At 41.4% G+C, this 72,089-nt stretch overlaps 2 pseudogenes; one reads left to right on the plus strand and one right to left on the minus strand.

The window, feature by feature from the left end:
• Nucleotides 1-20,499: 20,499 nt before the first annotated feature.
• Nucleotides 20,500-20,615, minus strand: LOC120622423 (uncharacterized; annotated as a pseudogene).
• A 33,757-nt stretch (nucleotides 20,616-54,372) lies between these two features.
• Nucleotides 54,373-54,491, plus strand: LOC120622245 (uncharacterized; annotated as a pseudogene).
• Nucleotides 54,492-72,089: the final 17,598 nt, after the last annotated feature.

Consider the following 72,089-nt stretch of genomic DNA (forward strand, 5'->3'; position numbering starts at 1 on the left):
GGTCCCTCCTGTACCTAATCAAGAGAACTTATCTGAAAACCTTTTATGATGATGATCAATTTCTGCCTTGCACTATGATCACCACGCACATATCTCATTTTTCATATTAGACCTTGAGTCCTCTAAGAGAAAGATTTGTGGGGGTGGGGGGGGTTAATCCTCCAGAGGCCTAGTCCTTTATTTGACCTAATTTTTAATTCAGTAAAAGGAAGTGACTAAATGAAAGAATATCTGGCTTTAATTATTACATAAAAATGAGTCCAACACAAACATTGCCCTCGAGTTCCTGGAAGTGGGTGGCCGGGACCTGGGAGGAGGTTGTACCCTATTCTAGCTCGGAACGTGTTCTGGAATAGTGACGTGGCTATTTAAATAAAAAGTGTCTAAGCGTTTCTGCCATGGAAGATTGCAAACGGATGTTCACTGCACAAGATAAAGACGATATGGGCAAACAGGTGACAATGAAAAGCCAGAATATGAAATGCAAAACCATCCTCCAAGGAATCCATGAGGCTTGGGGCTGACAGTGTGCGCGCAAGACTCTTGATCCCTGGTGAAGAACCGCTTCAATAGTGCAGTGTAGACTGCAAGCACCACCGTACCACTGGTTGTGTGATTCAGAAGCAACAACTCATCACAACAACAAAAGCTACAATCTAATGATCACTCTCTATGTGCTCAGCATCTTCTATGTGACGTACATGTACTGATCGATATCTTATTTTCAGCCGTGAAACAACCCTATCTGTTAGATCAAATCAGAAACACAGAGAACTTGGTAACTTTCCTGAGATCACTGGTCTTACCAGTGAATAGAACAATATTCAGAGTTCAACCCCTTCTCATAGCAGGTTCAGAGAAACTTGCTTTTGCCTTTGGAACGTAACAAGATGGACTCATCACCACCCAGCCCGAGGGTCATCAAACTGTGCTTCATGGCCCCAGGGGATGCAGAGGGGCATTCTGAAACTCAAGGTCACCAGCTCTTCAGCTTTACTTCACCTGAGCTTCTCTATTTGTATTTTTTTTATAAATGGACTTCTGGCTAAGACTTGGCTGCTTTAAAAAATATTTTGAATAAGCAAATATTTTAATGACTGCCTTACCTTTGTAAAGCTATATTGAAAAAAAGGTATCGTGTGCTGATAAAGCGCATAGCACAGAGCCCAGAGCCCTTTTATGAACACAAAAGATGCTCATAAAAGTTACCTATAGATGCCAGCATCATCATCATTTCCTCTGCCACGGCACTTACAACTCTTATTTGTGTCCCCTGTGCATTTAACATGACCATCTTCATTTAACAAATGTGAAAAGCAAGGCATTAAGTTGTTAGTGACCCATTTGTAAGGTAGCAAAGCGAATAAATGAGTAAGTGTAGGAACAAGGCGTGATGGTTAATTTTACGCATCACCTTGACTGGGCCAAGGGTGCCCCAGTATTTGGATCAGCATTATTTCTGGGTGGGTGTTACTGGAGGAGATCAACATTTGAATTGGTAGACAGGGTAGAGAAGATGGTCCTCCCCAGTGTGTGTGGGTCTCATTCAACCCATTGAGACCCCAAATAGAACAAAAGGCTGAAAAAAGCCTGGAGCTATCACTTCCTCTGGGAAGCCTTCCTAGACCTCTCTTTAGTCTCCCAAGGGTCAGTTAAGTATTCTAATCATGTGTTCCCAGGGCACCTGTGCTTGTAATAATGACAGCATTTAGCACACTTCATTTATTTCTCTCGTCTTCTCCCCAAGCCCTGTATGCAGATATTGGATTTAATTCATAGCTATAAGTCCGGTGCTTAAACCATTGCTTTTTGTAATAAATGAATGAATATGTGACTTTAGCACAGTTGCTGCACACCTTCATTGTGTGCCTGCATAATCCATCCGGTCAGGGTTCAGCAGATCAAGATAGCTCATAGTTTCAGAGTCCTGAATGCTGTGGGAACCACATGAGTTCCTACCTCCTGGTGACTCATGCCTACCTCAAGTTTCACTTTTAATTTTCAGAATCAAAACCTTGTTTCTTGAGTAACTCAGATCTCAACTCAGCCTCACTAACTTGTATTTCCAACGTTTTCCTCCACTATCAACTCTTCCCTCTATTCAAGACTCTGTTTTTTTTTTATTTTCATTTTTTAACATTTTATTTTTTTATTTTTTCCCTTCTCCCCTCCCCCCTGGTAACCCCTAGTCCATCGTCCATATCCATGAGTCTCTGTTCGTTTGTCCTGTTCATTTGTTGCTTTCAGGTTTATATCCCACATATAAGTGATATTATGTGATTTTCAACCTTTTCTGTCTGGCTTATTTCACTTAGCATGATTACCTCGAGGTCCATCCGTGTTGTCGCAAATGACAGTATTTTCAACTCTTCTTATAGCTGAGTAATATTCCATTGTATATATGTGCCACGGCTTCTCTGGCCAGTCATCTATCGTAGGACACTTCAAGACTCTTGACCCCGCTGTTTAAAGAGGCATTTCATTAAAGCATGGTGGTATGGAAATAATCAGTCAGTCTGCCTCCTTCCCGAAGGCCTCTGAGATGGGACTTGTAAGAAGTACCAGCTCCCTTCTCCATTCTTCAAGATGATCCTGTACCCATCTGTAAATATTATTGGGCCCTGATCCCCGAGGGCCCCCTCTGTACAACAATAGCTTTTAAGGGATTTACTCTGAAAGAAGACACTGTAAATAGCAGTCAAAGTTGACTTGCTAATGACTCTTTTCTGGGTTATTTTTTTTTAAGCTTATTTATAGTTTCACATTTAGTGCTAAACAATTCCAACGCAATAACGACTACTTTTTATTCAATCAACGAACATCTATTGAGTGTCAAACGTGCAATCGGGAATCAAAGGCACGATTAAAGGCCTTAGGGTGGCTACAAGAACAGAGAGACTTAAACGAAAAGAAGGGGAAAAATTACGTTAAAGTGAAATGAGCACAGTTCTCCCAGAAGATCAAACCCATATCTCTATTATTACAGTCTAATAATCTGTTTACTTATATGTCATTGTCACACTGAACTACTGACTCTGGAGCATTTTAACTAAAGAGAAATTTTGCTGGTGAAGATTTGAATGCAATTAATTCAATGATTTTGTTTTAACTTGTCAGGGTTTTGTTATCGTGGTTGTTTATTATATGAAAGAAAAAATAAGGCAACAAAAAAATTGACTTATGATTCTACAGTTAGAGTCCATTTTTCATTTGCTAGTTTTCCTCTCTGATTGTGACCTGGACCAGCAGGACAAGTGTTGTGGCACTGGGCAGCACAGAGAGCTCTTCTGTTTCTCCCGATACAGCTGGAGTCAAGGAAAGACTTACAAAGTTCTGTTCCTAATTTCAATCCCAATTCTCCCTCCAAACCAGATTAAGACTCGGAAGAATTCAGATGAAAATGATACCTGGGAGATTATCTCTTCCATCCCCTTTTTTATAGCTAAAGAGGACTGATGCTCAGAGAAGGACGAGGTCATGCCCCAGGCGATACTGTGATTTGGGCAGGAGAATTCTGGAGGCAAACTCATGTCTTCTTTTTTCATACCCTTTGTCCGAAAAAGAACAATAAAAATAATAGGGAGCATTTAGGAGTGATGGGTGTAGTTCAGATGGAACCATAGTAAAATATTTTGGGTGCTTCATTCGAAAGCTGAAGAATGATGGATAAAGGACACTGGATCACGAAGAAAATGGATTAGGCCAATTTGAACTTATTTCTTTCTGATTTTTCGTCTCCTGACTGGAGCATACTTCAGAGCTCCAGATCTATGTATTCAGCTGCCTTCCTGTCATTTCCAGCTACAGGTTTCACTAACATGTCCCCTCCTTAGTCATTATCTCTGTGTCACATCACTGCTAGACTAGATCTCCTTCAGGGAATGGAACCACTGCTTGGCCAATGGCCTAGCAAGAAATCTACAAGTTACAAGTTACCCTGTCTCTACCATCTCTCCGGTCAATCCAGTCACCACACACTGACCAGTTCGACTTACAGTGAGAATGATAAGATCATACAGTGAGTTGGAATCAGAGGAGTAACTCACAACCATATTGCCTACCACTGTTTTGGGCTGCCCCTTTTCAACTTGTTCCACTTGTAACAACCATTTCTATCAAGCAAACCTACAGGAGGTCTAACCCAGGTCCATCCTGTTGTGTTTCAAGTCATTCGATCGAGTTATTTCCTAATTTAGTAAAGCACAGATGCTGGAGAGTAAAAGTGAAAGGTCAAGGCCGTGAGGTTACAGAGGAAAGTAACGAGAGCATTTGCTGTTAAGCAGTTCACAAACCATGGGAACCCACTCTTGAATAACCACAATTTGAGAAAGAGTTTCCATGAGTGAATTAGAAGCCAAATGATGGGAAGTACTGAGGACAAAAGGGGGAAGTATCAATTTTCACTGAGCGTTCCAAGGTGGGCTCCAGAGAAGAAGAAACATTAGGTTTCGAACTTAAAGTTCCATAAGAATTTCAAAATTTGTATGGAGCATAGAAGTCATGTTGGGAGAAAATAATGAGCAAAAGCTTAGTGGTAGAAAAATATCAGACAGATTTAGACAATCTGTAATTTTTGCCTAATCGTGCACCGCTCCTGAAAAGTCCTTTCTTCTTTCTCATTGTTGTTCCATAAGACATCTCAGGTGTCGTGTCTTTTAGAAGACTGGAAAGGTTTGCCCACCGCAGGCTCGGTTAAGTTCCCTTCCTCCTTGCTTTCATATTGACCAGTGTTTACCTAAGTTATCACATTTTAGTGTACTACCTGATTACTAGTCTATCTCTACTACTGACAGTGAACTGTGAGTTCTTTACTGACATAGTCAAGTCTCATTCATCCTTGGATCCCGAGTATCAAGCACAGGGTTTGACTCATTGTAGGACAAGGTCGCTATTTACTAAATATATGAATAAAGGAGTGAATACTATGCCTAGATACAAACTTCTTTAGCTTGGGGACAGGGAAGAAGAGCGAAGCTTTTTGTAAAAGTGGTAAGAAAACAAGGGTAGAAAATTAGATTAAGAAGGACAAAATGGTTGATGATATAGCATGAATATTTATCACATATATTTATATCTGAATGTTCATTATGTATTATTATAAATTATACATTTACATGTAACTATAGAAATAATTTAAATGATTGGCTAATCTAAAAAATTACTAAGGAAGAAAGTCAGATGTCAAGTGCCACATGGAACCTAAATCCAGAGATGAGTACTAGAGCATCAGCTCCCCTGGGGGCATCTGTGGTGCTCCCTAAAAGAGCACACCCATCTTAAGATGCTCAAGGGGCCAGAAAGCATCGCCCAGGGCCTGTGCAGCGAAGGTAGCTAGGTGGGAAACTCCTGCATAAAGCCAGGAGAGCCACAAACAATTACATCTTCCATTAGAAAAATTACTCCCCTGAAAGAGGATGCAAAGGAATATGTCTATTCGCCTTTGGCTTTGAATGCTCTGGGAGAGAAGCTGTGGGGGCAAAGGAGACCTCTAAAGAATTATTAACCATCATTCAGACCTCAAGTACCTTTGGGGACTAAAATACCTGTGTATTCCAACAAAAAAGTAAAACCAAGAATTTTATGTGATCGTTGTACGTAGTATTTTTAGGTGCCTAGCAGAAGTAAAAGCAGATGTTCCCTGGAGTTGTTCAGGACACAGGCTTTCAATAATGTGAACAGATAACATTTCAGGGAACACTAAAATGACAAAAACAACAACAACAACAACGACAACAACACACACACACACACACACACACACCGAGCACCTTGATGAGAGTCAGCCAAAGAAGCCAATGGTGTATTAAATTCCACTTATATGAATGTTAGTGTCTGAATTTATTTTTAAAAAGAAAAGCTAAAATACTGCTAATAATTATATTCAGAAGAAGAACGATGGAAATTAAAAATGAAGAGCTTTATGTTGTTTGGGAGAAAGGTAAACTATTAATCAACTTTATACTCTGCCAATTTAATTAGCCTTATTATAATTTCTTGGCTCACTAATAAGAAAATTTAGACAGTCTAATTTCCAAATCAGTAGAAAAGATGGAATGAGAAATAATATTTAATCTAGAAATAATAATTAATCCATCCAAAGGAAAGTAAGAAAAATTTCTTTAAGAAGGAAATAGAATTTATAAAATAACTTGAAATGCATTAGTAATACATGAAAATATAAAAATTATTAGAAAATAACTGAATAATAAAACAGAAATATATGCCCAATGAATTCTATCTATGACACAAAGATACAGAAATATTTCTATATACAATTTATATCTTTTAAAATAAGAAAAAGAGAAAACAAGGCTGTGTACAGACTGTGGAGGTACCTGAAGCTGCTAATTCTGAGCCTGAATTCTGCCCCCCAAAGAGAAATGGCTTTTTCACTTAGATCTCTGTGTTCATGGTGATGTTTTTCTTCACTGACCTCAGCGTGAGGCCTCAAGCTTTCTTACCACGCTTATAGCTGACCGCGCACCATCTTGAAATGCCTTAGATGTTTTGTTTCCTTGCTGCAGAAATGTCCCAGACACCCTCCTTCTTTGTCTCCCTATAGGGATGTCAGCAGCCATGGCTTCTTTTATTATCCCCTGGGAGGCAAACATGGACTGTGCTGATCAACTGTTATACCAAGACTCCGAATTCTTCATCACTGGGCCCAGAGATCTGGCCTTGGGCTGTCAGCCCCCTGTGCATGCCCAAGTGCCAGCTCTAAGGACATGGCAGCTGTTCTCAGAGGCAGAGCTGGGGAAGAGCCCTAGACCCCAAGATCAACATTCTAATTTTGACTCTGCCTTTTATTACACCTAGACGTCCTCAACGCAGATTTTGGGTAAAGGAACAAATATCGTCAACAGCCCTATGAAGTAGAGCAGTCTTTTATTCTCTATTTCCCAGGTTAGAAACTGAGACTTGGTGAGACAAGCTATTTTTCTAAGCGTACACAGAAGAAATAATAGAGCTGAGATATGAACTTGGACTTCTGAAGCCAAACCTTGTGTCCTGTTCTTATACCAGGATGCCCTGTCTGCCCACACTAATGTCGAGAAAACCAAATGAAATGCAATCAAAAATTATTCTGGACTCATCAAGCATCAGACTATTATTATCTTCAAACCTCGTTTGGGACTGGTATGAATTGTGTCTGGGCAACACTAACCTGTAAGCAAATATGCAGGCTCTGATTCCAGAAGGTGTTCCTATAAGTACTCTCTCCTCCAGCACCAACCCCCTCAAAAGGCTGATGTCAACAAGACAGCAAGTTCATTGTCTTGACATTTTAGGGCTCTGTCCAAACGTAGGGAACGAGGGAGGGGAGTCACCCTTGAAACTTTCTCAGCCATTAAAGTTGAGGACATTTTTATGTCAAGATATCTGCCAATTGCGGTTTGATGGGAGAGAGAAAGGAGAATCTTTGCTCTTGAGGCATTTGCTGGGTGCCACCAACAGGGATGGGACAGGATCAGGATGTGGGTCCCGGAAGCCGGAGATGGGGTCACACCCTTCACATAAGCAGGCTATCCCAGTCTGTGGCTGTGAGAAGGGGTCCTTGCCAGGCTGCTTCTCTACCAACTTGTCCTGTGGTTTAATTTATTACTTATCTTATCCAGACTTGGTGAGCTTTATCCCCCAAGTGCTAAAAATAAAAGTACAGTCAAAGTCAAATGATTTGAAAAAAGAATAGAGGATTGATCGGATAGTTATAGCAATGCTTCACACACAGTGTGAAGTAACCTCTATCTGATATGTACTTTACTTAAGCCAGACTCTCTCATTTAATCAATTCTATATTTAATCTTCACAGCGGCCTTCCTCTAGGTAAATACTATTGTTATCTCAATTTTATAGATAAGGAAACAAAAGCCTAGAGAACTAGACAACTTTCCCAAGGTCAAGACTCAAACCCAGGATTGCCCAATCCAGGAGTGCCTACACTCTCGACCATTGTGCTGTAAACACCCAGTGTTAGCTGGTGATTACACGGAGACAAACCTGTATCCAGGCAGGTAGCAGTTTCCTGGATTCTCAAGACTCCTCTGCCAGTGCTACCAGGGCACAGAGGCGTGAGCTCTTCTTGCCTTGACAGCCTGGAAGGACTTGTTAGCAACTGGTCCCTGTGAGCTGGACACCTCCCGGATCCTCTCCCTCAGCAAGGTAACTCCAAACTTTATTTCCATAGGTGTTTGTTTATTTTTGTACGAAAATGACACAGGAATGGTTTGAGACCCGAATCATGTCAAAAGCTAAAGGAAGCCTAATACTGGCTGCAGGTACAAACTTTTAGATGTTTTACAAATGGAGAATAAATAGCAAATGTGAGGAAAGGGGAATACAAGAATTAAAAAAAACAAAAACATCTTCCTTAATCGGTAGAGACACATAACAGATGAGTAACAGGAAAAGCTGGAAGGCGAGGTTAAACGCTAAAAAGGGGGCATCTTGGGAAAGATCTTTATCATAGAGAGCTTGCTTCCTTTCAGTCCGGGTTCGGAAAGCTAAAATAAGTAGCCTCACTTCCAAAAGACCTGTTTTCTTAAAGGGCAAAGAGCAAATATATTAAAGTGTCCTTGGTAGCTTTGGCAAGTGATCTGAAAAGGAAATCCTACTCCTTCTGGATTGATGGGCACGTATGTCCCCGTGAGTTTCAAAAATAATGTTCGACTGAGTCAAGGGTCCAAAGTGACTTCTTAGAGCATCAATTTCCTAACTTAAAATTGGGACAATGCCTTCATATGGTTGTCTTGAAGAGGAAATGAGACAACATATAGGAAAAGAACTGTAAAGAATGTTCGTTATATAAAGGATCGGTTACGACAAAATCCTTCTCCCTCTCTTTGGCCCAAGAATTGAATACATCATCAACTCTAGAACAATTTGGCAGGTAGTTATTTGATATGTTTTAACTTTTAAAGACTATGTCTCAGATATTTCAGATTGTCAACCTGATGTGCAGATATCAGACCAGGTAATTCTGTGTAAATATCATGTGCTAAAAGATTTCTGGCTGGTTTTATGGAAAGTAAGGAGCTTGACCCAGAGAGAGGGTGGGCATTCCCCCCTTAACCTCCTCCCTTAGGAGAAGATAGATAGATAAATAGATAGATAGATAGATAGATAGATAGATAGATAGATAGATAGATAGATAGAAGCCTGGGGTCTCCTGAAGGAGGCAGCAAAAGCCACAATTCAGATATCACACCCAGAGCCAAGTGCATAACTAGTGGTGTCAGTGCAAAATGCTAACACGGGGTCTCTCATCAGAAAGCAGGGTGAAGAACAGGCAAAGAGACTAAAATATAAAACTTTAAAAAAAAGTATCTTAGTAATTCTGAGACAAGGTTAAGATAATAGTGATACGTGACTAATGACATAAAACTACAAATTTCCAAAGTATATATTTCAGTATCACGATTTTATATAATACAATAAATATTACTTTATTAAGGTGGCATCTTCATTGACCATAACATTTGTATGCTTTGCTTTTCTGAAATTTTATTTCTTAGGACATCAAAATTTATATTTTTAGTAACTTCATTTTCAATCTACATAATTAAAAGTGACATCAGTCACTCATGGCAAATGTAAAATCACCAATGATTTTTGATAATTTTTAGTTTTCAGAAGGATATTTCTGCCAATGCAACTGTTACTAGAGCTATCAAAAGTATTTTATAGGTTGTGAAAATACCAGTGAATTATTTCAAAATAATTCTTTGTAGTACATCTAGAGCTAATGATTCTTACACAATTTTTTAAAAAAATATTTAACTTTTCATACAATCGTTTTTCACCTATCATCAGGAAAATGCAAATCAAAACCACAATGAGATATTGTCTCACATATGTTAGAATAAGCATTATCAAAAAGACTAAAAAATAAGTGTTGGCTAGAATGCAGACAAAAGGGATCCTTTGTGCACTTCTGGTGAGACTGTAACTTTGTACAGCAATTATAGAAAATCAGTGTGGGGGTTCTTCAAAAAATTAAAAATAAAGCTACCATATGATCCAGCAATCCTACTTCCGAGGAAATGAAATCCGTATCTTGAAAAGGTATTTACACTCCCATGTTCATTGCATTTTTCACAATAGTCAAGATATGGAAACAACCTAAGTGGATAAAGAAGATGTGATATAAAAATATACGTATAATGGAATATCGATCAGGCTTTAAAAAGATGGAAACATTGCCATTTGCAACAACGTGATGAACCTGGAGGACGTTATGCAACGCGAAATAACCCAGGTCCAGAAAGACAAGTGCTGCGTGATTTCGCTTGTAGGTGGAATCTGAAGTAGCCAGACTCCTAGAAGCGGAGAGTAGAATAGTGGTTGTCAGGGACATGGGCAGAGGAGAGGACGAGAAGACACTGGCCGACAGGCGCCAAGTTTCGGTTATGCAAGATGAATGAGTTCTGGAGATCTAATGTGTACCATGGTGGTGGCATGCTTGAAATTTGCTAACAGGATAGATCTCAAATTAAACACACACACACGCACTCACAATGGTGACTACATAGAGCTGATAGATGATTTGGTTTGATTGGGGTGATCTTTTCAAAATGTATACATATTTCAAAACATCAAGTTGCATACCTCAAATGTATATCATTTTCATATGCTAAAGATATCTCAATAAAGTTGTCAAATAAAAAATAGGATATTTAACTTTAAACAACATAGGAACGTTACTTCTATATGGAGAGATCATTTATAAGAAGGTATTTTTGGTCATTTCATTGACTTTACGAAATGGGGCCGTAAACAAGAGGCGGACCAACAATTCATCCAGTTTGCCCCCAAACCACCCAGGTTTTAATCCCGCGGTGGGAAACCATTCGGTTCTGAGCAAATTGCATTATATGGTAATCTGAGTAAAAAACATAACGGCGCTGCCTCGACAGCTTTGTTGATGGATCGGAAAGAAATTTTTCTAGTGGAATCCTGTTAAATAAAGCATAACTCTGTGAGGTCTTTTTGAGTGAATTAAAATATAAGATCACACGATGGCGTTTGTATGGTTCCTCTGACATTTCGTACAACTGTGGAGGTCATACAAGAAACTGAAAGTGGGTGTCTGATTTGTATATGATTTAAGACATCTGTTCATGCATTCTATCACTGTATCTCCAATTCCAATGCAAATTGATTTTAAAATTGCCTTGCTCATCAGTAATCAGTTCATCTAAAGCTTTCTATAACAATAATGTTCTTTTCTATCAAATACGATAACCATTAAATTGAATTTATATAGGCCTGTGGATATCTGCTTTGCCATGTTGCTATGTTTCTGAAACCAGAGATTCTAAACTATTTAAAGAATTCAAATAACCGCCTTATGTCGTACTGCAATGTCCATGTATACGCTCTTTTAATTGAAGTGAAATTCACACGATACATAATTATTTGAAATCGCACAATTCAGTGGAATTTGGTGCATTCGCAATGTTGTAAAACCACAATCTCTCTCTAGTTGCAAAACCTCTGATGACCTAGTGACACCCTATACCCATTAAGCGTTTATTTTTTATTCTCCGCTCCTATCCTGGGAACCACCAATCTGTTTGCCTTTTCTGGATATTCCATATAAAAGGAATCATACAATATGTAACCTTTGTGTCTGGCTTTTTTCACTTAGCGTAATATTTTCAAGATTCACCCAAGTCGTAGCATGTATCAGCACTTCATTTCTTTTTAGGGCCGAATAATTGTATGTATATCACAATTTAGTCATCCATTTATCTGCTGAAGGACAGTTGGGCTGTTTCTACCTTTTCTCATTGTGAATAGTGCTGCTATGAACATCTGTGAAGAAGGATTTGAGTACCTGTTTTCAATTCTTTGGGATATATATCTGGTGTAGAATTGCTGGGTCATATGGTGATTCTTTTCCTATTTCTCAGCTTCCTTGCCAATACGTATTTTCCATTTAATAGTCATCCTAGGAGGTGTGAAATGGTCCTTCTTGTGATCACTATTTACATTTCTTTAACGCCAGTGCTGTCGGACATCTTTTCATGTCCTCGTTGGACATTTGTATACTTTTGGAGAATTGTCTATTCAAGTACGAATCCCTTGGTGAAGGAACTTCTATTTTTGGCAATGGCAGAATAGGTGATTTGAACCAACTCTCCCACCAATGACAACCTGAACATTAGAAAACATCCTTGAAACTAAACTGAACATTAGAAAACATCCTTGAAACTAAACTGAAGGACCTTGATCTTAAAGAGGATTTTATGAATTTGACCTCAAAAGCAAGGGAAGTAAAAGCTAAAATAAATGAATGGGACTCCATCAAACTAAAAAGCTTCTGCTCAGCAAAAGAAACCATCAACAAGGTAAAAAGACAACCATCCAAATGGGAAAATATATTTGCAGGCAACACCTCTGACAAGGGCCTAATATCCAAAATATACAAAGAACTCATACGACTCAATAACAACAACAACAAACAAATGATCCAATCAAAAAATGGGCAGAGGACCTGAACAGACACTTCTCTCTAGAGGACATACAAATGGCCAACATATATGTGAAATGATGTTCAACATCGCTAGCTATTAGGGAAATGCAAATCAAAACCACAATGAGATACCATCTCACACCTGTTAGAATAGCTGTAATCAACAGAACAAGTAATAACAAATGTTGGAGAGGATGCAGAGAAAAAAGAACCCTCAATACACCGTTGGTGGGACTGCAAATTGGTGCAGCCACTATGGAATGCAGTATGGAGGTTCCTCAAAAAAAACAAGAATTGATCTACCATATGATCCAGCAACCCCTCTACTGGGTATTAACCCCAAAGACTTGAAAACCCATATCCAAAAAGATATTTGCACACTGATGTTCGTAGCAGCATTATTCACAGTGGCCAGGACATGGAAGCAGCCAAAGTGTCCTATGATAGATGATTGGCTAAAGAAGCTGTGGTACATATATACAGTGGAATATTACTCAGCCGTAAGAAGAGATGAAATACTGCTTTTTGGGACAACATGGATAGTCCTCAAGATAATCATGCTAAGCGAAATAAGCCAGACAGAAAAAGTTGAAAATCACATGACATCACTTATATGTGGGATATAAACCTAAAAGCAACAAATGAGCAGGCCAAACAGAGACTCATGGACATGGACTACAGACTAGTGGTTACCAGAGGGTAGAGAGTGGGGGGGGAGGGGCAGACAGGGTAAGGGGGGTCAAATATAGGGTTTAGGGGGAGGGTGAAGTGGGTAAAGTGGATCAAGTATATAGTAGCTGAAGAAAACTGGACTTTGAGCGGTAAACACACAATAGAATATACAGATGTCGAATGATAGGGTACACTTGAAAATTACATAATTGTATTAACCAATGTTACCCCAATAAACTTAATTTAAAAAAAGAAAAAAAAATCCTTGAAAACATAAAATCAACCCAAAATAATGATAGAATGATGTACATTAATGAAAAGACTCAATATGGTAAAGGTGTAAAGAAGTCACCACACTTACCGAAATTATCTACAAATATGATTAAATTCCAGCAAAAACTCTCATTCCTTTTATTTTTTTTTTGAAATTGAAAGACTAATCCTCAGTCATTTTTCAGATCATCTGTTCTAATACACAAAGCCGGGGAAGCCACTGCCCTGCCTCTCGCTGCTCAGTGTCTCGCCTTTCCCGTCCAGGCGTGGTGCAGGGGCCTCACAGTGACTCTCCTTGCCAAACTCTGCCTCCTTCTTCAGCCTCCGCTCACTCCCCTGTGTCAGGAAGTGATACCTCCAGGCTTTCATAGATACTGTTGCTTCTTTCTGGAGCATCTTCATTTTACCTAACCCTGAAACCTCCCAACTGGTCTCCCAGCTCAGGGGCCACCCCCACACAAGGCAGTTTCAGGAGCCCTTCTTTTGAGTGTCAAGGTACCTGTACTTACTGTTGCCATGGCAACCACTTCCTCTCTGTACTGCTGGCTAACTGCTCTGCCTCCTGCACTGGACCGTGAGCTCTGCATTTGCCCAGTTGGCACAGTGCTGTCACATAGCAGATGCTAAATAATTATCGAAAGGGTCAAGGAATGAACTAGTGAATGAATCAAAGCAACAAAAATGTGTTGATTTGTCTTTATACCCACTGGACACAGAAATGAAGAGAAAGAATGGTTTTATGCTACCAAGTGAATGGCCTCACCCCCTTTTAAATTTTAGTTTGCTAAATAAATTCACACCAAGATGTCTGTCTTCCATCTATTCATCCCTTCGACCAATATTTATTTGTTACCTGCTTTGTTCTTTGTATGCAATTAGATTAAACCATATGAAACGAATGATATGAGACAGTTTTTTGACCATTTTCATATGGTTCAACATCCTCTAATCACTGTAGGGCAAAAGTTCTTCTCTGGTCATAGCTTAGGGCATATACATGAAAAGTTCCGATATGTAATAACTATTCCTAAAATGAGTCTCTTTTTAAAGTTATATCAAATAATATGCCAACAGTTCTTGGATCAGTAAAGTGTTTGCTTCGAATTCATCTGTAATCAATTAGTTCATAAATAGTGGTTATTGAAAAGCCGGCTTCATCCAAGGCTAATAATGGAAAATAACAAAATCTATAAACCACTGGAGAAAACATCTGCCCAGACTTGCCTGCTGAAAGAGAATGTGGTATATTTTAAAACTAAAATACTCTAAGTGTAGTATTTTATTGAAGACATAATGAGTACTGACAATATGACGGATGTTTCACGGTGACTAACAGCAGACCCTGTCCTGCTCAATGAAGCGGCAGGCCAGGTTCTGTAGCCACTGCAGAGAGATGATAAAAATACACCAGCAGGAAGAAGAAATCCCCAGTGGCTTCCACCACAGATGGGTCTCCAGGAACCTTAGGGCTGGTTTCAGTATAAAGCCAGCAGAAATTAACTTAAAAAAAAAAAAAAAGGTGTTTTTCTTGTTAAAATCCTACCATCATGGCTCTCTGAATTTCCTTCTACTACCTCACGGACACAGCTGGAAGTCTGGGGAACAGGTCTGTGCACCCTCTTTTTTATCCTCTTCATTCCTGACTAGAGTGCTTTGAAAACTGAATTACGGGTTTAAAAATGCTTTTTTTCCCCTAGTCTAAGTAGGAGGTAACCTGCGTACTATTTGTCTTTAAGGACCCTGCAGGAATCGTGAGAACAGAGCTTCTGCACGTATCAGCTGGGGTTGATTAGACAGACACCTGGGCACATTCAAACCTTCGATGAACTATTTGATGACTGAAATATCAGAATTAGAAAGTCATGAGTTCGTATTGTGGTATTGTAACAAAAGCCTATTGTGTAGCCTCAGAGTCATAGATTCAAACTCTTATTCTGCCACTTAATCATTTTATGGCCTATACCTCACCGGGCTTTAGTTTTTTTGTTTTTTGTTTTTGTTTGTTTGTTTGTTTGTTTGGGTTTTTTCCCCACTCTGAAAAAAGAAAGTGGAGAATAATACCTACCACAAATAGTTCTGAATATTACATAAGATAATTATCTCAAACATCAAGCATAATACCATCTATGCTGTGATTGAGTGAATACTCAGTCTTAATAAATGTGAGTTGAACTCACATTTACCAAAACTGAACACATGTCCCCTGAACAAGCCCTCTGCTAGGCAGCTTTTATGCATTTGTTCCCTGTAGCTCAGTGTTTGAGGTGTGACAAGAGTGACAATCACAATTAGAAACATTCATCTGACTTGGGCATGAATCTTTTAAAGCGGTAAAGGGTCTATTAGCCCCCTGTTACAATCTTTTGTTGGCAGAAGGATTGCCTGATGATCTAAAAGTGCTTAAAATCACTCCTCAACTGCACCCATAATATCAGGTTATTGATATGAAACTCTTCAAGATCAAACATGATAATTGAAGGTTGTACTGTCACCGCATCCGATGCACGGGCAATACGAACACTTAGCTCTCACCTGCTTTCCATGGTTTCTCTACCGCGTCAAGTTTGCCCCTGATGTACATGAGCAAGTAACAAAGTCTCCCTAAGCCCCGATTTTTTCATCTCAAAATAGGTTTAATGATAGAATCCCGAGGAATAACTAGGAGAAACTACATGACATCCTTGGAGAGTTGGGGATGTGTTCAATACCCAATAGATGGTAGTTATCGTCATTATGGCAAGAAAGGCAAATGAATCTAAATACAAATTCTGACTTCCTAACTACCGGCCCAGTGACACTGGGTAAATAAAACTTTTTCTGAGCCCCTGTTTTCTCATCTGTAAAACAGGGTAACTGAAATAACACTCTTAGTTTTGCTATGGAGATTAGAGAACTTGGGCAAAGCCCCCTGGCCTTCACACTCTTGCTTCTTTCTGCAGTCCCCTGTCTCAGATGCAGTTATCACCCTCGAGATGTCCCCAGGACAGCGACTTAAGGAGGCCCCAGTGACACAAAGCAGTTCAGATGAGGATAAACCATTTCCCACCAAAGTTGCGGACTCCCGAATTCTTTCTCCCTTATCTTATAAGCACGTGTGTGTTAAAGGAAGTCAGTTTCCCCCTGCGTCTGCCTCTCGGCTATTCTTCAAGCTACCGAGGTTGGGCTTGAGGTTATAAAATAATACTATGTTCCAACAGTTTGAGACGCGTGCCCAGAAAAAATCACCAGAGCAGGTGAAAACGCATCAGAAGGGTGCAGATGGGGTTTGCAGCTGGGCGGGAGAACATTAGCATTAGACACAGGAAAATGATGACGACAGAGCCCAAGATCCCCTCAACACAAAGGTCACCATCAATGCAGTGTGAACAAAATCATGTGCAAGGTACGATGGCGCGTATGCTGTTTTATCATTCCCCCATCCAAAAAGGATTCCAGTTTGGCAGGATTTTCTCCTCCACTAATCCAACTCTTCTTGGAAAATGTCATTCTGCTTGAATTTTCATAGCTCTGCCCCTCACTCAGACACCTGGGGTTTCCGGATCAAAACTCCGATCCAGGGAAACTAAGACACGGCAGGTGTTGGAAAAGCAATTCGCGACTGTGGGTTCCCACATGCGTTAATTTTAAAGAAATGTCAACCAGTTTCTTTTCAGCTTGTTTCCCTTGCTTTGCTTTTTCTCCCTAAGTTGCCAAGGAAGCCTACCTCCAGCTTTCTCGAACGGCTCATCAAGGACAGTCAGCTCCCTCAGACAAGGGTTCAACGTTGAGCCGCCTTTTTGCAGTGAATGAGGGAGATACGGTGGGACGCGGACAATAACTGTCTGGTCACCACGTGCACAGTCCTCATAGAAATGACCGTGAGATAAACTGTGGGAAGGACCTATTTGCTAAGCTTCTACTCTCTGCCAGGCTCTTCACGGGCGTGACAGGGTAAATAAATTACTTAAAGACAGAGTAAGGAAAGTGAAGAAATGCACAAAGCTAACCGACTTAAAATCCCATTCTCTTTTCCTTGTATTAGTCAGGGCTATAGGAGAGTTTGTTTGTTTGTTTGTTTGTTTGTTTTTTGTTTTGTTTTTGTTGTTTCAGGGACAATGTTCTGGTGGCAGAACCTTAATTTAAAAGGCAGTATAATCCAGCCTGAGAACCACCGTTGGGTGATCTCGTTCTAGGGACAAACTCTTAAATAGCCAGTGGAAGAAAGAGGAAATCTCTAAACTACCTGTCTTCCCCTCGCACTGAACTCAAGTGGAGCCAGGCTCTTTAGATTGGGGACTGTGAGCTCTCCTGGGGCCTTGCTGCCAGGGAAGTCCTTTAGAACCCGTGCCCTTGGACTGGGGTGTGAACCCCACAGATGAAAATCTCAAATGTGGATGCCAGGAGCAGGCATCCCTCAGGCTCCACCCGCTGGGGTACACTTTTTCAGCCTTCCCTGCTCATGTAGTGCTGTAGAAACTTTGCCCATTCGTAACCCCAACCCTCCACGCTGCACCCTCCTCTCATCTATACTGATGAATTGAAACATGGACCAGAATCTTTCTTCAGTCTGCTAGGCCAGCACCCCTGCTGAGACCAAGTGGGCTGATTCACCCTATGGCAGTTCCTGAGTGCCGCTCCCCAGATATCACAGCCAGGCCCGCAAACGTGCTGTCTGTGTGTCAGGGGAGAGAAGACACCTGGGCCGGATCCCACGGTTGTCATGACAGCCAAGTCTAAAATAGACTTTCAGACACAAGAGCTGTTTGGCTGACTCTGACCTACATGTAAGCATAAATATTATTCGTGTTGGAAGGGAAGCGATCTTCTGTTTTATTCGGGGAGATATTTAGAAACGCGGGCTGTGGACTTGCTCCATGAGGACTTTAGAAAGTTGGAAAACAGCTCCTAAACTGTGAAGATTATAATGGCATGGACCTTTCATAATAATGTCCTTGTCTAAGATGACACTAATATTTCTTATTGACGCCTGGTTTTATGTTACGTATTCAGTCTGTACAGAGAGAAGCCCCAATATTTGTAAGCCTTGGGGTGCAAAAGTAAACCCTGTCATCGATATCCGTATTCATCCACCTTCTGCCATCTCTCTGGAAATGGCCAGGAATTAAGAAATCCCAAGTCCTTCATCTCTCTTCGTCTTGTCCCTACTCAACTTCGTTACATTTCCTCTGTCCGTTAGAGTCCATAGTCAGCTATAACATTCTCACAAGCAATAATCCCGGCATTTTCCTCTAGAAAGTTTCGCTGAATATTGTATAGTACACAGGCAGAAAGCACAGGCTTGGACCTAGGATGTCCAGGACCGAAACCGTAAGTCACGTGTGGCTGCTGAGTGCTTGAAATGTGGCTGGTGAAAGATATGCCACAGGTATAATTTTAATATGAAAAATAATGTAAATCATTGCATTCATAGTTTTTATATTGATTACATGTTAAAATAAAAAATAGTTTGGATATATTTGCCTAAATAAATGTTCTTTAATTTAATTTTACCTGCTTCTTTTAATCTTTTTAACATAGTTACTGCTTGTATTAGTGTTCTCCAGAGAAACAGAATTTATGTACATACATATATAAGAGTGTGTGTGTGTGTGTGTGTGTGTAAAAATTATAGGAATTCACTCACAGTTTTGGAAGCTGAGAAGTCCCACAATCTGCCATCTGCAATCTGGAGGCCCAGAATGGCCAGTGAGGCCTCAATCTCAGTATAAAACCCTGCAAACAAGCAGAGTAATGGTATAAATCCCAGTCTGAAGGAGAAGATGAGATGAAATATCTCAGGTTAAGGGGGAAGCAGAAATAAAAAGGGGCAAATTCCTCCTTCCTCTGCCTTCTGTGCTACACAGCACCTCGGGGGATTGGATGATGCTCACCAGCATCAGGGAGGCCAATCTGCTTTGGTGAGTCCACTGATTCAATGCTGATCTCATGCAGAAACACCCTCGCTGACACATCCCAGAAGGATATTTAATCTGGGCGTCCCGTGGCCAGTCAAGTTGACGTATAGAATTAACCATGTCACTGCTTCAATGTGGTAACTAAAAAAATTTAAATTACATTTCTGGTTTGCATCATAGAGAGATGGATAGAAAGATAATAGAAAGCCAATCGTTCATGATGATTGGGGAGTGTTTGAGAAGGGACAAGGATGACAATGAAATTCAAATCTCTGCCTAAATGTCACCTTCTCAGAGGGAGCTGACCTGGTTGATCTAAAAAGTAGACTGTGGCCACTTCCATTTATTCAATTTGTGTTATCTTTATAAAACTTCACAGCACTTACTACTCTGAGATGATTTTAAATGTTTACGTCTGCAGCTGATCCTTCCGTTCCAGGATATGCCAACGAGGTTGCAGACTTCGTCTGACCTGGTCATCGCTTTATGCCCGGGACTTAGTAGACGTTCAACAAACACCGTCTGGATGGATGAATGAACGCGTTCTGAGCCTTCAGTCGTCCTGATTCTTCTCTCTTACCCTCACCCTCCTCGTCTTCTCTTTGCGGTGCGACTCAAAGCCGTAAATACTTAAGTCTCCTTCCGAAACACAACTCGAGCATTAATTTCTATCTCTCTCTACGGCGTTCTGACTCATCCGTGATCTCACAGAATCCCGAGCCTAGCACCATCACATGCTTCTAGGGGATCTTCTCTGTGTCTTCCCCTTCACTATGAGTTCTTCCAGGATGGGAACCATATCTCTTCTCTCTGAATTCGCATTGCTCACCAGAAAACCTGGCATCCTAACTAGGGAGAAAAGCCAAGTGATCGGTGCCAGGTGACTAGGGCTGAAACTTCTTCTTAGCAAACTGGTAGACTGTGAAGGTGACTTGTGGCATTTCTGGTTCTCCATTTCCTTACCTGTGAGAGGGAAGCTTCCCAGTATAATTTGCTTCTGGAGTTGCCATGTTTTTTATTCACATGTATGTGTATGTTCTCATATTTTCGCACAAACAGAAACATACGATGCATATTTGCTTGCTCTCTGTTTCTTTTATTTAACAATTTGTTGTAATTTAATTCGAGAACTTCTCATATCCATGGTATAAAGCTATGTCATTCTTTTACTATTATTATTATTTATGCCTACAGCACCTGGTCTTCCTAGGTGGTCTCCCATCCAAGTACTAACCAGGCCCGACCCTGCTTAGCTTCCGAGATCAGACATCGGGCTTGTTCAGTGCGGCATGGCCATAGACCATGGATTCCACGGGGTATCTCATTATTTTTTGATGGTTGCATATTATTTGATATTATGGATTATCTGAATTATTAACTGGTTTCCCGTTGATGGGCTTCGAAGTCATTTTCATTCTGTAATTCCAAAATAATAGCCTTGAATGTGTGTGATGGCTGTAGAGAATCTACCAGTTAGGTGAAATTCTAAAAGTGTAATTGCTAAATCAAAAGGTATATGCATCTTTTATTTTGATATATGTTGTCTAATTATTCTTCATAGAGTTGTACTATTTAAGCTTCCACCAACAATTCAGAAAAGTGTACGGTATTACCACACTTACCAACAGAATGTGATATCAAATATTTTGATCTTTGCCAATCAGATAGGAAATACTATGTCATTATCATTTCTGTTTGCATTTCTCTTACTGTGACTAAAGTTGAATATGTTTCTGTGTATTTTCATGTATATTTTTTCTATGAATTGCATTGTTGATCTTTTCTTGTCAATATATAGAAACTCTTTATATATTAAGGACATTTTGTCTATGATGTCTATGCAAATATTTTTCTTGGGTTTTTGTTTGTTCATATAGTAAAATTTATGACTTACGAGTTTGTTACTTTACGTATAAAAGCCTTCCCACTCCAAGATTTATGTTTTATTCTCCAACATTTTCTCCTAGTATGGAGTTTTACTTTTTCTGTCTAAACTTTGGATTCATCCAAAATTTGTTTTATTGTAAGGTATGAAAGAACTACCAGCATTATTTTTTCCGGATGTTTATTCAATTGTCCCTCTAGTATTTACAAGATAATCCTTTGTGTTCTTTAATCACAATTCTCAAGTTGATTTTAGTCTCATTTCTATAGTTAAGTGGATTCAACTATCTCTGCCATTCCCTTTGTTATAGTTCTCTCCCCGCTCCCTCTTCGGAATTGTTTTGAGGCTAAAACTTAATGTCAATTAGCCTAGCATGGACGAGGTGCTCCACGAATGTTCTCGCTATTGTTTTGTTGAATTATTTCATTGATTTCAGTATATATTTACGTTCCTCTGTTTACTTAATAGTTAAAAAACTGTCACAGTAACCCAAAGCAGTCATTACCACAGCATTTATTGGGCAACTACATAATTACACCAGCTATAGAGGATTTACCTGAGCAACTCTATGATCCTGACATGAATGGGACAGAGACTTTTCCTGCAGGGAGCTTAGTGGCAATTCCACTGGCAGCGGATCCACAGCAGCCACATCGACGTTGGGCAAATGGGAGCAGAGCTGTAAGGAAAGTGCAGGAAGAAGCCCGTGTGAGAGAACAGAGGGAGAATGTAGTCTCGCTGGAAGAACGGGAGCAGGACTAAGATAGGTGATGTCCTCCGGTCTGAACTGTGAGGATACGGAGGCTCATAATTGATGGAGTTAGGAGAGAAAAACATTCTAATCAGCCAACACTGGGGCCGAAGCATAAACCCGTGAGCCTGCAAACCACGGACAGAATAGAAAGTAAAATGGATGAATTAGAATATCTATCCCTCTGCTTACATCGTTAGCAAAGAATTTTGTGCCAGGGTAACCACTTCATAGAAGACTGTTTGTCCAGGGCTGGGCCAGTGATGCCTCTGAGCTGAGCCTTGGACTCTGCTGCCCATCGAACCCCAAAGGATCTTGGGCTGAGACTCTCCAGCTGCCCAAAATTAGATTTTTAAATACTGTTATGAGCCCCTTCACTTTCTTTAGCCTTAATTTTTCTCATTTGTTTTCTAGTATGGTTATGAGTAAGGTACACAAGCATCTATTACAGTGCGAGGCTCTCAGATAGTTTATTAAAATAAGTGAGAGCTTAGCTAAATTGTTTTCAAAATGCCTTTTGGATGCCCTGACAAAATCACCCTTGTGGAAGAGAGGCCTGGAGCTTGTGAAAATTTAGGAATTAGAAGTAAAGACTTTAGAATCTGTGCATATAGATGATGTCTGAAGATATGGATAAGATCTCGCGAGAAAATAATTCTGAAAACAGGAGGTGAAATCTAACAACGCGGCCTCAAAGAACACCAAAGCATAGGTCCATGCATAGTACTGCATAAAGGGCCAAAATGTAGAGGTGAAAATTGCAGTTACCAAAAATGAAAATAAAAAAACAGAATATCCAGAAAAACAGAATAAAGAAAGTGAAAGTCATTCATAATTTTATCACTCAGAAATAATCATTTTTAATATTTTGACCTCTTTCTGTTTTTCTCTAAGCATATCATTCCTTTTTAACAAAAATTGGACCATACTCTACATAAGTTTTTTTAAAATATGGAATGCTTTGTGAAAATGTTCAACATTCACTCAACAAACGTTTATGGAGCACTTATCACGTTCTGCATGTTCGATAAAATGACGAACTAGACAGAAAACATCTTTGCCATCATGAGATTTACATTCTAGTGGGGAAGACAGACGATAAGAAAATAAGTGAGAATAGATATGACAATTCGAGAGAAAAATGCTATGATATGGGAGAAAGCAGGATAAAGGAATGGAAACATTCAAAGGATGCTGGTTCCTTTGTACAGGGTGGCAAGAGAAGAAAACAATATTTGAGGGGACCCCAAAGAAAAATAAACATAAATAAATCACTATGGCATTATTTTTTTGGATTTTCTGTTATTTGTAGTATACTTTAGCTTTTTAGCTGTTTAACTTGTGATTTCTTTCTTTTTTTCATTCTAAATAAACTTGCCTTTGTCTCTAAAAAAATGTAATTACCTAGTCTTGAAGACAACAAAAAAGATAGACAAATGAACAGACGATTCTATAGATCTTAGGGAAAGAACGGGGTGAGGAGCTGAGCTCAGAGGAGGGACATCTAATTTAGCGGGATCTGGGAAAATAAATTAGATTACATCTTAATCAAGCCCTGATCAACCCCATAAGATAGGCGAGGAAGGATAGGAGAGGCAGAGTAAACATGAGCCCGACAGTACGTGTGTGCGGTGTGTGCTGGTGGTACAGTGTTAAGTCAGAGAGGTCCCGCATATAGAGAGCGGGGCACGCCTGGGAGGGTAGAGAGGTTAAGAGAAATTATCTTCAAAATATTTAGTTCTAATAATCATTTGCAATATTATTAAAGAGGAATGTCGAAGACAGGTGGTGTTACAGAACTTATCTATGCTAAAAGGGCACTGATTGATATCTATGAATAGGGTTTTACGGGATGCTTTTTGCTCATAATGATCTCATAAGCAACCACACACTTTTGATGATAGAGTTCTCTTCCTAACAAGCAAATCTTTCTCTTAGTGTCTTTCCTCTGTCCACGGGGTTTGCTTCATTTTTATTCAGGAATCAACTTCTTAAATAAATGTTCATCTTTCATCAAGTGCTTCAATTGCTGATCAAACCTGTATGTCATCAGAGCTTTCTCATCTATTGAAATAGATCTTATATCTAGAAAGATAATGATCTGTGAATGGAAAATGCACAGAATTCTTGGGATTGATTCTGAGCTCCATCCCAGCTCCAGGTTCTACTAGGTAGATAACTTCGGACTAGGCGTTTGAAAACTGTGTGTCTCAAAGTCTTCAAGTGTAAACTAGTGGTAAGAATCAACCTCGATTTTACAGAGTTGTAGGCGGTCTAAGCAAGATCACAAATGTGAAAAACTGCTTTTTGAACTATGAAATGTCATGTGTAATTCCTTCAATTTTTGTAACTCGTCTCTCCTGTTAGCTGGAAAAGAGAGTTTACATTTCATTTGTGTCAATATCTTTGTTACATAAATTCTTTTGAGTTTACTCATTTACGATTATTGTAAGACTAAATTCTGAGACCTCCTAGTCTAGATCACACTAATCCTATGCCCATAATCTTTCTGTTTTCAAAGATACCGGGGATAGATTCTTCTACTTGCATTTTAGGTCAGGGTTCTTATTTCCAAAACATTTCTGTGGTTAATCTTTTTGTCACAATTACAATGAGATAGAGACTGCCCATTATGAGGTTTCTGCTGTAACTTGTAAAGATGTGTGATAATCTTGAGTCTTTTTTTTCTCTCTCCATGGATCAGACAATATATAATGAAAAATATTCTTTTTTTTTTTTAAACCTTCTTTGTTGAGATAACAATAATTATTATTGAATACTATCTGCCTGGAAAGCAGCGTACTTTTGTGGTTTATGTACATTACCACATTTTAAACCTCAGAACGAATTTATATATTAGCTATTATTATTAAATCCACCTAACAGATGAAGTGCCTAAGTTTCAGAGATGGTAAATGATTTCCTTAAAGCCACACAGCAGACAGGTAGCTAATAGGATTTGAATATGATTTTGTCTGCCTGCTAGACCCAGCTGACAGAGATTAGCATTGCATATAATAATATCTGAGAAATTATATTCACAGAATTGTATAGTTGCAAGCACAGTATCTTTAATATAAAAACTGAGTCAAAATTCAATCTTAATCACTAGCAGTTTGAACTTGGGCACATTAATTTAACCTCTCTGGGCTTACCTTTCACATATAGAAAATCAAGATAATGTCTGCTAGCTCATAGGTCCTTACTTGTCTGAAAATTCTGTAATTTTGTGTTTCCTTGGGGTGTGTTGAATTTTTAATATCAGAAAAAATCAATAGCAGCAGCAACCAGCTATTAGAGAGTCAGAGGCCACTGTTATCTTTCATTTTTAAGAGTAAATAATATGTGAAACAGCTAGAGAATTTCTGCTACAACAAATGGCAGGCTAGCTATTATTATTGGTTTTTCAGGTGTATCACAGCTCTTGAAACTTACTGCAGAATTATATAATATTCTCTCTGGAGGGGGTCTTAAAATTAGACGGAAGTATGTGTTAGAGAAACTATTCAAACAAATAAATCCCCAAATTTCAGAAACAATACAGAAATTTATTTCTCTTTTAAATTATGCTATGATTTTGTTTGAGGACGACTCTCTTCCACAAGGTGTTTCACGGATCCAGCCTCCTTGATTTTAAAACTCTCCTAAGGCCAAGTCGTTTTCAGTATGTTGCTTGTTGAAGGGGGAATGGAGCGTGAAGGATTTTCTCATTTCCTAAAAGCCATGGCCCAGGAGTAGTACACACAGCTTCCGCTTACATTTCATTGGCTAAAATTCTCATGTTGCTGTTTAACTGAAAAAGAGGCTGGAGAATGCAGAAGAAAACATTGAAACTGGTGAGCAGGAAGCAATCTCTGTCCCCATGCACTCTCTGGCCAGCCCATCTGTGAGGTACTCCTCATCCGACCCAGAGACTCACTCACCACTGGGTTCCAGCACTCAGCAGTTCCAAGTCTACAATCTCCAGATCCGGTGACCTCTCCATCAAGTCTAGAGGAGGCTCCTTATGATCAGGTGATGTATGAACTAAGAAGAGCAGGTGTCTGTCCTCCAGACACATATCTAATATACCTGAGTGTAGCAGGTCCAGTATAATCGTGTGAAACTCCTCTTTAAAGAAGAAAGAACAGAAAATATGAGGCACTCACTGGTCCACAGTCATGATGGGACCTGCTGGACAGGTGAAGCATCCTTGCTCTGGCCCAGGAGAAAGTTCTCTGGGACGGGCATGCTCCCTGGGAGAAGTTCCCTTTTCCAGCTGTTCTCCAGGACCTTGGTTCTGGCTTGTGGGAAGTGGTTCATTGCCCATTACCCTCCATGGCCACATGGTTGTGTTAAGGGCTGAAGAGATTTGGCTGTATATTTCTTGCTTTTGCAAATCTTGGGAACCAACTATCGTTTTATAGTCACAGGGGTTTTGGTTTTCGTTTTTGTCTTTAACATCCAGGATCATTGTTTCTTTGGCGATATAATATCCTTAAAAAGTTCCCATTATGGATTGAATTGTGTCACCTCAAATTCATACATTGATGTTCTAACCACAAATACCTCAGAACGTGACCTCATTTGGAGACAGGGTCTTTACAAGTTCAATTAAGGTCATGAGGATGGGCCCTCCTCCAATACGTCAGGTGTCCTTATAAAAAGGGAAAATTGGAGACAGACTTGCATATTGGAAAATGCCACGTGAAGGTGAAGATGGCCACCTACAAGCCAAGAGGAAGGGCCTAAAGAAGAGCTGTGCCTCACAGCCCTGGAAAAAAACAACGTTGCTGACCCTTTCATTTGGACCTCTGGTCTCCAGAAGTGTGAGATAATAAATTCCTGTTACTTAAGCATCCCCATTTGTAGCGCTTTGTCATGGCAGGCCTAGTACACTCATATAATTCCTTTAAAAGTTTCTGATCTATTTTCTTCCAATGACTTCCACGTGTAAGACTTAAAGATTTTTCCCAGACATAGTAATCAAGTTTGCTTTATTTCTCTGCTTCCTAATTCCCATGGCTATATCTCCCAACTTAATATTCGATAGCATGGAGCCACATGAAATAATAGGCTTGAGTAAAAAGGCTTTATTTACCCTTAATCTGATCTTTGTTATAGGACTGAGTCCCTGTGTGTTGTTCAGTAGATTTAATGAGTCCTTTCCTGGCTGATAGCCTTTTCTAGAATGATCTCTTACCATTTGGGGTCCAGATGCCATTTACTTTTCAATGTATCGAGAACCACACTTCTGAACTCTACGTCCTTATGCTTCTGCTCTCGCATCAGTCAGTCCTTTCCCGAGCTCATCTCTTTTTTTCATGATACCTCACTACAGAGTAAAGGCCAAGTCACGCTAATGCCTTGGTTCTTTCTAACTGCGCTTCTTACGGATACAGGTCAGGAAAAATGTGGTCTGTTTCCAGGCAATGGTTTAATCATATGAATAAAATTGTATTCTGGGCAGAAATATCTTCTTTTTTGGTCACTGGTCCTGCCCAACTGTTAATTCAATGCCATCTATTTGGGGTATTTACTTAAGATGGCATTTTCTTTCCAGTAGCAATTTTTATGTTACCTACGGTAATAGTAGCAGCTGTGGCAAATTAAATCCCAAGTTCAGTGGCATAACACAACAGAAGTATTTTGCTTTCTCACATAAAGCGTGAACGCCAGTGTCTCTGGTATGTAAGGTCTTTGTTTTTGTTTTTTAATAGGGAGACTCAGAGACCCAGGCTCCTTCTATTCTAAGGTCTGCTAATTCCTAAGACCTCACTGGTGGCAAAAGGAAGAACATGGAGCGTGAAGGTGGCACAGCCATTTTGTAGAAACCTTGAGCCAAGTGGCACATATCACTCCTGTCCCCATTCAACTGTCTGAAAGTCAACCAAATGGCCACTTCTAATTGTAAGAGAAGCCAAGAAATTTAGTCTAACTGTGTGCCCAGGAAGAAGAGGGTGCAAAGGTTTTGGTGAGCAGGGGTAGTCTTTGCCATGAGAGGTGTGATGCCTATTTTGCAGATGATAAAATTGTGGTTCAGAGAGAGAATCTAGCTTGTTCTAGATCGTATAGTTTATAAATGATAGAACTGAGACTTGGATCTATGTACATCTAACTCTTAAAAGACAAGACGAAACTAGCAGGATTGTTAATATTCTGTACTCTATCTCAAATTTTCCAGATTTAGCAAACGAAAACATAAAACAATCAATTAAATTTAAATTTCAGATAAACAAGAAAAAATCTGAGTGTAAGTATCTAATATTTTACCTGGAAAGCCTGCATAAAAGGAATGTTATAAGAAGTATAAAAGGAATTACAAGCGCAAATAAGACATAGAGATGATTGTGTAAGACATATTTTATTTTATATTATTTTCTGTATTTTTTTAATCAAAGTACAGTTGACACACAATATTATATGGGTTTCTAAAACATGCTCTAAAATATTCCACCTAATATTCCCCAAAATATAATGCTTTTAAAAATTATAAGAACACTATCTTTGACTCAACCCAAAAAGGAATTATGAAAGAATTAGAAATGCTCTTCAGTGGAATGAATTATCTCTGAGGAGCTGTCTGAGGATCCCCAGGATTCATGCTTTATTTCTGGGACATGTTTGGATGGAATAGATATTTTGAAAAATTGCTATGAATATTGGGCGCGGCATTGGTTAAGTACAAACAGACAGCTATTCTAAGATACACTAACATAAATAAGTCATTTGTATCTCCATCAGGATAATTAGATGACTGTTCTACTCTCCTGCCTGCCCTTTCCGTATTCCGCTAAGCCTAGAAACACATAAACCAAAGTAGCAACTGGATATTACTATGATTTGTGAACAAGGTCACCTGAAAAAAAGATGATGAGCCTAAATATCAGCTGCAGGCGGCTTTGTATCTAGGGTGAATATGCAACAAACTTTGAGAGAAGAACAAACCCCACTCTTCCCTGCATTGATCCCTTAAATAAGAGTCATTTGAATGTGATACACATCTGTTAGTAAAAGGCGGTTGGTAAAGATTTTGTTTTGCTTTTTGTTTTTGAATACAAGCGAGTTAGAATGGCAAGTAACATATTGTCAAATCCCCAGCAGATACAATTTCTGGCAATGGCATAAAACAAGGCTTCATCTTTCCATTAGAGCTGATGAAGTGATGATTCTAGGTCATCAGAAAGTATTACTTTAAGCTCCAAGGTTCTCCAATAACTTACATGGTGTGTTTTCAATACTTGGGAATCCACTAGTTTTCTATTTAAGCATCAAAAGAATGACTCATGTTTTTATTTTAGCAACGTTTCAGAGGCAAGTGCAGAGAAGGTGTATGTCGAGGGGGTATTAGAGATGGACATGTGGAAAGAAGCAGAGAAAGTACCGGAATCATATTTCATTGCTGAAGAGTAGACTTTTGATCAGAACAGATATAGTTCAGTAATTTACATGTTAATCCAGGAAGAAAAAGAAGCTGTATCTTTGGTTTGAAAGCAGTATATCCATTCATAAAAGCTGCTGCAATGAAGTGTGAGTTAACATCTTCAATCTAATTAGATGATTTCAATGAAGAGTTTACTGAACTTGGTCTCCTTAATCATTCTTTAAAAATCATAAACAACAGTGGTCTTACTTCTTTCTGCCTCCTTCACCTGTGTGGATCCACATTGCTTTATCAAGTGGGCTGTACAAGTGGATTCTATGGAATGAAACTTATTTTTGACAAACGGAGAATGGTTTGTTTTAGAAACATTTTAAGAAACACGTCAGACTTCCTTAGGTGTGACCAGATAAGCCTCCTCTTGTTGAGAAAGTTGTTTAAAGAAAGTGCCACTATTAACTCCTAGCACCCCTATTTTAAATTTGTCTCCCGTTTCCAATGGTTTACTCCCGTGTGGACTGAATGGTCTACTCTTTCAAAATTAAAGCACATGATTATCTAAAATGCCTCCCACATATTATCAGCAGGTGGCTAAATTTGTGTGTTAAATGAAAGAATTCTGAGCAAAAATAGGAAATGATTATTTAGTTGTTACTGTCTAGAAAACTGTAGCCACTTGAATTAATTCTTTTGCCAAGCACTCAGTTGTAGTTGTTACGAGCCTTTCTTCGGCTTAATGGAGGAGCCCTTTTCAAATGTTTCCAAGCACTGTGCAAATGGTTTTGGAGACTCTGAAGTACAGAGAGAATAACATATTTTGGAGTCAGGTGGACTCGAGTACGAATTCCAGCTTGACTTCCACGCTGCTGGGCATTACTGGGAAAACTGGCCTCTCTCTTCCTCTGCTGTGAACGGTAACGTTAACACAGGCGAAGAACATAGCAAAGAGTCTGACGTGTAGTAAACTCTTGGTAAATGTTTGTGATAAAAAATATTCATGGTACTCCAGAGTTTATAAAGCAGTTGATGCATTATTTCTCTTCCTCACCACTAGTTTGCATAACCATTGAGATATTATCAAGGCAAAAGGCATCAGGAAAATACAGAAGAAATAATGAAGAAAAATAAAAAATTAAAAAAAAAGAAAATGGTAATATAAGATTTTTCTTTGTGACATGTCAACAAAATTCACTGAAAAAAAAAAACCTCTTTAAATTCAATTTATTATTAAGAGTGAAAGATAAAAGTTTTATGTCGTAGGCCAGTTAGCCAGGAAAATAGAACAGCTTCACCTATTTGAGGTCATAAACTGCACAATTGTAGGCAAATATTTCTTGGCGCACCAGGGGCAGTAAAACACACAGACAAGAGTCTGTACACTTTCCCGTACCGTACACAGCTACCGCTCAGCCTCTCTGGGAAGGGTAGCGTTAAAACACTTTTCCTAAATATGCTCCCTTTAACATTTCTCCTTTAATCATTCGTGTATTGAAAATGCTTATTTTATACTTTGTGCTCATTCAAACTTATTTTAAAATGAAACGATTTGAATCTGTTGTGTAGCATGCAGCAAACTTTCTTTTCTTACAAGTTTCTGAGCTGAAAAGCGATGCTAATATTACCTTTTTAGTTGGTGACTTTGAACCACAGGTGAAGAGTTTTAATTTCTGCGATTGCCTGAAATTAATAAAGAAAGACAGGGAGACACTCCGAAATTTGACTTGAAAATTACTTTGGCTTTGGAAAGCAAATATGTGCACTATAACTTTTGGAAATGAATCAAAAATGTTTCAAAACCTATTCAAAACAATTATTATCCACACACTTAAATAATTAATTTGTTTTTCCTATTTGGTAATACTGAATGAGAACCATCGTTGCTCGATTTATTTTAGCATTACTTAAAATAATTATCTTGGTTAACTTTTTATTGATTCAAGGTAATTCTCGAATCAATAAAAGGAATTATAAGATTTTTTGAGTTCTTTTGTCATTCTCTTGCAATCAAGTCTCTAGTGTTTATTGTATTGCATATGTGTGCCTAGAAGGCTGAAGTGGGTTTTTTTTTTTCCATATTTCCTATTGAAAATCATCTTTTTGTCTTTAACGGATCACAGATCCACAGTGGTAAGCATAAATGGAACATTCTCCATCTTGTGTGAGCATGAGCGAAGCCCCAGAGAATGCCGCCGCTATGACAGTCACGTGATGTTTGGAGAGACGATCCCGCCCCATTTCCATGTCTCCTTCCACACGGAGGGAGTTCATCATCCAATCACTCCGCGCCTCGCACCCCGCTCCCCCACTGGCCCCGGAAGAAGGTGGCGAATGATCAGGTCGACTCTATTGAAGCTGCCTAAATTAGCCCTAAAATTTTGAGGACGTGTCATTCTGATGATACACATGGGCACACACATGCGCTCACACACATGATCGTTACTTGCTTATTCTATCAAGCAATCAAGCAACGAAATGTAAAAATGTACTAAGTTAATAACTCCCCATTTACCCTTATTTCACTCCTTTATTTACTTGCTAGTAAACTCTCCATACTAGGATCACTGGGGAATAATATTTTTTATATTTTTAATTTTACTAGATCATTCTAGATTGATTTTTAAAGGAGATATAGCAATTTTACACTCTCAACGGTCCAAAAGTGGCCAGACCTATACATCCTTTTATATTTTTGTCAGTCTGAGGGTTAAAGAATATCGTACTGTTCCTTTAATTTGTATTAGGGACAATGAACATCATGTTGTATGTTTACTGGCCATTTTTTTCTTTCATAAATTATTTGTTTAAGTATTTTGCCCACTGTTCTATATATGTGTCTTTTATGAGTGTGTTGGAGCTTTATATGTGAGAAAGCAACAGTTTTCATGTCATCTGTTTTGCAAATATTTTTCCTATCTATCACTTTTCACTCTTTTACAATTTGTCGCAAAATTTTACAGATTTTTTGTTCCTTTTTAAAATATAGGTTTCTTCCCCCCTAAGTTTTAACAAACATCTGAATGAATATAAGCTTAGGCACTTTCACAAGAATTCAAGGACACCATCTCCCAAGTACCCAAAGGTGTCCATGGAGCCAACTCAAGAACCAAGTTCACATCGTCATCTTGCTCAACAATGGAGCCAACCAAATCCTCTGGCGCACTGGCTTCTGGGAGCTGCCAGCTCCGAGGAGTCACGAGGGGCCTGCAGAGAACTGAATAACTCGTGGCCGAAGTTACAGTTACTCAACTGGCATTCTGCAAACTGTATCCTCTCCTTGCACCAAAAGCCAATGTGACAGACAGAACGAATCTGCCCTTCTCTTTAAACATGACCGTACAGATTACAACAGTGAATTATTTTATGGTATGTTGTAAGAAAAGAATCTCTGAACGATGGCATACTTTTGTACCGCATTTGTAAATTGCTTTCTCAAAAGATTCATTATCTTCCAGAAACATCACTGTGTTTCTTCATCCCCAGTTCTCAGATTTAGAAGCAGAGGTTCACAGAAGTGAGGAGTGACATACCCCCAAATAAATAAGTGACATAACTAAAATAAATAAGAGCTGACCTGGGTCCCAGCCATAGGCTGCCTTCTAGCTACTTAAAATTCTACCTCAAAATCTAATGAATTAGAAGAACAGGAATAATTAAATATATTCCAGTTAAGCTCTACATATTTTTACAAGCAAAGCAGTGTCTGGTGGGAGCTTGGCGTTGGGCACTGCCTTTTACACGGTTTCTCCTTCTCATGTAGGTTCAATCATAACTCACTTCACCAAGATTCCTCTGAGTGTTCGATTGCAGACGTCAAAGCTCTCAGCAGATCTGGTTAACAGACACTTCGACTTTAACTCTGAGTGAAATTAGTTTCCAGAATAAATGCGGTAACTTTTCCCCCTTAGGTTCTGTTTTTCCTAAAGTGTTTTCCTTCTCCTTGTCTGAAAACAATGTTATTGAAGACAGAGCCCCAGGCTCTCAAAATAATAAGTTATTTAAAGAAAGAAGAAAATACTCGAAGTAAAATCATTTACTGTTGAGCTGTCGGTCGGAGTGTGTTTCAGCAGAGGCCACAGAAGTATGAAGCATGAAGTCAAGGAAATCACACACGTTGAGTACGAGCAGATGTGGGACACGTGGAACCCCGGATCTGCCCTTGGACAGCTGCGCATTCACCTCGAACTCTGATGAATATAATAGACTTAATGGCAGAACCGTTATTTTTGTTATACTCTTTGTCGGCTTGTTGCTGAGTCCCAGACTCTGCGCTTACTGTGGATGACCTCACTGGAAGTTCACACACACTAAACAGGCTTCGTGGGCCCATTCACAGAGCTCGTGCAGGTTAAGAGCAGTGAGACGCAACGTGACTGTCATGGGGGCATCTGCATGACGTTGAGCCTCTAGACGTAACCGATGTTGATAAACATTGTAACGATGTAGGTACCAGGGCAGAATGGAAGACGTGCTAATTGATGAGTCCGTTAAAGCAAAAATCATAGGCAATTGGAGTCTACTGTGGAAGTGTTATCTTTACCTAAACGTAGTTAAAACTTATTAGTTGCAGCTGAAGTTTTTTGTTTTTTTTTTTAACCAAAGTTGCGGTAAGAAACTCATTATACAAGATGCAATCATTTTGGAAAGAAAAGTATTATTTAACACATTTTCCATGTGATATGCCTCCAGATTGTAAAATGACTTTTCCATATTGGAGTTCACTCAAATCCCATCTTGAGTACAATGTGCTTACAGATCTCATTCTAAAAATATCTCTTTGTGTTTTGGAACGTAGAAGGAGTCTACTAAGTCAGGAGAAAGGGAGTTTCAAGTTTCTCATTCCCTTACTGTTCCTAGGTGAATTGCTGCAAAGCACATCATTTATTATCTCTATTATGACAAACAGATAACATTTTGAAAGGCTCGGGGAAATTATTTGAGTGTAGGATTGTTAAGGGATCAAACTCACATCTGTTAAGAGTGTTTGTTTCATTTCTGAATAGATATTCCTACATTCTTGAAGGTTTTCTTTCTTTCTTTCTTTCTTTCTTTCTTTCTTTCTTTCTTTCTTTCTTTCTTTCTTTCTTTCTTTCTTTCCCTCCCTCCCTCCTTCCTCCCTTCCTTCCTTTCTCTTTCTTTTCTTTCTTTTTTTCTTTCTTTTTCTTTCTTTTTAACCAATGTGTCCCATCTAAGATCCTGGATCTGCGGCCAGACTATGGAAAAGCCCACTACAATCGAAAGGCAGCCACAGCAGAGCACCATGACTGTTCATGAAGTCCAACTACATGGAGGATTTGGTAAACTCAATGTCTTGCAAGACATCGTTTGTATATTTCAGAGTGGGCGGAGTAGAAGTACAAAGCCAGAGTATGGCAGGAAGGAGCCACTCGGTTAAAACAAAGACGTCCTCCTATCTCTCAGATGGTTTTCTTTTGGAGAGAATAAATCAAATACGACACACCTGGATAACATGTACCAACTCACTCAGAGGAAGGGTTTGTATTAATTTATTGTCTTTGGTGAATCTATTTTGAAAAGCAAAGCGCGTTCTGGGACAAGAGTGGTTTTTTTCTTTCCAAACCTAAAATTGCCAGCAGGGAAGAGGCAGCCTCTTTTTATCTGATTTCTAACCTCCCTTCTATTAAAATTTTAAGGAAAGTTTTCGGGGAGAAGAGGAACGTATTCCTTGCCTCTAAAAACTTTGCATTGATATTCTGTGCTCTCCAACACATGTGGCTGCTTAAATTTAAACTTCATTTAAATCAAATAAAATTAAAAATGCAATTCCTCAGTCATACTAGGCACAAGTGCTTGTTAGTCACATGTAGCTAGTGCACAGCGTATGTATAGAAAAGACCCTTCAGTGGGAACAGCCCGAGCAGGCAGTGTTGTGAATCCTTAAGAATCTCATGAGCACCAACCGCTTCTGATGGTCTGCCAAATCTGGCGCTCTTTTGACTCCCTCTCTTTTTATCCCTCTGAGACAAAAAAATGGAAGGCCCAAATGATTAAAAGCAGTCAAAGATTAATTCTTCAATTATCCCTATTCATCAAAATTCCTATTAATTAAATTATCATTCAAAATAGAGTCTCTCAACCAGGACAAATCTGTAGCTAACGAGACTGTAGCTCAAGAAAGATGTGGATTTTTTCTTGTGGAAAGTCGTAAACATTGAGGCTTGTTTTTCACAGAAGTTAACCTACCCTCAGTAATGAAGAAATTGGCATTGCAACAAAAGCTAAAGTATGTGGCATTGATTTAGCAACCAAGTAGCGGACAGCAAGAAAACCAATATCAGAAAACTGAAGCATCTTTGTAGCTGGGAGAAAGAACATTTTATTAAATTGTTTCCACTGATAACTTAGAAGGCAGAACAAATTCCTCCTGGACTTATAGCTCCAGGAGAAGGAAATAGAAAACAGGTCAGCTCTGTATATTGGATGTTACTGACTGCACTTTACAAAGCATTAGAAGAAAAACTTGAGTTTGGGTGAAAATTGTCTGGTTTGAAAGAGAATGGAGAGAAAAAAATTTTGAAATGTGAGCACTGGTAAAAATCAGTCTTCTAGACTCAAAACAGTAAGAAAACATTGGGGAAGTGTTTTAAATAACAAACATTAGAACTCAGCCTTATGTCAAAAATCAGATTAAGAGTATGGTTTGCACTCAAGTTCATTATCCCAAATAGACTCAGGTAGCTTCATTAAGTTCAGAGAAAGAGTTTTATGGGCCAGAAAGTAAAGAAGTATTATGTATTTTAAAATTATGTTAAAATATTGACTTTATCTGTGGCTATTGCTATCAGGAGACAAATATAAAGAAAAAGATGAGTTGCCTACCAAATGTCCAGGAAAACCGATTGCCAAAAAAACCGTGAGCCTAAATAATCAATGAAACAGTTTCGGGAGACTTTAGCCAATCAACAATAAACAAATGCCTTTGACTATCTGCGAGTTAACACGACTTCAGGCTCCCATATTGCACTGGCAGGAGGAGAGCTATGAAATGAGCAGACTCGAAGGAGAGAATACTCTGCAACACCTTGGATGTGGCCATGGAGAAAAAAACAGTCAAGGAAGAAACTCCCGCAGGCAGTCCAAAATGCCATGATGACACGAGAACAAGATGGCGTCCCCAGGACGCAGAATCAGGGCCTGCTAAGGAGCTTCCTACTTCCACAGCAAGGCGCATTCATCGGGCCCATCTGGGTGGATTTCGGAATTGCTATGGATCATGGATGGGCGTGTTGCTCGTATTTTTCCTCTTTCTACGTCACAGGTGTCGTAACTTGCCCTTGATCAACTATTATATTTTGGGCATGGGTGAGGCAGATGACTTTTCTTTAATTCAGAAATTGCCAAGCCACAGGATGCCACAATGGGACCTGAAGAAGAGGACAGGATACGACCCAGAAATCTTAGACTTTGAGTTGGTTATAGTGACTAGATGGGGTTTATGTGGTCTCCATTCAAGAGTGGTGAGTGTGCAGAAAAATGAAATGGGTGTTTGGTGACTTAGGAGGAGAAATATGGAAGAGACAGTGCTCATCAACATCCATCTTCCCTTGGCCTTTCTGACCACGTATCAAGCCTACACATCCCACCTTGCCCTGCATTTAGGCATGACGACATGGATAAGTGCTGGCAGTGGAATATGCGAGGTGAGGTGTGTTCTTTTCCAGGCAGGTCTATGAAATACATTTCCTGTACCACCTTTCTCTCTCCATCAGCCGGCTGAGCGAAGCCAACTCTAAGAGTCTAGAAAAGGGTAGAGAGCTCAAACATCCTAGATTCCAGGACTTTTTCCCCTTCGATGCGATGTAACAGAGACATGAACTTTTGCTACATTAAACTGTTGAGATTTGGGGTGTTTTACAGCAGTTAGCCTACTCTGACTAACATGCCAAGAATTGTTGCTTCCAGTCCACTAAAAATAGGATTCTTCTATTATGCAAAGAGTTGGCATGGATTCTTTGGAGACATGGGCAGAAGACAGAGGATATTTTTCCCACAGTTTCTAGGACAAATCTGCAGGAAAGGGGAAAGGAGATAATTCACTCGGGGTAGAAATTGTGGATCCACAACCAACGTATTTTTTAAATTCGTTGAAATAATAAAAAAAAAATAAGCCTTTTTCTCATTTTATAAGAACATTAAAATCAAGCAAGCATGATTTCTAAGTTAAAAGGCTTTAAGCAATATTGATGAAGACATTACATGTTCACTAACCCATCTTAAAATGCAGACTCTCCATTGACCTTGACTTTCTTTTATTCATAACATTGCTATGGTCAATTAGTTCACGCTCTTCCGGTAAGAAGGAGAAAGTGTTACATGGTAGTGTCGTGGGTCTCAGGCCCTACCTTTAAGGAGATTTCCTTAAGAGGTTTTCAGATATAATCATCCTTGAATGTCCCATGAAGCTCATTCCAGTACTCCGTAGGAAACTAGAGAAATCACTCAAGGATTACAACACCACACTTCTCCTTCCCCTGGTCCTCCTTCCACCCCTGACTGATACTGACGGGATACCTCATGGTGCAGCTGAGCACCCGGTCAGGTGGAAGAGTAGAGAAAGAAAAACAAAAAAACATGATTTAGGAGTTGCCATTTTTTTGCCCTGGGAAGACATAGCTTTTCACCTTGGAAAAGAATCTCTTTATTAATGATTGTCGAAAACCAGGTGAGGGAAGGCAGCAAGGGCGTGGTGTGGCAGGCTGCACTGCACTGCTGTGACCCCTGTAGCTGACAGGGCACTGGTAGCCAGGCACGATGGCCGAGGATGTGAGCAGAAACCACTCACCCGACACCAGGCATGGGACGCGCTGGCTGAGACTGATATCAAGGAGGAGGTTTATCCTCCCTTGAAACGAACAGTTGCTGCAGCGGGACTCCAGACATCCCAGTAACAAACACGCACTGAACAACACAGCCAGACAGGTGTTCCCAGGGAGACAATGGCCACAAGGGAGTCGTGGCTCTCCAGAGACGGAGGAGGGCCCTGTTTTCTTCAGTTCTCTCCCCACATGCCGTTAGGGGCAAGCGTGGCTCATCTCTTTGGGCTGAATAAGCCCATAAGTTTCTTGGCAAATTTAGGAAATAAATAATTCTCAAGAGAGAAGCATTTGACTTCCTCATTTGGTACATGAGATCATGGACGGGTTATAAATGGTTTTTTTTAATGTTTAAGATGATATTTAAATCTCACGTGAGTCAAGTTGGTTCTACCTGGTACACAGAAATAACCGGCATCATACGAATTGGAAGGTTTTCTATTGATGAGCTTTCACGGATATGATTCGTATCTTCTTTGTAAACGAGACAACCGAGGCTCAGAAGAGTTGATAGTCTTGGGCAAGATCTCACATGCAGCTAGTGGCTGGGTGGGTGCTAGAGGCTGTCCCTGGTCCTCTGCAGGTGCATCTGCTGCCTCTCTGTGAGCCTCTTTTTAACACCCCGGCATGTCTCTCTCATCACCAGGGCGCACAGTACCATTATCGGTTTATCTTGGCATTACGTATTATGCCCCGTGGGTCACATGCTTCGAAACAGCTCCTCTCTGTGGTGTGGCAGTTAAATTTACCCTTGTGCCCTGGACATCCTGGGACTCAGAGCAATGGAGTAGCCACAGCTCACGTTAGACAGAAGATAATAAGGTAAAACTACTTTAGAGATTAAATTTTTCATATGATGGCACAACTCAATATACAAGATGATCTTCAAAAAGTCGTCCCAGTTCTTATATTTCTGACAATATGATGGATTAGATACTACGAATGTGCCCTACACAAAATACAACTCAAACTGATGACAACAATGTTTGAAACGAAGTTTACAAAGTCATCATGAAGTCGGCAAGAAAGTAAAGAATCCACGGAGACTAAAAATACGGTGAAAGAAGAAATCTTGGGAGGTAAACGAGCACTAAAATTTGCTTTTGCGAAAAAGCATTTTTTGTGTTCTTTTATGAGACGGTCGGTCAGATGCTCTGACAGAGGATGCAGAGGGGAGGCCAGGACGACATAGTTTATGATACTCGCGGGTCCTGCAGACAAGAGGCACATGCACCGGCCACATGGGAAAGCAGCGGGGTGGTCAGGAGGCCGGAACCAGGAGTGAGGGGAAGGTTCAGGCCAGAGTCTTTGATGGAATTTTAAAAGGACAGGCAGGGCAGGGCAGGGTGAACAGCTTAGGGTTAGCTAGTTTGAACAGCTGTCGGGGGGGCCGGCGGAGAGGTGGTCCCTGGTCACCTGGCACCTAGCCCTGGTATGATCAAGGCAGAATCATATTTCCTCCAGGCCTGCACAGCTACCAGCACACTAAGAGTTAGTTTTAGAAATACAGAACAGTATAAAATGTATTTCATAAATGCAGACTGGGTTCCTGACAGGTACCCTCCTCATCCCCACTGCAACCAACCCCCTGCATCAATATTCAGTATTATATACGGGGCAAAACCTCTTGCATACACTGTTTCTGTTTTCCTCTCTGATCCTATACCTTACAGGAGAAGTTGGCCTGTTTTTAAAACATACCACACCAAGAAATAAACTATGCAGTTAAAAAGATAACCCCATTCCAGGCAAATCTTTGTTTTCAGAAGACTGAATTATTGACAGTAAATTCTCAGAAAATATGACTCATTTAGCAAAGTTTATAGTGGGATAAGCTGTAAAGTTTTATTCAAGGGTTTGCCTACTATTTACTTTTTTTACCTAAATTTCCAGGGGGTAAAAAACATTCGTAGTCATAAAATTTGCTTTTGCAGTCTAGAGCACTATCTTATTATCTTTACAACTCTACAGGTGAGATTTTACTTTCTCTCTTAACTGCTTCTTAAAATCTAGAAATATTTTCTGAGAGAAGCAGGATGTTTTGACCCTACAAATTTCAAATCTGAGTTCATTCTGACCTGCTGTGCTTTCAAGAGTCAGCAGTCAATATGCCAGATGGCTTTGGCTAATCTTATATTGTTGCAAATACACCTATTTATGATTCCCATGGAATCTTGGAACCTAAAGATTTGCTTCTTTTCCTTCCAGGCCTAGTCGGCCTATGATAAATCAACCAAGAGTAATAACTGAATGAAAAACGTGTCAAAGTTGCATATTATCCACACTATCAGGATCCAAAGTAGGTATAGCAAGATCTGGAAACTACTTGGTGAAATTCAGAGACTCTACCCCAAAAGAGTTTCCGCAGCATGGTTGGCAGATCTTTTTAACACCCCGGCATTCAGATGAAGTATCAGAAACTTCACATCGTAGGAAGAGGACCATGCTGTGGATTAAAATGTCCTTCAGATCCAACTCAACAAAGTCTAAAGTCAGAAAGAACCACCAGCAAATTAGCAAAACTCACACTCCTTAAAGGGAGCTGACATACGCTAGGCTTCTGACAGTGCAGCACACACTATGTCCAACACAAAGTCGAAACTTACAAGACATGTTACAAACCAGGAAGATGTGACCCATAATAATAAAAATAGTTTTGAGTACCCCTCTTGACTACAGAATAAAAGGAAACCTTTGAATGGTATGGAAACCTTTCATTGTCTTTCTGCATGTACGATTTAGAGTCTCATGATACTTCACAATATTTCTTTATCGCTTGAACAAACCAGCCTTGAGTGTGCCTCTGTGACTTTGCAAATGTTGTTCCCTAGAATTCTCTCGCTTTAGCCTTTACAAAGTCTACTCCGCACCCTCAACCTTCAACATGACCTCATATCCAAAGAACAGATTAAATAGTATTTCATTGGGGAATATTTTTTCTTTGACTTCTCTAAGCAGCCTTACTGTATACTCGCATAGCATTTACTCCTACCAGTTAGACATAGCCCTGTTTTCCCTACACACACACACACACACACAGACACACACACACTCACACACACACACACACACACACACACACACACAGAGGTATTTGCTAAATTTTGAAATCCTTGACAAAAGTTCAGAACATTGTCACTTTAATTGTTATAAAAATTAAACCAGTTTTAAAATGAATTCAACTTGTACATGTGTAATTAGAACATATCTAAACTGCGTATTCAAATATATGCCTATTATGGAAACATAGAAATAAAATGTGACTTTACATTTATAGAAAGGACTCAACACAAGAAATGCTGGCTTCAGATATTCTACTTTTTAATTTCAGTTTTGAAGTCTTTCCTATACATACATACGTACACACATATTACCAACAACAACAACGAGCTTCACATTTTTGAGAAATATTTATGAACTGTTTGGACCACTTTTGGGGGCTCAGATATCTTCTTCCTAAGTTATTTACATCTCTGACAGAGGTGTCCACTTCTGTTGCTAAAGGAGACCCACTCTTCAAACTTACTTTTTCAGGATTGCGTATTAGTTTATTGTTATTTTTGTAACAAATTAACATATACTTACAGGCTTAAATCAACACAATTGTATTTCCTCCCAGTCCTGCAGGTCAGCGATGCAGGTGGGCTCAGTTGTTTCTCTGTTCCATCATCTCATGAGGCCAAACTCAAGGTGTCAGCTGGCTGGGCTGATGAAGGCTCCGAGCGGGAGCGGGGTGGTGAGGATTCACTTCTATGCTCATTCAGGTTGTTGGCAGAATTCGGTTCCTGTGGTTGCAGGACAGAGGGCCACATATCCTGATGGCTGTCATTTGGGAGCCTCTCTCAGCTCCTTTGTCAACTTCTTTTTTCTATGGAATCTGATATATTTGCAGTTCCAATAATGGGGGCACAGGCATCTTCGGAGAGTCATTCTGCCTACTACACATAATATTCACAACCTGAAGCCTTTATGATGTTGTTGAATAAAATCTTCCCACTAACGTTACTTTCTGCAAAATAGCCATGACAGGCAGGCTTTGCTGGAGCTGGTGACTTATAACCATACAATTTGCTTGAAACACTGGAACATAAATAAGAGATAAGCGTACTTCTGTTTGAGGAACGTATCAGGGAGAAAACAACCTTCTATTTCTATTGGAAAGAAAACTAGAGCTTCCAGAAGTATTTGTGTATTATTGCCCTACTGCCAATCACGTCATTGTTTGGCATGGTGAATACATTTAGCCTGATGCCTGGATTTATTTTTAGTAGTCGATATTAATCTCTGTTTCTCAAAAGGAAAAAAAAAAGGATACAGTTATTGGATTGTTCTGAATATTTGGATCACTGGAATCTAATAAAAGAGGAATGGACTTTGCCAATTGCTGATACAAATAAATGCACAATACTTTTATTTTTTAACCAAGGCCCTTCACTTGGATGTTTACGGAGCATCCGTCCTGTGATGGGCATTGACTGTGGCATGGGGTTCAACGACGCACAATCTTGTATGGAACCTATGGGTCTATATTCCTTATGTTTCGAAAGTAAAGCATCTTGACCCACTGGACTTTTAATTATTGTCAGTGATTAGGCACATTAAAGCATAAGAATTTTCAGTGCTTGCAATACTGTAGTGTAATATCTTCCTGTTACATAATCAGGACACCGAGGCTCCAAGCCTGACCTTCGATAATCTATCTCAGAATTTAATCATCAGTCTCGCTGACTCCAAGACGGTGCTTCTTTTACTAAAACACATTTGAAAATAGAAACTGGCCCATCTTGAAGGCATGAGAAAATGCTAGGGAAATCTTGGAATACAATCCTGGACATGTTCATGCAAAGCCTTTCAAGAAGTTGGTGACAGCCGGAGGGAGGAGGGGAGGAGACGCCATCACCCCTCCATCTCCATCTCTCTGGTTCTTTAAAAATCAGGCTTTTTCAAAGTAAATGTAGGCATCTAGCTTATTGCCCATTTTCCCTGCTTTGTCTGTGTGTTTTCTCCTTAGAACTGAAATGGTGCAGCAAATGCCTGCTGTGTTCAAGTCATAAGCAGCAAAACACAGCCGTTGTTCAGCTAGCGTATGTCCGTATAATATTGAATTATGTGGTTGTTGAGAGTAGCTTCTATTTATTTTGAAGTATGTTCAAGTTCAATAGTGTGTCCACATACCTGATGTTGAACTGAATCACTGAATGCATCTATATGAGGACAAATTCGGTCTTGTCTTTGCCTGAGTCTCGTATACCACCTGCTCGGCATAGAGCCAGTAGTCCTCGCCTAAAAGAGGTAAAATCTAGCTGAAGACCGCAGAAACAAGGGTCCTTCCCCATTCTCTACTCTTCGGCCTGTGCTGTAAATCTCCTGGAACCACAAAACCTGTCGATTCTCTCTAAGCATGGTCCTCCGGGTTCTTCTTTTCCACATCCACGGCCGCTTCTGGATTCCAGAGGCCAATGGAGCTTGGATCTGAAGTTCTGAAAAGTTCGAGGCAGTTCTGAAAAGTCCCTCCCCCATCAGGCTGTGAGCACTCCGGCCCTTGACTATCCTCCAGCACCCCCTCCCGCTGCTCTCTGCTTTGCTATCCACCGTCTTTGGCGTCATGGGTCTCCCGTGATGCCTTAAAACGGTGCCTTTGCACTTGCTGTTCCTTCTGCCTGGGACGCTGGTCCTCCTCACCCCAGCACTCATCCCTGACCCTCGCAAACTCCTTTCCTCAAGCTCCTCCAAGTGACTTTTTGAGACCTCACCTCTTGCATCCTCAAACAAGGCTGGGACCACCTCTTACTTATACCTCTCCACTTCCCCTACATAGGTACCCAGTGCTTATCTCTCCAGTCTCCTGAGCTCCAGCGGGCAAGAGCCACGGCTTTCTTGCCTGTCTGTCTCCAGTGCCTGGCCAAAACACATGTGTTTAATTAAGATTTTTGAATGAAATGATTTTGCCCAAACAACAGATCATTCTGGTCCCGAAGTTAATCCTATATTCCTTGGTAGTTAAAAAAAAAAAAATACCAGTGTGAAGCTTTAAAATGGGAAGTTTTCACTTTTTCTAACTGTATCTATTTTACATATATTGGGAGGTTCTTTTCAGTCACAGAGCATTTTGTTACACTTAATTCAGGTTTAATCTCCCTCTCGCTCTCCAGACAAAAGTGACACAGATTCTTCAGTAAGGCATTCTGTCATTTAGGCTGCTCCGTCCTCTCTTGTACTCCTTCTACTCCATTGTCAAATCTGACCCGTATTTCAAATCCATCTCCAGTGTCACCTCCTCCATGAAGTCCCCCTGATCCTATTCAACCACATGAAGCCCCACTCTGTTTTGAATTGAGACTCCATGGCATTTTCCTGAAGGATGCCATCACGTTCTGCCAAGCATGATCATCAGGTCGATAACTGCTTAATTTTTTTTTCCCTCATTGCATTACCTTGTAAAGTTGTACAGTGACTTTTGAGACTAAAAGCAATGGGAAGCTTAAAAAGAGGCATGATGTAATGAAAAAGACAACGGCTCTAGAGTAAGACTAACTGAGCTTTGTCTGAAACAGGTTCACCTTATGACCTTAAAAATGTTATGAGCCTGCAGGGAGCTAGACTTCTTATCCGTAAGTCCAGAGTATTATTACCCACAGGGTTATGAAGGTTACATGCAACCATGTTGCACCATGCCAAGGTCCCCCCAGGCATGAACTCGGTTCTCTTCCTCTTCTTGTTAGCATTGGTGGACAGAGGGGAAGGTCAGGAAAATTGCTTTCATTGTCTTATTACTGGATGATGATGCTATGACTTGAATTCCACGGAGGATTTCTCTACTTTGGAGATAAAGAAATGGTTCCCATAATGCGACTTCTATTTTTAAAAACTGAAATTCTTGCTCAATTAGAAGGTTAGCATCAGTCCTTGTGGGCAAATAACATCAGTGCTACTAGCATAAAATGGTAAGCCCTCAGATTTGAGCACCCAGGCCATGTAGGAGTCTGCTCGTTATGGTGAACTTGACACCATGCTTCAAACAAGTGGCGTTTGAAACAGACCCCGTGGGACGGGGCAGCCTATGATTTCTCCAGGAACGTTCTTGCCTTAATCTAGTCGATGATCTAGTCTGTTGGAAAAGCACACGCCTTTGTTTGAGACATGATGAATGATTAACCAATCTTTTGGGTTTATGACTTACATGTTCAGATCAGAAATTCTCTGTAGTTTTCTTCTTCTAATTTTTTTTTTTAATCCAAACATGCAGAAAATTTGCCTTTTTATTTCTCAGATGAAGATAATGTACAATACCTTATACCTCCCTGGCCGGTCTCCAAGCCCTTCATATCTAATCAGTCATGCGCCCCAAAAAAGCTGTTTCTGGGATACTTGTCCTTTTCTATTCTCTCTGACCATAATTCTCTTCCAGGATCAACACAAAGTTATCTTTGCCATAAAAGGATATCTAATTTTTGTCTCAGCCATTTAAAACTATTTTTTAATCAATACAATTATAAATAAATAAATAATCATCAAATGTATGTATATCTATTCTCATAAGATTGTCCATCTTACTGAATTTACTTCTTATTTTATTATAAAGATACATGAGCCCAAATTACCTCCCCCAATAAAATAAAATATTGAGTATCAACTATCCCCCAAAATACTTATCAAGCAACTTCTAAGAGGTCACTTAGTAGGTAGTCAGTAAATATTTGTAAATGAATGAATGTATAGCTGTGCTATCCAATAGGGCAGCCAGTAGCCACATGTGGATATTTTAATTTTAATTTTAATTTTAATATAGCCTTAGCCACACTGGCTCCTTTTCAGGTGCTCAGCAGTCACGCGTGGCCAGTGACTAGAGCATCAGAGTGCAGTTATGAAGCATTTCTGTCCTAACAGAAAGTCCTATTGGATGGTCCTGGATTCGATGAATGAACGAACAGTCCAGCAGGAGGCTCCCAAGAAAGGCCCTCTCCACCTCTCTGACTTCTAGCCCAGATTAGACGATGTAACATGAACATTTTGCCTAATTTGAAGATCATGTTCCCACTGAAAGCTTCAGAGCTTGGAGGATTTAAAAAGAGCTCAGAAAAGAAGTGCACACATCACGCAGGTGCGATTGCTGCCTTTCCATGGACCCGTCAGCCACATTATGGCAGGAGGGCTTTCCAGCTCTAACGTGTCTAATTCCCGTCTGTTATATTAACCAAGAGTGCCTGGCCAGAACATGTCAGTCATCTCCACGAAGAGCTATTTTCATCTCTCTCCTTCCAGAAACACAAAGATTGATTTTAGGCAGATCATCTTTTGTGCGTATTGCTGCACACAGGCTGGCTACAGCTCTTCTCAAACACAGCATCAATCCATGTTTCATGAGTCATTGCTTTTTTTTTTTCTGTACTGATTATGACACAAAAAGCATTTGCCTGGAATCTCGAGCGCTGTGTTCATCACTCAACCTTGCTGTGAGCACAGCGCTCCTTGAAATGTTCTCTGTGTTGAATCTCAATTTTGTGATTCAGCTCCGTGATGTTCACACCGGTTACGAACACCAGGATCTTTCACACGGGGCTCCTGTCGTCGCCTAAGTCGTGTAAAAAACATAACTCAAGACTCTTTTTGGGAGGTGCAAACCCAGGGTTGAGGAAATGAAGGGGAGTGATGGCAAAGATCCCTGTGAAGCCACGGATAGCTGTCACGCCTCCCTTCACCAGGAACCTGGAGGATACGGCACGCAGCATCACACCTGTGTCCATGAGGCACCCAGTATTTGCTCTGGAAGACTGCAACAAAAATCCATGCTTTGGGGGAAAACATGGGAGAATGGAAGAAAGATGATTTGTCAGCCTAGCTCCTTCCCACCTCTAGTCCCAATGATCAGTTCACTCCATGGGAAGTGGACACTTCCAGAATGCTCGACTGCACTGGGCCCCTTTAGCAGCAGCCACGGACATCAGATCGCAGCGCTGCATGGGGTGCATCATACACATCTGGAAGGAGATGTACGCTTCACTTCAGACGGGCTAGGTGTGTGGGGTACAGGGGCCAGGCAGGCTCAGAGTGGCCAGCCATCTCCGGCAGATCATCAAAGGCTGTGTCTGTAAGTGAAGTCTGAGAGATAGAAGGAAGGGGATGGACATTGAGGGAACCCAAAGAGGCGCATGATTCCTTTGTCCAGAGCAACTTCTCTCCTCTCACGCATTTAAGATTCAACTTCAGGACAAGCGCAGGGTCCTACATGCCAACTATCACTCAACCTTATTCACATGAGAAACTAGAAAACAGTCTCCCACTCCAAATCAAACATTCCCATGTGGTTTGACTGGCCCAGACATCTCTCTTAAGAGATGCCAGTGACAGCTATGGGGAAGAAGAGGTGTCACTCAATCAGAGGCGGAAGCTGAAGTAATTTCAGCTGCCCACTCCTGCTGCATTCTGGGAGGTCACTCTCTGACCTTTTCAGGAAAGAAGGGTAGTGTAGAAAAAAACTCACACTTGCTTTGACTGATATTTGAATCTCAGATGCATTTCTACTAGCTCGTGATCTTTGGGCAACTACTTCAGCGCTGGGAGGCCAAATTTCCTCATCTATAAAGTAATAATAACATGCATCTCAGAGTGAGGCTGAAAAGATGGATTATTGAAAGTCTTTAAAGCTCCTGACACATAGTAGTTTTAGTGGACAGACTACGCTGGCCCCTCGGTCTGCTTCTTCTGGCATTTTTATGCGCTTGTGAGACGTGAGACTTGCTTTTAACCAAGAGAATACAACAAAGCTCACAGGATTTCACTTCTTCATAAATGTTACATAAAATGTAAGGATTGTCATGCTTGAGAGACCTGCTTTTCTGTTGGCTTTGAAGCAACAAGCCGCCATGTTGTGAGTTGTCCTAAGGAGAAAGACACATGACAAAGACCTGAGGGAACTCTCTAGAAGACAGCCAGCAAGAAAGTGAAGTCTTCGCCCAGCAGCCAGCAAGGGCTCGGAAGCTGCAAACAATATGTGAGCTTGGGAGTGAGCCCGTCCTTGGTTGAGCCTCAGATGAGTACCCAGCCCCGGCCGACATCCAGTTTGCAGCTTTATGGCAGACACAGCTGATGCATGCCCAGACTCCCGACCCACAGGCTCTGGGAGGAAATAAATGGCCGGACTTCAGGCTTCTAAGTGTGTGGTCATATTGTCATGCAGCAACAGATAACTAACACGCTAGTCTTTCCGCTGGCCCGAGTTCCCTCACCTTGGACTGTTCCGCCACTGCACTTGGATGGTGACTGTGAACGACGTTACTGAGGCCACTTATTATTTATCCCTCTGTCTAAACATACCTATTTTTTACTCTTTCTCTTTCTACTGTTGGCTCAGGTGGCTCTGATAAAGAATTTTATTTGGGTTTATATATATATATGTATGTATGTATATATATATATACATATATATATTTATATATATATATGTATATGTATTATATACATATATTTATATATATGTGTATATATATACACATATATATATACAAATATATATATGTGTATATATATTATATACATATATTTATATATGTATATATATATAATTTATACATATGTATATATATATACACATATATATATATATATATTTGAATCTCAGATGCATTTCTACTAGCTCGTGATCGTTGGGCAACTACTTCGGCGCTGGGAGGCCGAATTTCCTCATCTATAAAGTAATAGTAACATGCATAATATATATATTTTGCTTTGTTCCACAAGATGTGAACTGGGCTATTCCGTTATAAAACAGCATTTTATTGCTCCTTGATAATTTCCCAATAAAGGAAAATGACATTTCTGGTTTGTAATTTAAGCCATTTTTATTCTCACCCCCTCCCTCGTCCCCTTTAGCAATCATCAGCTTGTTCTCTACAGCTATTTTTTAACTTTGACTTTTAGAAGAATCTAAAAAGTGTGTGTGTGTGTGTGTGTGTGTGTGTGTGTGTGTGTGTGTGTTGTGTATTTTGGGGATGGAAGCAAAAACACTCAGTGTCACTTATACAATGAACTGTGCACAGTCGCTGCCCATCTTGCCTTGAGTTATAACTAGTGACAAGTGCACCAGCGTCTCCTCCTAGGCTAGGAGTAAAGCCACTGAGGCACGCCTGCTCTCTGTGCCTGCCGACGCTGCTTCTGTTATTGGCATTTTAACTCTGGCAACTTCTCAGCGTCCCCGATTGCCCTGTCTTTTGTGGGTGCTCACGGACACACTCCTTCAGTCCCTGTGGCTCCTCTTTCCCCTGCTGTTCTGCAAGCCTGTGGCAATCGTTCGAGGGACCTGGACTCCCTGTGCCTTCTCCCCCGAATGCCCTCCGTCTGGCTGCTGTGGTGAAGGGACATTCCCATCATCCTCGTACCTGGGTGGAAGGTAGGTCAGAGTTCCACCCGGATGGCTTCTCGCCATTTCCTGCGTGTTCTTCATCCTGCGTTTGCTTACAGCGCCTCGCGTTCCCCCTTCTCCCTCACGAGAGTTGGAGAGAAATGCTCTCTCTTTCTGGCTTCCTCTCCCCTGCTGGCGTAAGGACCCCTTTATGCTCACTAGACGTGGTTTGTGCCTTAGCTTTGTACATTCGGGATGGGGTGATATTCTCCAGGTTGTTAATATTTTCTTTTTATTTTACAACTCAATCGTTTCCTTAGCTGCCGTCTATTATGTCTACGTGGGAACAGGATCAGCATCGAAGTTTTAAGTTAAGACTGTGATTCTCTCACCGGCAATGATAAAATTCATCACAGTTACCATTAATCAAGGGCCTCACAAAGTGCCACGCATGGGCTGGGTGTTCAGATGCCGTACTGCCTTCGGTTCTTCCTGAACTGGACAAGGTGAGTTCTGTAAGAATCCCATTTTACAGGTAAGGAGGAGATTTTGACTTTCATGAGCCTCAGCTGGTAAATGGTTTCAACGCTGTAGTTGTAAAGAGGCACTGTACCCCTCACAGCATGCGTTCTCAGTAAATTTCAGAATTGTTTCTGTCATTCTTTCTTGCAATACAAACGCACGAATTTTTCATCATGCTCAAAAATAGTCTCAAAAATGGAAGTCTTCGTTCTCACTTCAAGATACTCAAAATTACAGTGAAAATTGTTTTGGGTAAGTCCTTCTAGATTTATATGCAAGACCGCACAAAAGAGGGTGATACTCATCTCCCCATCTCCAACATTATGACAAGCTACTCCTCTGACAACACACAAAGTGCCTAAGGTCGTATCTTGGCAGTGATATGATGCCTGTACCTCCTGTTCTTTTCTTTATTCTCCTGTTCTTGTCTTTATTCCCCTGTTCTTGTCTTTATTGCCAGCCCTTCTTCAAGAGATTTAGATCAATATGTATCTTAGAAGATAAGAATCAATAATAAAAAAGCTTAATATCTATATTAAATAGTTCACTAAATTTTAATAAAACTGCACATCTGGTCTCATGGAAAATGTCAAAATATCCATCAAGGTCTTGTATTACAAGATCTCGACTGCCACTTTCAAGTTGTATTATTTAAAAAAAGAAAAAAGCATACACATCTCCAATTCACTAACCTATTTGATGTGAGCCACAGGGTACAATATGCAAGCAAATGGAGATCTCAGTGACTGGGCTGGCTGGTGTCACAAGACCTCATGACCAATGCAATTTCTGTTTTGTGGTCACACAGTGCAGAGGGTAGGTCAATCAATGTCACTGGGATAGTCAAGAATGTCACTTGTTAACACTTTCCAGGTCAAAAGAACAATGACACATTCTTGCTTTCTCGTGAAGGAGGTCACCAAGGTGAGTGCGTGACATGGCATGGCACCTGTGTGTCCACCCAATGAGTCAATCCTGCTCCACGTGGGAATGCCTCTTCATGAAAGCTAACAGAACCAAAAATTATTCTGAATAAGAGTTGCTCCAGTCCCATAGAGGGACTCAGTAAGGCAGTAGATGGCCGTGAAATTAGTTCTGTTATTGTGGAAGAGAAGGACACATAAGTCCCTGGGAAGATCTCACAAATCGGCCAAGGTAGCGACACGGATGTCAGGTGCCTGTGATGGCGCCAGCTTGACCACACAGTCTATGGACTAAGATGAGGTTGAAAAGGATGTTTTGAGGGAAAGAGACAATAACGAACATCAAGCCACGGCCATGCTTTACTTTTCCCTCCATGAAGAAACTACAGCACAGACAGGACAATTAGGTTTATAGCCAGTTAAAGGCACAGTCAGTTACTGAAAAGTAGGTCCTGCCCTTGAGATTGGAATTGCGATGCCCCTGGGCTGGCAGGAAAGATTGAAGAGAAGGTTCGGCACTAGTTAAAAGGCTATATGGCCTTCGAGACAGTGGTCAGTGTGTGCTAAAACCTTGCAATCCCTCTACTGGTGGATAAGGAAAAATCTTCAAGTATATTAATGATTTATTAGGGAAGAGGGCGGATGTCACTTAGATAACCATAAAAGTGATTACTATCCCACTGGCAGTGTCAGAAAGCCTGCCTAGCCCAAAGCCTCCCTTGCAGCTGATCCCTCTCTGCATTCTTGCTGGCAGGGCTGTAAGTGACTCAGAGAGGCCTGTGAGTTCAGGGAGGTGCCTTCTAAATGCAGAAATCCCCTCAAAGGAAAGGCAGTAGAATCTCCATCTCATCTTTAGTTTCAAGGGGAATAACCGTGAACTTCAGAGCCAGTTTTTACAGGGGCTAACGAAACCTCGCAGGGCCTAGGCATAGCTATTCCTGAGCTCCAAGCAGCGGTAAGCGAGAACGGAGAGGAAATGGAACTTTCCCGAGGTTTTCCAGTCACTCGGTTATATATATATATTCCTTGATGGGAAATGCTTCTCGATGTGGAAAGAACGCCAAAGTTGTATTCTGACATCGTTTCCTGTTTTCTGCTAGTTTTTGTTTTGCGTTATTTTAAATCAGTCTGGATTTTGTTTTTCACTGTGCTTTGTCTTTCTTGCCCAACCAGGCAAGGTTGGTAATTAAATGGCAATAATAACTTGCAGATTTTCAAGCACTTTCACAGACAGTATTTTGTGTGGTCCTTATGACAACCATGTGGAGTATGCACTTTCTCCATTTTCAGATGAGGAAATTGTCATTCAGAAAGTTTCAGCAACTGGTTCAAGGTCACTCGCTGATCTGACAACTGGTTCAAGGTCATTCACTGACCTCATGCTTGAGCCCAGGCCTCTGACTTCGGCTCAGAACAGTGATGCTGCTCATTAGGAGAGCGGGGTCTTCCCGCCCCTCCTGTTGAGTCTCCACTTCTGTAGAGTTAGTTCGCTCCCATCCCCTCTTCTTCATTTCAAATGCTTCCATCATCTTACATTCGTTCCGTTTCTGCTTTTCTCCTTTAGACAGCTGGACCATGTGTCGGACTTAATTAACTGAGCACGCTCTTTGCAGACATGCCATCCACCCATCAGTCAGTGTAGAGGTGTTGGGGGAAGGAGGAAGATGTAGAGGGTAACGGGGGTCAAATGTCTGGTGATCGAAGGAGACTGGACTTCAAGAGTGAGCACACAAGGGAGTATACAGATGATGTGTTATAAAGTTGTACACCTAAAATATGTGTAATGTTATTAACCAATGTTACCCCAATAAATTTAATTTAAAAAAAAAGAAATTGGAACACATTAAGTCAGGTGGCTACCACCACAGCTCTTCCCTTCAGAACCACGCAACCCCAGGCAAAGGAGAATATTGGGTCATTCCAGCTGCTGTGGGAAAATGTGCATCAAGTAACCCTCATGCTCGGTCGGATGCTAGAGGGTAAACGCTGCATTCTAGAGAATCATCTGGCAAAACTCGGTGCAATTGGGTTTATACATTTTCTACAGCACAGTTCAGCTCATGGGAATATATCCTAAAGAAATTCTCTCACGGGTCCATAATGGACTCCTTTATGTGGGGATGGTGACTAAGTGGCAATCGGACTGTCCGCTGATGACAGCGGCTAGATAAGGTGTGGCAGAGACTCATCAATGTCTAATATACCAGACTTAGAAGCAGCAGATCGAATTTCCATGTAAAGATCTTAGAAATTAGCAAATGAGTGGAAAATAACAAATAAGATATATAACCTAAAATAAAATAATTTTAATAATAGAAGCAAGGGACGCGATAAGGTGTCAACACCAGTACATACAATGGAAAGACCATAATATTGGGGGGATTTTTTAAAACAAAGTACTCTATCAACACATTGTGGTTGTAACACAATCGTGATATTTAGTTTTATCTAACGAGATAAATAAAATAAACGAATCTTGCCTTTTCCTTTTTTGAAAGCATCTTAGAAAAATTCTCAAAGCTCTATTCCTAACTCTAACTTTCAGTTCTCAAACTGGCAGAACATGGTTCCAATTGTCTTCGTTATTCAGCCATTGTTGTTTTGTTCTATTCATCTCAAGTCAGTGGCAACTGGATGTGTGTGGTTCTAGCCACTTTTGAGGCTGTTATCGATGGTTAGATAAAAATAGTACTTGCTTTCGATGACCTGTTACAGTTAAGAATGAATAGCTGCAGTTGAACAAATCCGAGTGCAACATAAATAATTATGCTTATTTATAAGTAACTATATAAATTTCTATATTAAATATTAAATGATATGCAGAAATTTAATATAAAATGAGCAAATTTGGAGGGCTAAGTTGGCTGAAAGGCTCTTGTAAAACCCAAAAGGTATAAGAAATAACACTGAAGAAGTCACTAAAAATATTTATTTTGTTTATCTTATGCCATGTGCTCTGCCATAAATGAGGGAAGCTAGAGTAAACAAGAGGAGCAGAATTCCCGCCCCCAGGGAACTAACATTGTAGCGAAACAGGTCATGGAAGAAAATACTAGACAACCAATATGAACACCATCTATAAAAAGTATTACGTTTCCCTGCTTCACGGGGACAATGGAAGAAGAATTTCGTGCCCCAGATGTAGAAGAGATCATGCAGCCAATAGCTACTGCATGGCCCGTGGTTCAGGAGAAGGCGAGAAGTACAAAAATTTTATCTAAATCCGTAGAAGAAGATCTATACCTGCGACAGCATGGCTGTTCGACTGAGCTGACAGATGGAATCCCTGAACCCAGACATGTCTTGGCATTCACCACGGAATCCAGGAAATGTGTACATATGAAGGTCTCGCTTACACTCTGTCATCAGTTCTTAGTTACTTACTATACGTCGTCTGCCCACCTGATATTGTTTATAGTATACTTTCTGTTATTTAAAAAATCTTTGTGTCTACGGCCATGCCACCCTGAACAAGCCAGATCCCATCTGATCTCGAAAGCTCAGCAGGGTCAGGCCTGGTTAGTACTTAGATGGGAGACCACCTGGGAAGACCAGGTGCTGTAGGCATGAAAAATAAAAAATAAGGGATTGTAAGCTGACAAGATCCTTGTAATCTGTGAGGTCCACCCAAGGTTGCCTCGCCTAAAAAAATAAATAAATAAAATAATAAAACAAAAACAAATAAATAAGTAAATAATCTTTGTATCACTCTAGGATAACAAAGATTGAGTTTTATGTCAAATATTAGCAGAACTGAAATAAAGGTAAATTTTCACCCTAGCATAAAAATACTCCATGAAATTAATTATCCAAGTAATTCTTGATATATCACTTGTATTGAGGTGTTATACACATGTCATATCAACACTTTATTCTACAACTACTAGATAAAAACTTAAAAATGTATATCAACAACTGGAAAGGCATAAGAACATGGTTATTATCATCATCGCGATGACCTTTTGAGCATTGATTTTAATAATCTAGAAATGCATGATTCTTTACAGTGATTTTAACCTCTCTGTCATTTATATTCTTAATTGGTACAGAAAAACTGCTCTTGGGAAAAATCAAGAAATTATTCATACATTTTTTATTTCACTAATTCCGATATAAATGGCGATTGAACTCTCTGTAGACTCAATGTAACTATGAGATAAAACGAAGGTAAAAAAATAGATTTTGAGACAGACTACTTTTCATTAATATTTAATTGGTTGCAAATTTTGCTATCTCAAAAAGTTTCTGCTCTCTGCTTCATTAAATAAGTTCTGTCATTATTCAGTGTAATTATAGCTTTGGGGAAAATTTCCCAACAAAAGCTTAGAAGTGAAAAAAAGGAAGCATAACAATTAATGATAAAAGCTTAGTTAATAGAGCTCGGCTCCAGACCTTCTCAGCGTTTTGATCATGTAAGTTTCTATGACCTATACGGTTGGGTTAGATGAATGTTCGTAATTGATTTAGACAAGAGAGAGGGTGTTGGGAAAGCAAACAGATTTTTCTCTACTTAACAATTTCCCTATATGTCTGAGCATTTCCTGAATTCTAGAGTTCACTCGGCTGTTTAATATAGATTTGTATATGGAAAACATGTGCAGATTCTCTGCTCTTGCCAGTTCCCCAAATGTTTGCTCAGAGTCGCAATGTAAGGCATTTGAGATCCATTGGAGAAACACTCACTTTTGATCCATTTAGATTCAGTTGTAAGCATTTGAATTCCTGACATTATTGCTTCCTGTCTGTGTGGTTCCCAACTGTGGATCAGTGATTTGAATTCTATTATACGTAAGGCCCGATGTATTTGCCAAGGTCAGTTTGCTCCCTCCGTCTTTTCGAATGTGTCTTTCTTCTGAGTTTGCTTATATTTTGATTCCAGGGCAAATGGTTATGACCTGAAGATGTACCAGCTCGTGAAGCATCTTCCTGCAGCTCTTACGACCAGCCCCACGAGGAGCTATCCATGTGCTCTGAAACAGATAGCATCGCGACCATTTTAAAGATGAGGAAGACTTAGAAAGATTCATTGGTTTCCCCACACACTCTGTCCCAGCAAAATAAAAAGCTAAATGATAACTTCCGCTCCTTATTTTAGAATGCTTTTCATCATGAACGGATACTCGCCCCCGCCCCAGTGCTGTAAGACCCTCTTTCTTAATGTAGTAACATTCTATCTGAGAAAAGGAAGGAACCCCTCAAATGAGACTCAGGTCCCTTAGCAGAAAGAAATACCAACAGACTCAGCCACCAGGTGATTGAATCTTTCCACTTGTAGCTACTGCCAAGCTTCTGGAAATACTCCACCACTGGTCTCTTATTTCAGGTAAGACCCTGACATCTCCTATTAAAGGTCAAAAAATGGAATCTCTGGGTAGGAATAAATTAGGCGATTATCCCCTCAGCACCCAGAGTAGATTTAAATGAGCAGAGTTGGAGGGCTCAGTCAGCCCACTCCCGTGATTACTCCACAGACGTCAGTTAAACCTACCCTCCATTCCCAACACCATGTCACATATACCTAGATACATAGCTGAAAAAAAATATTGAGGCGCTCACACGTGAGGTAAGTAGTCCAGGTCACTCACCCTATTCCAAAAAGTCTTTCAGAGCCTTAGAGTTTAGGGTTTTTCATATTTCCTACCGTGCATTATAATATTTCAATATCATGTTTGTTACCAATGAGAAGACTAACGTTCATTTCTCATTAAGGTTTTATTCCCTCAATATCTGCTACATTACCTGTCACCATAATCCGTGCTGAATACACACTGGGTGAATTATTACTGAGTAATAGAGCCAAGTGCACATACTATGGGAATACAGAAGATATAGAATTTAATTCAGCCTGAGAGTATTGTATTTATTTTTCAGTCCAGGACCATACTATATGAAGCATTACTTTTCCATTGGATAAATTTTCTATTTAATCTCACATGGAACTTTCTGTTCTGTCCTACGTTGTCCATTCCAATAGTGTTGTCTGTGCCGCCTTGATAGACACCTCGTATATTTAGAAGAGGAGGCCTTGGACTATGGGAGAATTTATGAAGAGTGACTTCGAGGAGAAAGATCAACTTACAGGCAGTATGAGGCTCTCGTTCAGACCCCAAAGTGGTGATTGCCTGGCGAACAGAAAGGCTTTCTTCGAGCTGTCATTTTCAAGTATCCACACCCTCTTCCTATGCCGGCCAGAGCCTTTCTCACCAACATGGAAACCCAGAGTGTTGATAATTCTTAACGTCAAGGTGAGTTTCCAAAGAGAGCTTTTTCTTCATAAATAGAACCAGTAGATGAAAACTCGGCTTGGCCACACAGTACACTTTTCTCTACCCCTTTCTCACATTTAACGAACTAAACAGTTGCTAGCATTCTCTTTAGTAGACTGCGTTATGTTTATGTTTATTTTTAATGAGTGTCTCTCCTCCCAGAATTTATATGTCTTGAGGATTGAAACTTCTTTCTTGTTCGCCCTTAATTTTCCCCAAATTCTTGCGCCGTGCCCTGTACATAGCAAATACAGGACTTAGTCTGAATGCAGAATGAACTAGTTGGCCTTAAGTTAACAGGAAAACTGAAGGAGAAAAACTACTTCTAGGAATAAAGTAAGAGAAAAAACAAACTCAAAGGAAAATTCTTGAGAAGAAAATGTGAGTCTTGGAGGTGTAATACCATGAAGCAATTTCTGGGCTGGAGGCAGGAGGCTTGGACACTGGTCCCAGTTTGCCACCAGCTGAGTGACCATGGACATGACAACTGCCCTTCCTTTGTTTCAAGGTCTTCATTCTTAAAATGATGGTATTACAGAAGATGACTTCTGTAGGCCTCTTCTGATCCGTAACCCTATTCTCGAGAGAAAGGGCCACCATTTAAAATAAGACAAGGCCACCCATCAGTGGCACATCTTCTATTTTATTTCCTTGATAACTTGATTTTATTTTAGTAGGAGGAATGAGGATGAGCCTCCTGAAGTGAGGTGAGCCGTCAAGGAGATGTGAAAGGCATCCATCCTACCCTGTCCTCCGGGGCAAAGCGGGTGGCCTCCTGTCATTCCAAACTTGAAGGTTTCAGTGCCGTGAAGATGTGTAGAGAAGAGAACCCAGTGAGACCTGCCATCAGAGAAAGATGGCTCACCTCAGGGAGCACAATCAAATGCCTTCGTTCCTGTAACATTCTGCCTGGCAGAAAAGACATCTCGGTGGGTGGCGCTGGACGTAGCTTTGCAGTTCTTGTCCCTGGTTCATCGAGGCACGGGAGCTTGTCTGAGCAAGGGAGGCTCAGGAATCCCTCATCTTTCAAGGATGGGGAAAGGAAGGCTTGCCGACCCTGGCGAGGTGCCCCCAAGATCAGTAAGGGCTATGCGACCGTCAGTTCCATGAGGGGCAAGATCCCACATCCTCTGGCTGGGCATAGGGAGGCTACTGAAAGCCAGGCTTGTTTTAGTGGCCCAGAGATTGTCTGACTTAAATAGGAAACTGGGTAAGAGAGACATTTTTGTAGCATGGACCAGTAACTCCATCTAGTTACAGTATCGTCACATGGCAGAAGGCATCGAAGCCGCTGGTGAAGTGTCAGACAGACACCAGGGCTCTGCCCGTGCCCGTTGGGAAAATCCTTCCCAGACTACTTAAACCCCAGACTTTACCAAAAATCCAGGCAAGTCTAAGAGTTCTTGGGTTTTCCATCATCCCCCTTGGCCACCCCACTGCAGCCACCTGCGTCTGCTTGCTGTCCCTCCAGCACGAGACACCTGCCTCTGCCTTGGGGCCTCTGCTCTGCTGTTTCTTCCACTGGGAATGCTTCCTACTTGCTAATTCCCTCCCCTCCTTCAAGTTCTTGTCTAAATGGCACCTTCTATTCAAGGCCCACCCAGACCGCGCCATTAAATACGGCCACCTGCCCTGCTCCCCACCCCCACCCTCACACCTGCTCTTCCTCGCCCAGGCCCACTGCTCCTTTTTGACATAGAGCTGCCTACTTGCCAACATGCAATAGAATTTGATTCAAAGTCTCGGGTCTGGCCAACACCTGCCCCAGAATGCATGGTCCCTTGGGGTAAGAATCTTTGTTTTGCTCACCATTTTATTCCAAGTGCCCAGAGCAGTGATGGGTGCAAAGTAGGCCCTTCGTCAGTGTCTGTTGGATGGATGAATGAATGGGCTTCTAAGGAATTTCCATTGCTTTTAATTTACTTTGTAAAAACCAAAGCGTTTTGATAGCACCTACTGGCCGAGCCTGAGGACTTGGTCAGACAGAATATCTACGTATCAGGCCAGTCCCCACTGGGCATTCCTTAGGATAACCCTTTGAGTTCAGGAATATCGTTTTCTCCATCTTACAGATTGGATTACTGAAACACGGAGCCTTTGAGCAACTGCCCACAGCAAGTCTGAGGCACTTTTAAATGACTCACATATTTGTATTAACTTATTTAATCTCATGTTGACCATGAAGTCGATGATAGTAGAACCCCATTTCATAGATGAAGAAACTGAGACAGAAAGCAGTCAAGTGACTTCCAGGTTCCCATAAACGAGAAGTGTCAAGCCGTCCCTTCGAGAACTATTTCTCTTCCACCACACACCTTCTAACCATTCTACAAGGATCTTAGGACTGCCTTCAAAAAGTATACTAAAAACTCTAGAAAAAGATTTCCAACGTTTCTCATATTTTATGTCGTCAACTTTTCTGCGTTTAACTTCCACCAAAACTTGACATTTACACAAAATCCTCATTCTGACGTGCAATCTGATCATTCAGAATGTTCCTATCTGCACATCAGATGCTCTTTTTCGCCATTTCTATTCGGTGAGATTGGCCGGTCTATGGGGCAACCCATCGAGGGTGGTCGTAACCACCACGTGTTGAGCAAAGAATGTGAAAAAGTTCAATGCCTAGGGCAGCTCATCTTCACAAACTGCAGGACCGGCTGGGCTGGTGGGGGCGTAGAGAGCAGCAAGGGAGATAAACAGAAAGGACTCTGTTTCCCTTCTCTGCTAAGACAGTCATCTCACTTGTCACCACAGGCGTTAGTGAATGCCCAGCCTCGAGCAGGGGCAGAGCTAACCTAGAACACTCTCTGTTTGTTAAGTGTGATCAGTTACGTCAGTCTCTGTGAAAAGTGGTTTGGGCCATTCTCTTCTCAGAATCACTAGAGAGATAAGATAAGAGACAAAGAATAAGGTCATTTCGGGTCTGGAAATCAGATGGGGTCCCCAAACCAGTGCCTCTCAAACCACACATGTAAAGGGCAGGTTTGTTTTTCTGCAGTCCTTAGAAGACCGAAATTTATGAAACATTCCAAATGAATAACAAAAAAAAGAAACAAGTGAAAAGAAATACAAAATAAAAGCCCAATTTTATGATTATTATTGGGTCAGGATTAGATTAATATCTAAGTAACAGATTAGATTATTGTTATTATTAGATTATAAAATTGCTCTTAGTTTTAATAGGTTGCTATTAAAAACTTTTAACAGTTTACTCTTAAGTTCCATGTCTATTCCATTGCGGATGAGTAACGATCTGACCCACAGCCTTTGGGTGGCGATGCCCTCAGACTGGGCTGAGGAGCCCAATAACCGGCCCTGGGTGGCAGTGGAGAGAGGGGCTGGGAAAGACAAGGTCAACTAAAGAGCAAATACAGAACTCAGCATAAAAGGGATGCGAAGGGGGTCAACTCAGCTCAGTGACAGTAGCAAGAGGGGAGCAGATCCAAGCAGTGCAAAGCTGTATGCAAATGAGCAAAGAGAGGAGAGAGATGGGATGAGCCGTACGCCCCCAAACATCCGATCGCTGTTTTAGCGTCCAAATGGCTACATACGAGCTATATGCTTTGCATTCCACTGGAATGTGGTTATCAGACGTGCATTCCGTGAGGGCAGGGGCGGTGTCTTCTTTCCTCCATATCCCCTGTCTAAGGTCAGGGTACTGGCTACACGTGTCTGAATATGCAACTCTAGTTCAACCCACCCCAGTCTGAGTAAGAATCTAGGAGAATGAGACCATCATTTCAGAGGAAACAGTCAGAATAATATTTGACTAGATGATTCCGTCCATCATTACTATAGCATCCCAAAATGCATGGTGGTACCTAGTAAATTTATCTCAGGGTTTTCTTTCCCACCATAGTGGCTCATGCTGTCAAAGTTCGAACTGATGATCTGTCCCTAATGTCCTGGTCCCATCGCTTTCTGCTCATGCCACCTCCAGCCGTTACCATTGGTTCTGCAGGAACTCTTAAAGTGGCAAGAAAATGCCATTTTCTCCCAGAAATTACAGCTTTGGGGGCTCTTTACATTAGAGTCGTGCTCTTTTCTCACAGAAGAGTGTAGAACATTTTTTCGCAGGGATTTCACCAGTAGGCAGTTGAGACCTATCACCTATGCAAATCGTTATTAGCCAGAATCAGCCCCAAGGTAGAAGCCATGCTGTTCAACGCTGCTTCATCACTCTATAAAGACTGGGCGGCCTTGCCTCCTGCCTTCTAGTGGGAGTTTTAGTCCAGAGCTCTGACTTTTAGCCCCAAATCCTCTCAATCACGTGTTTCAATGAACATAGGCATTTCCATTATAAAAAGACTCCCTCATGGCCTGTCCATGTAGGCAAGAATCCCAGGTGAGCAGATAAAGTTCTACAGTTCGTAAACAACTCCCGAACACGTCTGGTCAAGAGAATCGACATCCATGTGACAAGAAACCTTCTCAGGTGCTGTCCTCAGTGTAATCACCACCCCAGTTCTGTGTATTGTCTATTGCCTATTCATTCACAAACTTTCTGAAGAGCTTTGCTTAATAACGGCCCACTGTGGATTATTTGGTGAAAAGTCAGGGAGCCATATCTTGAGCTCGATGAACTATAGGGTAGAAAAAAGTGAATTTGATTGTGTTTTATGGCAGTTGTTCTCAACCCTGGGCATATGTGACAGTATCTGAAGACATTTTGATTTTCATGACTGGGAGTGGGGGCGATGCTCCTGGCATCTCGATGGTAGAGACCACAGGTCACAGAGGCTAGGAAACATCCTTCAATGCCAGGGCAGCACCCACAATGTAGATTTATCCAGTTCATAACGTCAGTAGTGCTGAATTTGAAAGACCTTGCTTTGGTGTCAAAACATTGATAAGCAAGTAATTAATAATTAGGATTTAGATTGTGTTGATACTTTTATTTGGTAGACCAGTTTTCTGAGTTTTCCCCAGAAATAAAAGTGCAGTTGCCAGATTTTCTCTGATAAGTAAGAAAAAAAAAAAAATAGCACTACCAGGTGAGGCAATGGACTTAGAGAACAAACGTGCAATTATTTTATCTTCGTGTGGAACGGAAGAGTGTAGAACATTTTTTTCCCAGGGACTTCACCAGTAGGCAGTTGAGATCTATCACCTACGCACATATCTCTCTGTGGCAACCACCGTTGGAGTGGGGGCCACTGTGTTCCTCTTCTTCACTCGCCTCCCAGCAAAGGCGTCAGTGTGATCCTGGCAAAAGATCATAATTCTGGATCTCTGAGACCTTTTAAGTGGGGCAGGTGGTCTCTTCCTTTTCTGAATATCGAGTCCAGATCTCTTCAAGCTTTACGTGCAGAAGCAGCTCCTCACAGGGACGGGGGTGTTGATAAAACGCAGCTTCTGATTCTGATTCAGTAGGTCCTGGGTGTGCCCCAAGATTCAGCGTCTGACAAGCCCTCAGATGACGCCCATGCTGATGGTACAAGGATCATGCTTTGATTCATCAGTTCTAGAGCCATGCCCACGTTCCTGTCCTGACCTTGGCTACGTTATTCAGACATGCTTTACCTCCCTAAAAAGGCTGGGAAGGCCACATAGAGTAGTGGAAAAGGCATGGATTTTGCAATCTAAAAGGCATATATTTAATCCTAGATTATCCTCGTAAGGTTTTGAGTCTCTGGACAAATTAACAAGTCTTTCCGATATCCAGTTTCTCATCTTAATACAAATATAATCATTATTGCACAAGATGATTGTCAAGGATTAAATGAAATCACAGTTCCTCAATCCCTTATTCAAAATATTTGGTGGAGGCCAGAGGTATTACAAAATCCAGAACATTTTTAGATTTAAAAAAATAATTATGGTGTGCATGCAATATATTGTGTAACAGCCCCAGAAGGGTCTGAGATGGCACCCCCTAATTAAGTATGTTACTATTTATGCAGCTAAAGTACATGAATAGTATACCATGCAGGAGGAATGAGAGTGATAAAGAGCTAAAGTTTTGATGCCAGATACGTTTAGGTCAGGTATGAGTTACCAAAAAGCTTTCAGTTTTCAGAGCTTGTTGTATTTTGAAACTATGGACAACAGGGTTGCAAACCTACGCTCGGCCTGCAAGCGTGTTCATCTTTCTGTTGAAAGAGCAGAACACACACCATCCCCCGTGCATGGTGGCTATGAAGGCAAAACCCCTGAGACCGAGACTAGACATGGAGCAGACCAAACCTGGAGAACGAGATAACCAAGTCAAGGGCGAAGTGCACTACCTAGGGCCAGGTAAGATTCAAGGTCAAAGCCACACAAGCCTCACTTCTAGAATATCCTCATATTGAATCCTGTCAGCACTCTATTTTTTTATTTACTTTTTTTCCAATGGGTCTGTTTCTGTTTTGTTTTGTTTATTCGTTTGTTTTGTTTCAGATTCCACATACACATGAAATCAGATGGTATTTGTCTTGTCTGACTTATTTTACTTAGCATAATACCCTCTAGGTCTACTCGTGTTGTAGCAAATAGAAAGAGATATATATATATGTATATAATATATATATCTTTCTATCTATATATAATATATATATATCTTTCTATCGATATTATATATATTATATATAACATATTTTTATATATAATATATATGTAAAATATATATATCACACATATATAATATATATATAAAATATATATATCACATCTTTATCCATTTATCTACTGAGGGACATCTAGGTTGTTTCCATATCTCGGCTATTGCTAGTAACATTGCAGTGAACATACGGGTACATATATATTTTCAAATTCACATTTTTATTTTCTTCAGATAAATACCCAGAAATGGAATTGCTGGATCCTATGGCAGATCTATTTTTTTTTATTTTTTTGAGGCATCTTCATATTGTTTTCCATAGTGGCTGCACGAATTTATGATTCCACCAAAAGTGTACAAGAGTTCCCTCTTCTTCACATCCTCGTGGGCACTTGTTATTTGTTGATTTATTGATAATGGTCATTCTGATAGGTGTGAGGTGGCACCTCATGTGGTTCTGATTTGCATGTCCCTGATGATTAGTGATATTCAGCACCTTTTCGTGTGTCAGCACTCTTTAAACCACACACACACACATGCACACTCACACACACACTCTCACACATACACACGCACACATGCCCCCACCCACACCCCTAAAAACCATCAGGACCTGGGGAATGCTAAATTCAGAAGTTGGGGTCTGGTGGAAGGTGGAGGCAGGAAGCCAGATAACTTCTGAGAAAAACACACCCCATTTCCCCTTTTAGCTCATAAAATTAGATGAGAATTTCTCTACAGAGGGCTTTTGACTACATTTCTTGAAAATAGGCTTAGGAAAATGGGCACCGGACAGAATAACAAGTCACTTCCTACCTCTTAATTTACATGGACGATTAGATGTTTGCAGGTGTAGCTCTTTTTTTTTTTCTTTCTTTCTTTTCTTTTTTTATGATCTTATAATTATAGCTCTTTTTGCAAGATTTAGAGATGAAAACTTTGCACTTACAAAAAAAAATGTAGAGCCACTTGTCAATCGCAGGCTATGGCATGCTCTCATTTTTAGGACACACGCTTCATAATCATGGCCAAATGGAAGCGGTCAGCATATGAGGCCACCTGCGTCCTGTGGCTTCGGCAACGTGGCATGCATGCCGTGGACACGTGCCGCAGAGACGTAAGAGGACAGAGACTTTCATACGTCCTGAATTAAAGGCTGAGGGGTCAAGATCTGATATGAGCAGCTGTTATTTACCCTGAGATGCAAAATATTGTGACTCCGATGTTATTTGAGAGATTATTTTGGAGATTATATTCGGAGAGGCGGTTTAGTGTGGTGGTTTATTAGTTTGGTCTCTGGTGCCGGCCTACGTGAATTCAGTGCTTAACTTCCCTGCTTGCGAATTCTGTGACATTCAGCTAGTTTTAGTTCCCTGAGATTCTGTTTCCTCTCATGTAAAAGAAAGATAGTCATAGAACTGACTTTCAGAAATCACTGTGAATATTACACGAGTTCTTACACCTATGGTCTAAGACGAGCACATAGGAATGACCTCTGTGTTCGTTGCTACTATTTTATTAATTTGCACCTGTTTCTAGACTGAATTAAATGGAAAGCCAGTAACTGTTGCCCAGTCTTCTCTTACAGTTAGCAGCTCTTCCAGAGGAGGAGAAAAACCCTCCACGGGACGGGCCCTTCCCTTCACCCTGCTCCAGAGCTCAGAGGAGGCGCTCACAGGACGGAGTTGTCTACCAAGCCCCAGACCCTGTGCTAGATTCATGAGATAGTTTATCTAATGAATTAGACACTAATTCTCTCCATTTCCTGGAGAGGAAACTGAGGCTCAGTGAATTTAAGAGACTTGCCTAAATCCACACAAGCAGTAAGTGGTGAAGTCATCATTGGAAACCATGTCTACATAGTTTCAAATTCCAGATTCTTGCCACCAATTTCAGTCTCCAGGATTTCACACAACCTGTGAAGTCCTCGCCTAGAAAGCCTGAGGACACACATCGGACCTTTGCCTTTTTGGGGAGAAACGGCAGAGCAAGGGCGGAGATCAAGCACAACCCAACCAACCAACCATCACATACGAATAACGACCAAAAAGCACCAGGTCAGTCGTCACCATCATGTCATTAAATCTAAAGCACACCGCAGACAGCAGGAACGTGGACAGAATAGAAACGTAAAACTGACGACAGATCTTTTAACCAGATCAGTCCAGTTCTCCGCATAACTCATGACTCCAGCCTTGGTTTTCCCATTCACGGCCCAATCTGGGACTCCATCTGGGACTCCGTCTGGGTTCACCCCTGAGCTGACCACACAGTTGAAACCAGTGACCAGCGGACGGAAGTCCAATTTAGATAACTGCTCAAACTCCCGCGTAACTCTGGACCCCACAGAGCCAAAGGAAGGAAAACACTCTTCCTTTCCACAGCTGACAGCTTCTCCTTGAGGCCCCAGGGGAAATGCGATGGGGCTGGTGTGCTCTAGTGGAAGATCCCCTTGGCTGTCTGAGGAAAGAGAGATGCTCGCCCGCCATTCAGCCCAGTGATAAGGAGAAAGGAGAGTTTTCCCCATGTGTCCACGGCCACTCCTCCTGCCAGCTGGGTAACAAAACAGAAGCAGCACCAGTCAGTGAAAATGCTTCCAAACCCATCACCTCTGGCCCACATCGAAGCCCCCGCCACGGAGCCAGCAGTCAGTCTGGGAATGAATGGGATACCTCTCAGCAGAGTTCCAGGTTGGAAAGAATCATTACCAATATGGCCAGAATTTCTCCTCAGAAAAAAAAGATGCGCTCAGGGTCATTCTAAAATAGTCTTGGGCAGAGGCATCTGTTCAGTGACGGCTTGGCTAAAACCACATAAGTACGTGGTGCTTTTGTCAAGCTGATCAAAGCGTGCTTATGTGTAGAATAATACATTTTAGTAACAAATACCCGACATGTCTGCAAATATTAAGTTAGAGGCAGAACAGGTCGGGGTGGAATGACGATGGAGGGCACATGGTCAAGCTAATAACGGCCTTTTGATGGCTGAAGCAGGAACTGAAGGAGCAGGGCTGAGGTGACTGTGAGGACCTAATGAATCGGAGAGCTTCTCCCCGTCTCGGCTGAAAGATAACTCACCAGCGAAACTCATTAACTCAGGGTCACCCAGGGACTAGGAGGTTCCTTCTAGAAAAGAGAGGCATGGACCTTTAGACTTTTCTTGCATTTTAATAACTCTCTTTAAACAAGTAGAAACTGGTTATGGAGGATTATGAACTTACATTCTCGAAAGAAAAGCTTCACAGCAGTTAATTAGGAATGGTTCTATTGATTTCCAACCAGATTTGGGGAATTTAAAAATTCTGGGTACTAAGTTGGCAGTTTCATTTCATTTTATTCATTTTTTGGCTCTGACTTTCTGGCAGCTGAGCCCATCTTTCCACAATTCTGCGCACATGACCTCACACGTGAGCCTGCAGGCCTGGCTGTGCGGCGTCACCGTCCATCTTGGCGACATTAAATGCCCTATTTGCATTTGTAAAGAAAAACACCATCTTTGGATGAGACGCATCAGTCAGGGGATCCTGTTAATAAAAGAGAGATCACTCCTGTTGACGATGAAAATGGTTTGTGTGGCTCACCTTCCTGAGAACCACTGAGACTGCTCCATCCCTCACTATTGGGGGCCTCTTTGCAACAGCTGACACTCGAGTTCTCCCTCCCTCAAACTCCTGCTCCCTTGGTTTTGGTGACAGCGTTCATGTCCGTTTTCCTTCCGCCTCTGTGACCATTCCTCCCAGACTTTGCTTCCGGGTTGCTCTTCCTCTGCATCCCCGATGGGCCGGCGAGCACCTGGGTTTCTGCCCCGAGTCTCTGTGGTACCTCCCTGCGTTTTATGGGATCTCGTTCACTCCTGTGGCTTCCATCACCATCTCTACACTGATCACCTTCATGTTCACCCTCTAGATCCATTCTTCTCCCCAGCTCATGTCCCAGAGAGCGAAGAGCCTGTGCACGACTCTATCAGGGTACCCGATATGTCCTTCCCCTCGCCTCTGACCCTCCCTGCAGCTGTCCTGCATCCCCATCATTCACTAAGTCAAGTAAGGAACCCGGAACCCTGGCATGGGTGCTGGACCACACTCGCTCCCTCGTCTGCCCCAAATATTGTCACCCTGGTAAACGGTCCCCACCTCTAACCCTGCTTCCTCCATACTTCACTTCTATAAAGTGCAGCTCTGACCACGTTAGGTCACACGTAACACTCTTCAGGGTCCTCCAGGCACCTGGGGAATCATCCCTGAGGGGTCGCGCATCATGTGAGGCCCCGGTAATCCTGTCCCCGAGTTATGGTCAGACCACCTTCCCTTTGCGGCTCTGCTCTCGGGCACAACCACTTACGATTCTCCCGAATTGCCACGTTGCATAGCACTCTCTGCTTTTCCTGAAGATGAAATACCATCTCGATCCCTTCGGCCTTTCTTCTTCATTGGTCAAGCCGCGATTCCTCTACCCTGAGTACCCGCTCCTTTTCCAGAAGAATTACTCTCTTGGTGTGTATACGGTCTCCTGTCATAGATTCAGTCAAACGACAGTGCATACGTGGCTGCTCTTGACTAATTATTCCACCTCTCTCATCTGTAAAATGAGTGTGACAATCCCTCCCTCCGATGGCTATGCTCAGGATTGAATGAGTTGATATGTTTAAAGCCCCTGTAATAGCATCTGCCAGAGGAACTGGCACATAGTAGGTTCTCAGTCAATTATGAATAAAGACATGGAGTAAATGGGCCACTGTTTGACTCATGAGTTCCTAGTGGGCAGGGTTTATCTGCTTGGAGATTGCATTCCCCACCCCCACCCCCACCTTGTCAAACACTAAATCTGAAACATTTTTATAATTTTTTAAAATTTTCCTTCTCTTTCTTTGTCACTGTACATTCTTTCGCTGTAAAATTTTTATATTTAGTTTAAACCTAAACGTAAAATCTCATCAGAATATAGAAATTAGAACTAGAACAGTCCTAACCCTGACGGAGTGAATATTGACTAGGAAGATGCATAAGGAAGCATGCAGGGTAAGGGAAAGGCTCTCCATCTTCCCGACCTGGTGATGCTTACACAGATGTGTGTGTATGCAAGAAACCCATCCAGCTGTGCACCTGAGGGTCTGGGCACGTACCACACGCAACTTGTTCCCCCGAAAAACAAAAGAACAAATACCATCAGAATATACTGCACTTGGTGACGGTCATTCTCACTTTTTCTCTGAGAAGCGGATTCTACATCATTTGAAATGTGAGTTTTGCACTAACCTGAGACGCAGAAAGGGAGGAAATGAGGAGACCGGAGAGCTAAGGTTTTCCAGTACTCTCTACACGTCATTATCTCAAAAAAAAAGTAAAAAAAAACCAAAAAACAAAAAACAAAAAAAAAAGCGAGAGGAGAGAAGGTTGTCTCAATGAGCTGAGAACGGGCTAGTTCTGTTGGGTCTTACTTACCCCGATAACCAGAAACACTGGGGAGCTGAGGTCCCCAGGAAAGGAAGGGAAATAAAGGCCTTCGGAGAAGTGACTCGGAACACGTGGGGAGACCCGGTTCCCCTCCGACAGTTGTGTCTATGGCGATGGCAGTCCACGGAAGTCGGGACCCACCTTCTCGCTCAGCGTATTTCTCGCCTCAGCGGAGGGCGCTGTCTCCGTCTGTTCCTCCAGCTTCTTGAATCGGGGGGTGGGTGGGGGGAGGTCTACCTAATGGTCAGAGCTCCAACCGGAGAAGAAGTCCAACTCCTTTGGCATCAGCCGGAAAACTCAGCGTGACGGTGCCCGTCTGGGTACCTTCCGCATCACGGGAAGAAGAAACCTTTCCTCTCACCAGCCTTGCTCTCTCCAGGGACCTCGGACCCGTTCCCGCCCACCTGGCTTGGAAAGTAGCTGGAACGCAAAGTGATTTCCGTGAAGTTCTGCATAAAAACCATTTCTGTTGTATCGAGGACACATTTCTGTTGTATCCTCGTAGGGTTCGCTGCAGAAGAAAGGGACTGACTTTATCTGAGAGGGCAAAGGCTTAGGACTCGCTGCTCCTTGATAGCAGGTGACCACGACGTAGCGGAAACAAAAACTCATCCTGTCCAACCTCCAGGGCGGGAAGGACACCGGAGAGAGAAGAAAAAGAGCCGGTCACGTTGCAATGGTCCACCCTCCCCCTCTGTCCGTTTCATTAGGGCGTGACGGTGAGAGTGACAGCTTGAGACGTCTCTTACCCTCCCTCTCTGAGAGTTCTGGAAGGTTTCAGCATCCCAAGCACAGCCATTCCAGCCTTGAGTTCCCCAGTCCTTGGGGACGGGGAAGATCTGAGCTTTCTCTTCCTGAGCTAAATCAACTGCCGCTTTGAGCAGAGAATGTTAGTAACGCAAGTAGTCACCGGGAGGGCAGTGGCTGTCACCCAGGGACCAAAACCCTGAGTCAGGGACCCCCAGCTCTTCCCTGCCAAACACACAGACAGACCTCGCTGAAGAGGAGCGGGGAAGAGGCAGGGAAGCTTCGTGGGCTGTGACCACGTCGATGTGCTGGGAGGTGGTGTGTCCTGCCCCCCAGGAGGAGAAGATGCGGAAGCCCTGTGCTCCCTCCCAGACCCCGGCTTATGTGTAGCCTCTATAATAAAACTGTGCTCGTCAGTAGAGTGTTTTCCCGCGTTCTCTGAGTCATCCTGGTGAATTACCAAGCTTAGAGGGCCATGGAAACTCTGAATGTGTAGTCAGCCAGAAATGCAGGTGGCACAGCTGACTGCTGAACTAAGGGCACACCTGTGGAGGCCTAACCTTTAGCTCCAGAGCTGGCAGCAGATCTGAACTGTAATTCAGCCGGTTCGGGGTGGAAACAGAGCAGAACCCCATCCCGAGGTGCAGGTGGACAGCTGGTCTTCTCAGCAGGCCGGGGGCTCCCTCCTCTGTGTCCTACTGTGCGCTGCACGGCTTCTAACCTGGCTTCTCCAACACACTCGGGAATTTAGTTGTTTGTATGCAGGTCCCTCCCTCCCACAAGGTAAGGGCTGCTTGGGGAAGGACCAGTGGCAGATTCAGGTTTCATGCAAACCGAAGCTTTTGCAAGGTAAAGAGGGGCCGTCCTCACATACATGTATTTACAGAAACTCACTCATGATCACACGAACACACTGCTAGGGCCACTCCCCAGGCCTTGGGAGAGGCCAGGAGTCGGCGAGGAGCCCTGACACTTCAGCCTCACTGGCTTCACAGCAGATCCGCTCCTGGCAGCTAATTCCTCCCTGGCATCTGGCTCCCAGGGCACATTTAGATCCATCCAGTGAATGAATGAATGACTCAGTGACGCGGTCACGAACACAGGTACGGTAAGAGTGAGGCATTTCTTAACCCCACATTTAAAAAATGACTCGGTTCCTCCTGCTTAGGTGGCGAGGGCTCTTTTTTCCCCCTTTGGGGACTGACCTCACTTGCTATTTTTGTCTGAGTCCCTGAAGTAGGCCTTGGAGGGATTTATAGTCTGTGATTACCAGGTCTAAACACACAGAAGCCAGTGAATTTGGTCATCTGCTATTTGCAACCAGATTAGAAAAATCCCCTGAGGAACTTGTGTTTTCATTTCCATGTTAAAATCACAAAAGAACCAAAGAAACAGAGCTGAAATGCAAATAGAGGGCACATTCTAAGTACAGGGTGGGGGGCGGGATTTAAGGTCTTTGTCTGGGCACCAAAAGCATTCTCTCCGAAGAGAATCCAAGTCATTATTAGGAGGCCCGGGCATTTTCTGGGGTTTAATAACAGGATAGGCTTCTTCACAGTCCTCCAGCACTGAGAAACGTGTCATGTAGCACTTCATGCCTCTCGTGCCATAATGAATTTCCAGAAGACCTCGAATACCTCTGAAATTTGCTCCTCTTTTCCGTACCTGCTGTCACAGACCTGACTAGGTCCCCAGAGCAGGTGTGAGATGGACCTGGATCCTGCTTTCCACAGCCCCTTTCTCACCAGCCGTGTCCCCCGAACTTCTCTAAGACTCAGTTTACCCCGAAGGCCCTCGTACCCAAAAGCTGCCACCATCGTGGCATCTCCGCACACTCTTGGCACCCTTTCAGGCTTGTTTCGTATAAAATAGGAACCCCGAATCTTCACCTCAGCTAGGCGAAGAGAAATAGTGAAAAGAGAAGAAAATTTAGTTTATTTCTTAATGGATTACATATGTTCAGGTATCTGTGACTGGGGCCATGTGTATCTGTAGAAAACAGCTCTGGTTATAAAAATAAATTACGCACACAGGAAAAAAGAAAAAGTACGCGGGATCACCAGCCTGGTGCACATCTCCACTTTTGGAATAAGACTCTGCCGTCAAGGGGGTGAATCCATCAGGTCTCTCTGGAACCCAGAAAACTGATGCCACAG

Source organism: Pteropus medius, unplaced genomic scaffold (genome assembly GCF_902729225.1).
Source record: "Pteropus medius unplaced genomic scaffold, Ma_sr-lr_union100, whole genome shotgun sequence".
Classification (NCBI taxonomy): Eukaryota; Metazoa; Chordata; class Mammalia; order Chiroptera; family Pteropodidae; genus Pteropus; species Pteropus medius.